Raw genomic sequence first — 62,096 nt, 5'->3', positions numbered from 1 at the left:
TAGATCTGGCAAAAACCTGTTGTAGACAGAACTGTTAAATCAAGAATATTTACAGTAATTAGGCATCACTTTGATACAGAATACTTAAAAATGCTAATTATTACACCTGTACTTCTTTTTCTACTCCTCATATTCAAGTATGTTAAAAAAGCAGGAACTATAAAATCAGACAAATACCTATGCTACATGTTAAAAAATGTTTAATGTAAAAATACACCAAGATTTTAAAACTTCTTATTTTAATCAGTGAAATTATATGGATTTTTGTAATGTGTCTAGTAGAGAATTACAAATTCTGAATTCGGAAACATTCTAGTCCACCATAAAATCCAAGAATCCAGGCCAGGCTTGTTGCAATTTAAAAAAAAAACAATACAGAATACAACAGGAGGGTACTCTGAGGTAATGATACCACATGTCAAAAACCCAGCAAGAAAGCATTTCATGCTAAAATGAACAACAGCATAACAGAAATGAAAAGACACTCTCTTTCAGCAGCATGGAGAACTAGTGTGATGAACAAAGCAGGCTGCTGATGAGAGGAATAACCTGGTGTCAGTTAAAGCAGGACCCAGAGTCTTTGTAAATGCTGAACGCAAAATTGATTATGATCAACCAACTGAACATACACCCGACATGTTATTCTTATCACAAAGCAGAAAGGGTTCAGTTCCAAGAGGAAATTCAACCCCCTTTGTAGCTAGAACATTTGAAGGCATATCCAGAATAATGTGCAGTCTGTGCACCATAAACCATGGAGCAGAGCAGCTTTACGGTCAGCGGGGTTGTCTGATCTCAGTCACCTTAAATTTGTCCGGGTAGCTCTTGGATAATTGTTTTAAGATATGTACATAAAAAATCACAGTTGGTAAGATATCCAATAGAAGACTGGGGAAGAACCCTGTAAGACTATTTTAATTCCTAAACATAGAGCATGCCTCAGTATTTTAAGGGTGGTGAAAATTGTATTGATACTAATGATATTGATACCTTACATTTAATTGAATTAAGTAGTGTGTTATTATCTGTAGTAAGTGGTGCATTGGAGGGGCAGAGGTCACGTTCGTTTAGCTTTTTTGTGTTAACCTTTGGAATGAGGTGTCCTTCTATCCCAAAAAAGTCTGCTTTGTTGGCACTCTGGCATTGGATTTCTGCCATGTCCAAATTAAAATATTTGAAAAGGGTTTACTTCACTTTCTTTACTTTACTTTTTACCCCTTAATTTTTAAAGTGAACAGTTTATAAAAACTACACCAAAGACCTTTACACAATCACATTTTTCTAGACAGTTTTAACTGGGCAAAAATCTACTTCTGTCTTGCAGACCAGTTTGCAATGCCTTTTAAAAAGGCATCAGTAAGTTGCCAGTTGTAATACACAGAAATCATAAGACTCTGTAATGGATACTGAGATGTGCAACAGAAGACTTTCCAATCACATGTTTTATCCAATTCAAAATTAGTACACAGACTCTCCTTTCCCCACTGTGGCCTTACCGCCATGTAAGGTCTACACCCTGCATCTCTAGTTTTGGCAATGGAGTCCACAAGCTGGCCGCTAATGCCAAAATCACAGAGCTTAATGTTGCCATTTCTGTCCAGGAGAATATTGGAAGGCTTAATGTCTGAAACAGAGCAACAAAACATAAAATGGTTTAATTAAAATTATTGACTGAACCACATAAATGTTTATGCTCGTAACAAAACTGAGCCTTAGTGTAAGTGCAGACAAATTTGAACTTCCGTTTCAACCCATACATTTCTTCAATTTTTAACACATTTTTCAATAAAGGTTTAAATAATTTTAAAGAATCCATACCTTAGGGTGCAAAACAATTCATAGCGTGGATTAGAAATAAGAACATATTTACTGAGGCTATAGTATAAAAACATTTTCATAATACATTCTAGATTTCTAGTAATAGCTTTCTTCAAAGTACTGAAAGACTTTCATTATTTACATACCTTTATGAAAGAAACTTACCTCTGTGAATTATTTTCAAGTTTTCCTTTAAGTGGTTAAGTGCTTTCACAGTCTAAAAAAATAATATACATTGGTCAAGAGCATGTAAGATCTCTCGTTTTCTAAATAGGTCTAAAACTGGCAAGTTATCAAGAAATTAGATTTAGTGGATCTGTATTTTACAGGAAATGACCCACAAGAACTGAGAGTACAGAGGGATAGTATTTATCAACTTACAGCTAATGTTATTTTGCCTAAAATTTCCTCTGGAATCACATCATCTAAAACAGAATACACATATTTGTAGAATTTGTCAAACGAGGTAGACATGAGTTCCATGCAGATCCAACAGTCACCCTAAAAGAAAAAATGCAGAACATAGTACGTTATCACCCTAGTAAACTATTTTAATAATCATGCAGAAATAAGACAAGCTACAAAAAAAATGACTACACAGCTTATGCCCACCGTACGAAAACGACCACACAATCCAGAATTTTACTACCAAGGGATTTTTAAGTGACTTAACTTATTGTGTGTTCTGTTTATCTCATCAAGTAACCTCAAGGCATTTTTTGTTATTAATACTTTCCAACAATCAAGTTTTCAGAAATTTCTCCATTCCGTTTACCATATGTTAAACACATATGGTTTAACAGTCACAGTTAAACTAAAAACCAGTGGAATAGAGGGTCAAGTGCAATATTCTATGCTTTTACCTCAATAAAATAGACAAAAGGTTCTATGGTAAACAATATTATAGAGCTAAATCTAAAATAAACTTTTCATAATTGTCAGTTTATTATACAAGTAAATTTTAAATTACCTCTTTAATCATTTCATACACAAGACAGGAGCCTCACCTCTCTGAAAAGAGCTCCATAAAACTGAACAATATATGGACAATCACTACTCCTCATTACTACATCCAAGTCCATTAGCAGCTGCTTCTGTTCCTTTTCGTCTACAGTCGATCGAATCCTCTGTAACAGCAACAAAAAATGAACTGTAAATCCCTGTGGAATACCATGTAAACAAAAAGCATTTTATCAGCATCATCTTCATTTTCATTGAGGCAAAGAGCAGATATGGATTGCATCGTGTTGTGGCTTTTTTTTCCCCCTTACAAACAGGGAAATTTAAACAGCTTTTAAACAGAATATATACACATTTTAGTTTTCTCAACATTTTCAAGGACTTGTGACACATAATTATACTTTCTTCAAAGATGTGTTACGGACATCAATTTTCCCATTAGTTTCAAATTCTTAACTGTTATGCTGTGTGCACATTATCCAAGTATTAAAATAGCATTTAACAATCTAAAACAAAACATACATGACAGTAAAATGTGCATTTATGTGAAAGCAAACATGGTGTAGCATGACATTCGAAACTCTGTAGCACTGACATGAAAAAGGTTAGAATTTTTCAAACGCATTTTAAAAGCCTGTTTCGACCAATTCAAAATGTAAAATAATCACATTTAAGGAGGTATTCTTTATATTGTCACATTTATAGGTGACTATAGCAACAGTGACTCCATTTCCAACATTTCCAACTTCAAAGCTAGAAGGAGAATCTAATGGTGAGATGTAGGGGGTCCGGATTCAGTGATCAAAGCAATCAAAGTTTTCCTTTGTTTACCTTAATTCAGTTCTGGGTAAATGATTAAGTATAAGAAGATAAAGGACAAGGTAGGGGGGAAGGACAGGGGATACAAGAGAGATGAAAGTTCCCTATTCCAGATTACCCAGGATGATCTGATTGAAGCTAAGTATTTTAACCTTGTTATTATAGTGCTTGCTACTCTGTGTTTTAGGGAACTCTGATTTCCTTTTTGAAAAATCTCAGTTAAAAACAGACTCTCCTGGTTAGTGAGTGCATTTTAGAAAAGAGAGGTTCCCATTCACTTGGTGGCATTCGGGGAGATGGATTTAACCACAGGTTGTATTCTACTTAGTTTAGAAGTCAGCTTTATCTTATTTTGGACAAGCATTATTTAGGAGCTGAATACTTGGTAATGTTCTGGGGTTTTCAGGCTGGTTAGGATGTCAGGCCTCTAGGATACCTTACTGTAAATTTGAACATAACATGTATAAGTTCACGTCGTGTGTAGTTTAGTGCGTGTCACTGACATTTTTATTAAATACTTGCTTAACCAAGTGTTAATAAATTACTTTTTTTCACCAAAACTGTGCTCCAGAACAAAGAATGCACGTGCCTCTGTACCAACCATGCGGATATAATCTTGGCAAACACTTCACAAGTTAGGGGTTACAATCATTTATATTACTTACTGATTTATCTGCTCGGTCAGTTCCCAATTTTCTCCTTTTTCATAACACCACATTTCTAATACTATTTTATGTATAAAATAAATCATTGAAATTTTGCAAATAAAGTTAATAGAGAGGTAAATATTAGTGAGTGTTGAAGGATGTTATGAATGGGGGTTAACTTTTTGCTGTATTAATTTAAGTAGTATAATCAATGAAGATAATTTCTACTGCTTTAGTAGCTTGTTAGATCTTTCTTTTAAGCTCCAGTAAAATAAATGTGCATTTTCATTCTGGGAAGTTATGTAATTGTCGCAAAAGCAATTGCACCAAAGTGTCAAAACTCCTAACTTTGGCAACTCTTTAGTGTCTATCCTTTTTATCAACAATACACAAACTCCAGTCTCCTTCTAACTGTGTATGTATACTGAGAGTCATTAAAAATACAAGAAATGCTACTTGTTCCATTTTTAATGTCTTTCGCCAGAGAACAAGACATATTATATAAATATATAAAGAGAGAGATGCTCTGAAATGGACTTTTCATCAGCCGTAATCATTGGCATGTGTTTTTTAAACTGCTTACCAATAAGTTTATTTTAACAACCAGCAAAAGCAACCAACCAAAATAAAAGTTCTAATGATTACATTTTCTTAAAACATGTTCTAAACTACATCATGTTAAACACAGCACTCCTTAGAAACAATTGAAATCCAAAAATTTGCATTGAATATCCTGTTTTAATCAGTGGGGAAAAAAGGTTGAGTCTGAGATAATAAGATGGAATGATTACTTTAACTGCCATTATCTGTCCACTTGGTTTGTGCACCATTTTGTTGACAGACCCATAGGCTCCCCGTCCGATTTCTCCCAGGTCCTTCAGGTCTTCTGCGGTGAAATCCCAGTGCTGCTCAGGAGAGATCTTCAGTTTTCCTGAAGATTCAATACTGTGTGTTCGCAGCCTCTCTCTGGATAAAAAAAGAGATATGAAAACAATTCTTCAAAAGACAATGTAAATATCTGTTTGGTATCTGCAAGGTCTTTTTAGACCTTAGGTCTTTAATAAAAAGACCTAGTTATTATGTCTTTTTATTAAAGCCTAATAACCACACAATTGGACAAAGCCAAAATGAACCCTGACATTATACACATTAAATGGAAGCATTTGTGATAGTGCCGATTCTCTCTTGCACTGGCAGAAACCAACATCCTTTTTCTCAAGCAGCACACTTTTGGTCGTAAGAAAAAAGTGGCATTTATAATGGAGTTCAATTATTGCTTAGACGTCATCAGCTTATTTATTCACATAAAACCCTCTTTGTCATTGAAATTTCTCAAGTGTGTCCCGCTTTCTTTTTGAAATCTTTCATCATCAAAGAAAATGAGAAGTACTGCAACAGAATGGCTCACTTTCCACAAAGGAAACACTCAGAAGCTAAACTGCGTATAATTCTATATAATTCTTTGTTTTTGTGCCAACATGAGGCAATGCCACTGTATTAAAATATGTAGTTATTCTGTTTTTGATGCCACAGGTTAGTTGGCAGTAGTTTGTTTTTGTAGAATTCAGTAAGTTGTCGCTAATTGCTTTGCCTAAGGGCTAATGCATTAACAGCAGAATAACAAAACCACTCATTCACACAAAGCACTATATTAACATGTACAGTACAGCGCAATTCCACATCATGGTAGTTTTAACTTATGTGCATTTAAAAAAAGAAAGGAGCTATACAGCAAATTCCATTACAACAGAAGATACAAGTGCATGCACAGTACTTGAATTGTGGGCTCCTGAATAAATAATGGTAAATACTTATATGTGTGTTCTAGCAGTATGTACACTTTTGGAACAGTTTATAAACAGCAGGGCTCTATAATACTACACATTGAAAGCAGTATCCATACAGTATTCTATCCACTCCATTTAGAAGAACTGCCTTTTTCAAAACATGCCATCTCTCTCATAATGGACTTTATGCTCTTTATTCTATGCTCTTATTGTATACTTTAATCTGTCAGGTAATGAAAAAGAAGGGGTCTGAAACTAGTCCTGAAGTTAGCCCAGCAGGTTTTATAAGTAGTCTTTGGTCAAATGGTCAGGAATAAGAAATCTGGAAAGCGGATTAAGTCATTCTAATTAAGCAACTGATTGATCCAATTAAGTCACTTATATCTCCGTTTCAGCTGGTTCACATAAAAACCAGAGTACACCATGGATCGCTAGGACCATGGTTGCGGACTCCTGGATTCAATGAATTGTTAGTTAACACTAAGTGTTTTCTTATAACTAAACTGAACTGTGTAGTTTAATTATATAAAGATATGAAGGCTAATACATTTTGATGGCCTATTCAAGCAATGGTACTTTGTCAACTGCACCTCAGGATGTGATTGGGTACAAAAGAGCCACAGAAAATTGTTCCATGGACAATGACAGCACACACCAGAGGGCGCTATATGAGCTCAAAATGACCAGTTTGTGTGGCTGGTGATGTTATGTCAAGTTGTATTGCCCCAGAGTGCTTAGATTTCTCAATACAGTGATTTGTATCGGTCCACTAATTCCAAGTGCCTGTTTGAAAAGGGGTTTATTCTGGGGTTTTAATAAATATTGTAAGTGGGTCACACTTTGGGGGAAAAAAGCACAATAACAGATGTTTAATTTGCAAATAAAATGTACACATAGTTGGAAATAAAATGCTTCATGTCCCATTATGTGTTAAATACTCTTAAAAACCATCTGATAAACCTCTACCCAAAAGACTTATTTAAGATAATTTTACCTTTAGAACGAAAATACATGTAATGTCCCTTTATGGTTTCAGTAAGAAACAGCATCAGCCCATGGGAATTGTTTGTACAGTAGGAAAAAAACAGTACTGGTAGAAACTCTTTTTTAAAATGAAAAGTTCTTTGTAACTTGCAAAAATCAAAATGGCACTGCCTGCCAATGGACTGGCACCATAAACGTTTGAAGTGGTATTGAAGCACAGATGATTTTCAACCTCCCAGAAATAATATACCTCACCGCTATAGTAAGTTCCCCTACTGTGAATGTTCTAGAGTAGCTATACCTTTAAAACCTTAAAGAGTAATTCAAGCTTCAGTGACAGAAACGTGTGCATGTTCTAGGGTGACTGACAGTTTATAGAATTCAAAGTTACATTGCCAAAAAGATCATATAATTTCCCATAAACATAGTCTCCTTTAAAAATCAGCAGCTTTATGTAACAAACACCTTTTGATACCACTTTATGGTAGGCTCCCATGTGAAAGATTTCTAGTACTATAAAGTCCTATGACTCACAGTAGTCATCATTTTGCAAGTTTCCTTTGATATTTAAATTAATGTACACCAAATAAAATCGCTTCTGGTTTACTGAATTAGACTAACGAAGATTATTCAATTGATCCTTTTGTGCTGCTGCACATTGAATTAAATGATTAAGGAGAAAATTTTAGGAATTAGATAAATTAATGGATCTCCTCCTTAAACATTTAACATGGTGGCAGGAGTATTTATGAGCCATGAAATTGTTTGATTCAATTCTAGAACAAATTAACAAAGCACTCATTAGGGTGCCTTAAAATATACTGTAGGTTAAGTCTTAAGCTTAAAACAGAACTCTAAAGCCAAAATACACTGATATAGATTTTGGGAAACAACTGATCTAAAATAAATACAACTTACACATATAAAGGAATGTGTTCTGTACTGCTTCAGAAAGGGAAAGGAACACTTGAAATTCTGTTGGCATCAAAAGTTTGACAACAAAGGTAAGGTCGTTTTGTTTTTTTTCCCCAAAAGCAGTATGTTCAGATTATGAAAGTCATGTCAAATATACCTTTTTTTGTTCCACAACTAAATTTTAGTTTTCTAAAACATCCAACATTGCATTTTTTTCTGTTCTTATACTACTTCTGCTTTCCTTACAGAGTATGTGAACTGGCCCAGAAGAATGTGTCATTTTGACTGCTAACTTAATTGATGGTTCAACTTGTTTTGCCGCATCAGTCAGTTTGCAACACACAAGGGAATTTATGCACAATATTATGCATAATCAATGTATAATATAAAAGGCAGCAGAGGCAAAAGGTTAAAATGTGTTCTTAATGAATTTTCTCAAATGCTTAAGATAACTATGAACTACACTCAAATATGACCATTTTACACAAGAAAGTATCTAATGACTCTTCAAAAATAGCATGAAATTATCAGATTAATGTCTTTATTTTACAGAGTAATTATGTACAACAAAAAAAGGTGGACTTGGCTTTACGTCTCTGCATATCTCTTTAAAAATTCACTACCACCATTTTAGGCATTAAAAAAATCTGTATTATAATTCTATCCTCAATCCGATTCTTAAATATAGTGGCTGCAAGGCAATGGCCATTTTTCTCTAAGATCAACAGTAAGTTATCTGATTGATTTATGTTTTCTCTAGGAATGACTTCTTACCCACTACAATAAATCTGATGGTAGGCTGACTGGGAAGGGGATGTACTAACATAACAGCTGTTAAAATAAATACAGCACCCTTCTCATGTCTTAGAGGCTCATTTATATTGCAGCTACAATTACAAAATTCATGGAGGACCCTGCACTAAATCATAAACAGAGGTGACATATTAGACTAGTTTCAAAGCAGGCGATTCACTTGATACCTGTTTTTTTAAATCCATGTGTAGGACGCTGATTAAAGCAAACCTTCAGAAAAATTTAAAAATCTGCATTTGCCATTATAACAATATACGAACATTCATTCAAAAAACTTACAAAAAAATGCTAGGGCATTTTAGCAAAGTACTGACCTACCATAAATGGCATGCATCTTTGGTAGATTAGAACTTTCCTCATATAAAAAGATAGTTATGCTTTTAAATTATTCATTCCAACCTTACGTATTAAGTATTCCAACCTAAAAAGGACAATAAACAGTTTCTTCTTTTGAGTAGCACCAGTATCACTGGAGAGGCCTGACTAAGTTGCTCTACTTACATATGTGGATTCTGAAAAGGGGCTCCTGCAGTGTTGAGAGTAAATCTTGCAGTTGATTTAATTGGTGGATTGGCAAAATTTAACTTCAGTGCTTTGCGTTTGCCTGAGAAGAGAAACAAATACAAGTTCACAGGGCACATCATGCTTCATTATGAATCTGCCCTTAGCAGACAGGTTTCAACACAAGCAAAAGCACAGTGTCAACAGCAGTTAAGGTAGTATACAAATCTAATAGGTGAATAACAAAGAACTTAACATAGCTGATAAGCCTTAAACATTTTGTAACTACTGATAACATAAAATGAAATGGCTATCACCCCTGACTAACAAAAACTTAGGTTATGTAAAATATGCTTATTTATCCTTCCAAAAGGAAATTAAACAGTTAAAGTGACACCTTGTTTAAATTGCTGATCAGTTTCTTTTTCATCAATTCCATGCAACCTCCAAATCGTGAAATAAAACCTAGCTGTGAAATATTCTATGCATGTTTGAAATTATTGAAGTGAAATTGACCATTCACCAAATAGGAAATGGCTTCTTAACAAAACAAAGCTTTCATTTTAGTCTGATGGGGAACTGCAGGCATAATGAAAACTAAATTAGAAACAAAACAACTACAATAGGATGTACACGGTACATAGGCTTTGATGAAGTAGCACTATTGTCATCGAAATTCAATGCATAACAAATATATTACAAAATGTTCTTTAAAACAGATGATAATCATCAACCATTCATAATACACATCAGTGCTGCTTTCTATCTAATACAGAATAATTAGACTAAGCGCACTTCTAGCTAGTCAAAAATCTAAAGAGATGAATATATACCCTGTACATTTCCCCTGAACAAGGAAAACTGAGATGCAGTGCCAACACCAAATGACATCCCTGCATTCTTGACCCTATATTACTTCCTACATTTGCAGCCTACCACAAGTATAATCTTAGATGCCAGGCAAGTAATACATCGAGGAATTAAGTCAGTTCTATGTATTTTTTTATAGAAAGGATCACACGGCTATAGTAAGGTTTATTTTTTATTCATCAACATAAATTATTACTCCGGGTAGGATTTGATTCAATTACCAGCTAATAAAAGAAAGGAAAGTAGTATTTACACACATTGCACACAATAAAATGAAACAAAGTCAAAAAAGTGGTCAGGGATGGAAATTTGACTCTTGTATCAGTGGTCTGAGCCATTTCAGATCTAACAAGTAACTGGATCATGCATGTAAGCAAACACTGGGTGCTGGATACTTTATATGTATCTTATTCTGGTCATTTCTGAACAAAGTTATTTCAATATTGTCTGTCAGGGCTACAGGACCATGCAGTTTTCATTCCATCTCTTAATTTGTAATTAGTAAAATATAATTAGTTAATGGAATAATTAATTAATCTAATCTCCCAGGCTTAAAGCAGGTAGCAATTATGAAACCTTCTGAGCTATGATCTTTGAGGGCCCAGATACAAAAGCTTTATGAAAACTGTGTACCACGAAGCACTGAAACCTGGTACATATACAAACGGGGTTGCTGAAAGCCTGGCGACGAGTGCAGTAGATTCCTAGGGTATTAAAAATCTGGTGGAGACTAGTTACGTGAGAGCCATCTGCTATGTACTGTCACTGTATTTGGGAACACAGATCCCTTGGTCTCATTTGTATGTGTACCAAATTTCATTTCTCTATGGCATCAGTTTTCCTGACAGTTGTTAGAGCCCAGCAAACTCCATCACCATCATATACAGTTTGTATCATTCTGTCATAAAGCACGAACCCCAGGTTCTTTGGCAAATAATAAAGGTAGGAGGAAATGTAAAACTGATAGAGGGGTTCATGGGGAAAAATGGGACTCTCTTAATTGTAAGACTAATTTTTTATAGTGTCAACATAGTTGCGGTGAGAAGGATTATAAAAAATGCAATTCAAAAAGAATAAACTGTTGAATTACTAGCTGGTAGTTTTCTCCTAATTCGCTTTTAATCCTTACAATTCAATGAAAATGAAACAAATACTGTATTATCATTCTTTTAACTCTAAATGTGAGCACTGGTGAAAATCCATCTTTGAAAATGGCCCGTAGTTCCTTATTATTTAAAACATCCGAATTATTCGAAAAGTGTTGAACTTATGAAATAGTACAGTCTCCATCGGAGCTCAAAACATGTGAAAATACACTTAGGAATTCAGTTCTCTTCACTGTACGACAACTTAAGACAATAAGAAACAAACAGCATCTGTGCCAATGATTTGTGCCAAGGCATTTCAGGAATGTGAAAAAAAATGATAGTTAAGCTGAGTACTGCATTTTCGTTAAAGAACAACAGAATGCTCTGTACTATTTTGGTACGTTCTGCTAATCTTAGTCAACTGTATTCCTCACAACAGCAGTTTTTAACCACAATTTATCTTTCCAGTCTGAATACTGATAACATCCTAACTTTATTCCCCATAAACAGGCTTACCTACAGTATGTTACAGAAAGGTAGTCCTGTCAGTTCACAGACTTCAGACTGTTGGGTATTAACTCATTTTGGCAAAAACTGAAAATGTTTAATGAGAAAATTAAAGAGAAAAAAAAATCAAGGTCCTACAAGATTACCATTTGTATTTAAAACATTCAGTGCTTTATGAAAATCCCTTCACCTATAAAGATAATTTGAGTCATAATGCATCAAACAGAATGCATAGAAAATAATTAGCTTTAATTAGTTCTACCACTAGGAGGTCACCATATCTACCTTCAGCTAAACATTCATGGACTTTGCAGAAGGCATTTAAAGCTTTTTAGGTTAGGGCCATTTGCTCACTAGCAGAGGGCTAGTTTCCATTTAACATTTTCAACCCTCTCTACACAACACCTATGCTATTACCAGAAGAGGATTAACACACAGGGAAATCACGTGCCTCTTTAAATTCCGGAAACAACAACAAAATTAAATTTTACAAATATTGCCTAAACAAAACTAGCATTAAGCCAATAAGGCACAATTACAGTCGTTTTTATTCCTTTTTAGCTCAACATGTTTTCAGGAAAAGTTGCCACTAAATGTGTCTCTAACTCTCACTGGTTTTATTTGGATCTGAAAAAACATTACTATGCATACTCAATCGACACTGAGTGATTTTTTTTTTTTAAATCCTACCATCATATTGATACATGTTTTCCATGTAATAATACTTTAGATTTAAAATAAAAAAAATACTGACCACATAATACCTGAATTTTTTATTTACTTCCTAATGGAACTATAAAAAAGGTAATGGTAATAAGTTATGTGAGGTGATTATTTTAAACATTTAAAATACATGGTTCATTAGACTTTAATCTAAATCTGATGCTATTAAGGCACATTGCTCAGAATACACTTTTTTGCAATTTGTTAAAACCCAACAGGAACCAGGAAAAACTAAATTGAATATGCTCAATGATACCCCAATCTTAGCATCATTGTGATCTATGTGAAATACAGCTGAATGAATTGTCACAAACCTCATCTTTCTGCAGAAACAAAAAATGTGCAACAACTGGAGGACGACAAGCAATTAACAATGGCAGGCCTGTAGATGACATCTCCAAAAAATAAGCCCTATTGAAAATAGTGCACTCCCCATTTAGAAGTTACAAGAGAACATCCAGATTCCAAAAGATCCCAAAGGAGAAAACTGTGACTCTTATTTGAAGAATGCATTTTGTTGTTCTTCCTCCATCAGCTACACTATAAATAGACTTCATACAGTACTGTAATTTCTAACTGAAAATCTTACATTAAAGACTTGAGTGCAAATTCTCTTTGTGCAAAAAAATGAAGAAAAACAAATACATTCTTTAAGACACGAACCAAACATGAGCAGTTTTATTGGTTAGTAAAGTGCAAAAAAATAATTCAGGTAGAGCTTCCATTACAGTATTTTAAATGTTCATTTGGGATCTTGCATCTACAGGAGACAAAACTTTCATCATTAAAATTAAACTTTTTGTTATCGGTATCGGTTAAAAACATACAAGTATCTTTTGATAATCTCTATAAAATACCTTTCAAAGGAAATGGAAGCTCTGAACCCCACCACTCTGCCTTGGGTTAGTTAGGAACAACAGTGGACAGATTCCCCATACCAGACTGTCAGACGGAAACACAGAAGGGTTGGTACAGTAACATAAAATGCTTTGCTTACTTTGGGGAACTCCAGAGAGGTTTATCTGAAACCCTATGGTGAAAAGAAAACATTTTTTTATTTAATTTTGCTTTTCTTTTCTTGTTTCCCTATTGTCTTAGAAGGTAGAAGGGTTGTTACTGAAAAGGACATAATAAAATGCCAAGAATCCCTGCAGTATTTATGTCATTTTTATTTTACTGCAGACATTTGCTGTAACATGCTTGCACACAATTTGTGAAATCAGAAATCTTAAACATTTAATGTAGTTCTCCAGAACCAATTATATATGAACACTACAATACTACTTTTCTACATATTTAATCAGTTCATAGGCATTTCCAAGACTAAAAGGGTCCATTTTCTGTTGTGGTAGAAAAGCCCTTAAAACATAAGCAGTAGGAACTGACAGCTGAATGATAAAAAAAATTTATGAAAAAAGAGCATATTGGAAAAAGAGGGGAGTTAAACAAATGTGCAACAAAGACATAAAAAATAAGTTCTACTTATTTTTCAGTTTCAATTATTCACATTGAAGGCTATAAATGGAGTTTTAAAGGTTTCTCTTGTTATTAATGCATATACTGTTTTTATAAGACCATTTTCACCAAAAATAAACCTTACAAGAAAGAAACCTGAAGCATCACCATTGCAAAACATTTAAAGGGTAACTTTGTGAAGGACTTATCAGCACAGTACTGTGTCTATGTATTCCTCCGCTTAACATCCTAACTAGTAGATGAGACCAGAAAATTCAGTAAGAGTGGAAAAATAAAATGTAAACAGAAACAAAGAAGAATGCGGAACACTACTTTAAAAAATTAAGAAAAAATACTAGAGATTAAAAATGTCAAGTCACCTTCAACAAAAGTATTCTGAAATAATCTAACACAGAGACATACGTAGTGAAAAATCAGTGAGTGCCCTACAATTATAATTTTTTAGGGAATAAACGGTACAATATCTCAAATTCCATTTCACTTCAGTCAACATGATGCACTACAAGTTCCAATATCGGTAAAATAATTTAGGAAACATTTTATTCCATGAGGGAAAAAAGGATCTACAGACTTTTCCTACTGAATTAGTTTCACCTGAATCCAATACACATCACACTAAACATTTTAATAGAATGCTAAAAATTGACAGACTGGAAGAAAATAAAAACATTTGTAGACAAAGTTTTACAAAATGGGCATACAGTAAATCATGGATTAATAAGTTTACTGTACTTTCCCCACTTTGAATAAAAACACTGTGCTCCTATATCATAAGTATACTATGACTTCAAAAGGGTATATGAACACTGTAGGAAACTGGAACATGTGACGTTTAGAAGCCACAAACATCTAAAGGCATTCAAATTCTATGCATGCTTGCACATTTTAAGACATTTAATCACAGATTTACAAAATGCAAACAATTTTAAAACCCTGAAGCATCTAAAATAATGCAGCACTTTACTCATTTTATTGAACTGAATTAACTCAGAAGCTTTCATTTTGATTTAGTATGCCTAAAATATCTGTGGCATTTTCAAAAACAGCACTTATTTAAGTGCAATGTTGGCCATTACCCGCGGTCTTTCCATTTTTCCAGAGAGCAATCTTGTTAAGGCCACACTGCAACCATATCCCCAGCATATTAATGCAATGTGCTTTTTTCAACCTTTGTTATTTTAATAGTTCAAAAGCTTGTAATTGTGTGTGTTGCTTCCATGACGAGAAGCATTTACCACAAAGACAAAGGTAACTTTCTCTGCAAACAGAACTACCTGCCGCTACCTCATTAGTTTTTATTTCAAAATCTTGTTTAGGTTTAAAATCTAAAAAATGCATTGTGTTAGCAGTAAAACCTGTTAAGACAACAGTGATTTTTCAAGGATTCAATCAAAGAAAAGAAACAATTGGTTACTAATTTCAAAGTAAACCAGTAAGCTGTTTTTAACCACATGATCGTCTATGAGAAAATAGACAACCTCTAAAGTACACCTCTAAAGTCACATCAAGTGGATGTTCTAAGGATGTGCTGAGTCTAGTAACCACAGTACAATTCACCCTTCAACAATGGTTACTTGTAATTCACATCTTAAATCAAACAATGACATTGTTATTAAATCAACACAGCCTGTGTTTGTGCATGTATTTCTATATAGCAGGAAGCAATATTATATTATCAAGAAACATATGATTGCTTTTTAAATAACTATGTGTCCAATATGATATTGATGTAAAATGTTGCCTCTTTTTTTGCTATGTTAAATACATAAGTTTATAACAGATGTCAAAAAAAGGTTAATACATTGACTTGGTTATAAACACCAGTTATATTCCATTCCGCTGGGTTAAAATCATTAAGAGAACAAAACACTCACATTGGATATGGGGGAAAAAAACCTGTATACCTGTGGTATGGGTCTTATTTCACACATGCTCTGTGCTTTATTCTGAATGTAATTTTCCACAGAATTAAAATGTCAGCACGTTTAAAAAATCCAGGTCTTAAAAAGCCACAGCACATTTTTTTTATAAAAATCAGAGAAAAGTACTAGAACAGACATTTTCAGTTAATCTTGGGGAAAAAAGGGAGTTAACATTACCATTAGAGAGTTGTATAAAATTCATATACAGTAACAAGCTTCATAGACAAATTTTGCTACTAGAAATGAATAGCTGAAAACAAGCAAGCAGTATTAATTTAAATATATTAAAAGTATAAAAATGTACCTTTCCACTTCAGAAATCTTGGCTTAACCTGTCTTTGTTCAACAAACTAAGACATTAATATTCAAGAAAAAGGCCCAGTTAAATGCAGTAGCCTGGAATTTGAATCTGTTGAGTGTCACAGACACCCAAGGCTAGCATAAGGAAAGGGACCTCTGACCCTTTCACAGAACTGTACACATACCAGTACAGTACAAGATTCACAAAAGTACATATGGCATGTATGGGTTCACAGGGTAAAAGCCTTACACTTCCAAAGACATCCAACAACATGACAGACACACTCTGTAGCCTTTTTAAAATGTCTCAGGGCATGATACCATTATACAGGCTACAAAATTACCAAACATCAAAACTCTTCATAGAAAAAGTAATAGAATGTGACAAATCACACTGACAGCTGTAAACGAGGAATGTGTAATGTCCATTTCAGGAACTTAGCAGAAATATTTTGCAATACATTTGTGTAAATTTATTCTTAATTAAGCATTAGATGTTTTATGAAGCACATTTTAACAAAGATCATGCAATATGTAAAACTGCACAGCTATGTGCTTTTCACAAACTTAAACATATAAATGTGATGAACCATGCAGACTAGAAAACAAGACAGCACTGTATGTACAAATATTAAAATACTGCATTTACAATGAAAACGTGATCAAGAATACAATGAGATACAGTATCTGAACTGTGATCCTTCAATAACTCAATACAAAATGTATATGCTTGTATATGTAAATAACCTAAATGCAAAATACACTACCTTTGTGCAAAAAAACTTACATTCAATTTCATAACTTAAATTTCACAATCCTTCTAAATATCCAGCACAACATCAATCATAAACATGGAATGTTTCAAGGCTATTTGAGTTTGCTTGGTCTTCCCATAACATTTAATAATTTTTTGCACGTATCTTTATATTTATAAGAAAAGACCCATTTATTTACTTTTTGGATCATATGTGGCAGTCTTTATTCACCAGTAATCCCACTACACAGCAGATCAAGTAGAGAAATAAGCTGATGCACCAGCAGAATGAAGATGGAACTTTAAGCAGAGCAAATTGTTTAAAATCTACTCCAGATTTACACAGGATACCAAGTTAACATTGAAAAAATGGATCTTTAATGACCAAGTAGTAAGGGCCTCAGCTTTGCTTAGTATACAGTATGTGAGAATTCAAATATCCACGTGGGCTAACTTCTTTAATACTTCTTTTACTTCTGTATATAATTGTCTCACTGGGTATCCCTGGGATGATGGAAAAAACAAGATTATTGAATTAGCCAGTCACTGCAATCAGTTGGATTAATTGGTATTTGTTCAACCAAATCACTTCTCTGAACCTCACAACAGCCATTGGGCAGCTGAAAATGTGCACAACTTTCTCTGAAACGAGGTACAGTAGAGACTATTCCTCCCACTGTGAACCCCAAAAGATGTGCAAGAGCTTCACTGACAAAACAGAAGCTCACAGAAGTTTGGAATGCCACTGGGGTTGGTGTTGCACTGGACAATGTGGATATGTTACACACAACTGTTTAGGAAATTCCAGTCACAGTTGGCTAAAGACAAACTACACAACCAGCACTGTCCGGAGTCTGGACTACAGGACTCAACCAGCACGGAAACAAGGAGCTTGACTACGAGCACAATTTGTTTTTTCCTGGTGTGAACAAGAGTTTGCAGGATTTTCAAAATAGTCTTTGCATGTTTTAATACCACACTAAATAATTACCAATACCAATTACTAAATAATGACATTGTCTACATAACAAAAGCATGGGAGCAGGTTAAGCAGTGTTACAGAGATTTTTAATGGCTTTCCATACAGGGAAACACTGTACCCAAAGCATGGACCAGAGGAAACTCTGGGAGCAGAAAATCTTAAAGGAACTGAAAGTTCTTCACAGTGTGCAATGCACTCAAACAGCACGAATACAATGTAGGGAAATGTAAGGACAATATAATTATGAAAAAGAAAGGTGCAGAATTATTTGATAAGATTAAAAAAGAAAATTATTAACTGAGCATGAAAACAAGCTAATGGAAGCAAGGACATGATTAATAAGAAAAGTTGCTAGCAAGGGCTCACCATTGTTCAGCATCAAGGTGGGTAGGTTAGGGATGGTGGGAGCAGCAGAAAAGGGGAGAAAGAAAGAAAGTTTTCATCAAAATAATTGTCTTCACAGTTTCTTTTTGATTCATCCATGGTAAGAAAAAAAACACAGGAACTCAATTTAGATTAACCCGGTGGAAACTGTGTATCATTACTTTGTCTGATCCATATTCTTGAGATAACACATACTCAAAATTGAATTCTCTTAAGGATTACCAAAACTATCTTTCTGATCCCCACCTTAGCAGAAACATCGCCAGTTTTCCAAGATGGAATGGATAAGGATAACCATGGTGCAGCAAAGATATAATAACAGACAATAAGGCAATAATAATAGTGTTATGGTTAATTCGTTCAGTCTTTTTAGATTTTTAGTTTCAACTTCTTCAAGCCGCTTACCAATACATTAAAGCAAACTCTGACTTAAAATGAAAACATTTAACTTATACTTTACTATTAAGGTCAAAATCTAACTCCAGTGGTATCTCGTATCCTGTTAATGCATAAGACTTACAGGATAGGGCTTCTGATACTTGGTTGATTTTCAAAATACTTATGAAACAAAGGGGGTGAGACTGGACAAAGGTTTCAAATGACAACTAAAAAACAATGAACATTGCAATAGCAGCTTGTTTAATCATGCAAAATATAATGCAAAACAAAATAAAAAGAAAAAAACAGAGGCAATTCCCCTTTCCAATTGACTTATTTTTGTAATTGGGTTTTAGGTATTAACTTCATATGCCACTTTATTCTCTGAAAGCAGCACAGATCAACTGTTAACTCTAAATCCTTCTGGCATAAACACAAAGGTATAACACAGACAAGTAGAAAGAAGCCAAACCTTTAAAGTTACATTGCTCTAATACTGAATAATCAAAGTAGAAGAAGAATAATAAACATTCTTATGAAATAAAATACAGTGGTTAATTCCAGTCAGCACACAAAGCACGTGAAAAGATATCAAAACTCCATTAATGGGAAGTACAACTAGATACATTTGTTTGAGTTTGAGCAACAAATAATTTTTAAAATGTTCCTCAATCACTGGATAGACATTTCTCAGAGCACTACATTCCAGCCAGAGAATTGTGCTAATGTCTCTTTTAAGACATTTTAAGCAGTCTTTCTTTTCTGGTGTTTTTGGGGTTAATGTACAGTTAAGCACTTTTTTTTCTGGGAGGAGAAATCAGGTTAACTTGGATTATACTTAGGTAAACAAAAAAAAACTTACAACAAGTTGCCATATTTATTAAGGATGGGAAATAACAGTGATGGCTTTGTAAACCTAAAGTAAAATTATGTAAATTAAAACAGTTAATTATTTTTTTATTTTACATCACCATTTTGGAGCAACTTAACACAAAATTATAAATGTATGTGCATATATCTTGTCTTCCTTAAAAATACATATACAGTGGGTATAGAAAGTCACCACCCCCTTTCAAAATATTCACCTTTTGTTGCCCTCAAGCCCAAAAAGAAGACAAATAAAATCAGACTTTTTCCAGTTTTATTTAAAAATTGTACCTTGCGACATCCAAGTGAAAAAAGAAAGCAAAATTTCTGAAAAAAAAATCTAAGTAAAAAAGTAGCATAACTGGATTGGATAACACCATTCTGACTTAATACTTGATGGAAGCACCTTTTGCTTGAATTACAAGTCTGTTTGGATACATCTCTACCAACTTCGCATACCTAGAGGGAGGAATATGTGCCCATTCCTCCTTACAGAATTGTTCAAGCTCAGTCAAACTGCGTGGTGACCATTGACGGACTGCCCTCTTCAAGTCATTCCAAAGATTTTCGATGGGATTTAGGTCAGGGCTATGGCTAGGCCACTCAAGGACATCACCTTCTTGTCCTTCAGCCACTGTACGGTTGTTTTAGTGGTGTGCTTTGGGTCCTTGCCATGTTGAAAGGTGAACCATCTTCCCATTTTCAACTTCCTGGCTGAGAGCTGCAGGTTTTCTTCAAGCATTTGCCTGTATTTTGCACCATCCATCTTCCCTTCTATCCTGACAAGTGCCCCAGTCCAGGCTGAAGAGAAACACCCCCATAAGAGGATGCTGTCACCACCTTGCTTTACTGTAGGAATGGTGTTCTTTGGATGGTAAGATGTATTGAGTTTTTGACAGATGTACCATTTTGGTCTCATCTGACCACAGCACCTTTTCCCACTTGGCCACAGAATCTTTAAGGTGCTCTGATGTGGCTTTTTTTTTGCCACCCTTCCATTGAGGCCATATTTGTGGAGCTCTTTTGATATCGTTGTCACATGCACACACTGACCAGTCTTTGCCATAAAGGCCTGTAGCTCGTTCAAACTTGCCACTGGCCTCTTGGTTAGTCATCTTGCTCGGTCATCCAGTTTGGAGGGAGAGCCTGATCTAGGCAAGGTCTGGGTGGTGCCATAAGCCTTCCACTTCTTAATGATGGTCTTTACTGTGCTTCATGGGATACTTAAAGCCTTTGAAATCTTTTTATACCCATTCTCCTGACTTGTGCCTTTCCACAACTTTATCTAGAAGATCTTTTGAGAGCACCTTTCCACCCAGAGTGGTTTATTTGCATTAAAATGCACTTCCAAGCTGCTTTTATTCTGAACTAGTGAAAATCGCCACAATGGATCATAGGTGGGAGCCAATTAGTTTGTTGTGTGATCTGTAAGGTGATTGGTTATACCTGAGCAAGTTTACAAATGCAACTGTAAGGGGGGTGTTCACTTATCCAAAGAAGGTATTTTACTGTTGTAATATTAATTAATTTTCTACTTTTTTTTTACTACAATCTTTTTACATGGTACAACCATGCAAATCCAAGTATCATAGCAAGTATCATACTGCACTGCATGTCAGGCCTGTGCCCTAACTTGCCAAAATAACAGTTCAGTGGAAATATATCACATCTTTCACAAAGGATGATGCTGATAATAATAAACTTTTTGATTTTATAAAGTACTTTTCATTCCAAAGAAAGCTAATGTGTATTACATATAGATAGTAACCAAGTGAAGTGCAACACCGCTTGTGACAGGCAGCAGTCATTCTGTGCAACAAGCCCCACATCACAGCGGATCAGAAGAAAAGGGACAAACTGTTTCAACAACTGAAATGAGAGGGAAACAGATTGTGTAATTTCTAAAGTGGAATTTAGGCAGGGCACTCAGGTTAACACCTCTACACTTTCACAAAATGCCATGGAATTTGTAATTACCAAGTAATTGAGTTGACATCTCATCCAAAGGATAGCACAACCTACAGCACTGGCTCCTCTGTTAATTTAATGGAGATTTGGTTGGAAAATTCAGATTCAGAGGTAAGAGAGCTACCTACTAGTCCACAAACACCACTTAGTACAGCAATACATTTTTTCTTTGAAGTTTTACTATTCCAGAATTGACCAGATTGGATTGTAGAATAACGGTAATAGCAATTTAAGGAAATTAAGGTTAGGAGTAATAATGTGTGCACATAAAAAACAAATATGCCATACAATTAAATATGTTAAAATTGTCATAACAGCGAATATAACTCCCCAGACTCAAAACACACTGTCCTAGCTTTAAATGCTAACATACATGTATTGTAGATAACAAATACTGGTTAAAGGGACTTTCGGTGTAACTGGTAGAAATCTACAATACAGAAACCCAGAAATGTTTTATGATTTAATATGTACAGTACTCCCAATACTTTCTTATTACAGGATATTTGCTTATCAGCAGTGTTTTTACAGAGCAAGTTATCATTATTTCAACATGTAGGTAATGGGATACTGAATATATTTTTTATATAAAGCTCTTAAGAAACACACCTGTCTGACTCCCTACAGAACTTAATGGTAGTTATCATGGCAAGTGATGTAAAACTGTAGAGCACACTAATCCAGTTTTCCCTCCCCTCTCGATTGGGAAGCGTTCCTTGCCTGCATCCAGACAAGTCAGACAACTAAGAATGAACAGGATGGAAAGCCATTGGCCTACTGATAACATGACTCATTTTCCCCAACACTCAAGAGTTCAGCTTTAGACAGGTGAGTCACATACAGTATGACCCCAATTTGTGCATAATATTCAATATTATTTTTGTATGATAAAAAATGTTACCCATTAGGGCCCTACTTCTAACCATGTGTTGCAGAAAAATGCTATTCAGCTGAGAATTATGAAGAAAAAAGCTATGTGGAATGCATAAGGCTGAAAAAAAATAATTCAAGCTTAGGTAATTCCCCAGATGTTCACAAAAGCTATTTCTTCAATATCTAACTTTATATTGCAAACGTACAATAGGAATTGATTTCATTGATGAAGTCAGAGAAATTCCTCAATTATGCAAAAGCTCCTCAGTGTCCTGTCACTTCATCACAGTTACTAATAAGGACATCAATAGGATAACCCAGTTGGATAACAACCTCAGATATCACATGTGAGCAGAAATAGCATTCCTTTAAGGTTAAAAATAATTTATTAAAACTCCATTAATAATCATCAGCTATGAATTGTAAAATGGCCAAACATATTCAGTACAGTTAGGAAGGACTATGACTATCTTTATATCATGTGTTCTAAACATTCTTCATGTAATCAAAGTATTATTCTTCCATTCAAAATACCGATCAATTAAAAGAAAAGAGCTTTGTCTAATTGGACAAACAAGATTGGGCATGTTCACCACAGGCTTTATCAAGGCGGAAAAGGCTAACGCTGCTATATGTCAGCTTATTATCAGCACTTTTGTGAGAAGAAAATTCAGAGGGCCAAATCGGCTCAATAGGCACGCAGAATTATGCACAAAGAAATTTTAAGGCTACCAAGATTGACAACTTAAGTGGATTAAAAGCAAGAACTTTGTGAAAAAAGACTACAGTCTGTCATACTTGAATGTATATGTCTAGTTTCACATCTAGTGACAAAAGATAATTAGCATTGTCAAAATTATTTCCACTTCAGTAATTATGCATTTTCTAACATTTTAGATGGAACTGGAGATAAAAAATTATAGTCACCAATTTCAGCACTACATGAATGCAGCAACAGACTGTGATGTTAAATCAGTGAAATATTATTTCCTGTCTTTAAACTCTGGCTCTTAACTACCACCACACATTGATTAATCATTGAGCAAATTAATATTTAAAGCCCATAAAAATGTTTAATCTCCCTTGTATGTCTATAAGTAGGTTTTAAATATTCAAGCATTCTAAAATATGCACTTATTTCACTTACAGTATGTGTGGTATTTTCATAGCTAGTTTTCAATGGTAGTTGAAGATTTTTAAATCACAATACAATAAAGGTTAAGGATTACAATCTATATCCTGTGTTCTAACCTCTATGATTACAATGTTTCTTGAAAATCAAATATGTAAAACACAGCTTACACATGATTAAGCTGTAAAAAAACAATTTTCTTTGTCCAATCAATTATTATACATGGTCATTTTTTTAGCCTTTACATTTTCAACCAGCTATCACTATGGATTTGCATTATGAGTACGATTTACACTGTAAACTACAGAAGTAATTATTCTTTTATTTCAAATGTATTTGATACTATGAAGAACATTAGATCAACATCGAACATAAATCTTAAGGCCAATTTTAAATGAAAAAAACAATTCTGTAATTTTCCTTTTTGTTTCTATATAAGGACTGTATCCCTAATGAAGGATTTTAAATATTACTCACAACCTCTGCTCAGAATTTCATCTTAAAGAGAATTAGTCATCACGGCTTTCAGGAAAATCATGAAGCAAGTATGTTGCAAGAGAAACACACTTACAGTAAATTACTCAGAAAAACAATTTGAAAACAAGGAAGATTGTGAGATAAATATACAAATCTTCCCCAGTAACTATACTTAAGAACATAAACAATGTATCTCAAAAAATTGATAAATTGTAAAAAAATAACATTATTCATTTTCTCTGAACAAACGATGAGGAACAGAACAGTATGGAGCACATTAAAATCATAAAACAAGGCACTGGAAAGATGTCTGGCAGCTTCAATTTTTTATATAATTCACCACATGGGGGAACAGTAGGGGCAAAAAATAAAACCATGCCAGGCAGAGGCCTATTATAAGGCATGATGGGAATTTAAATCCTGGATAATTTTCCACCATGACATTATACCAAAGGAGGCAGGAAAGTATCAGAATTCAGATGCATGCAGCTTACCTTGTGCACTCATTTATTAAGTGAACAGAGCAAATCTGCTTCTGTAAAAATGGCAAGGTACACCTATACTGGCAGATGACTATGCTAATGGCAACAATGACTGTCAGGATCTGATTTAATTATTTTGTTTTTCCCTACGATCAATTGTGTGTGTAGGTGATGTCATATAAAAGCAGTTCAGCTGGCAATACTATAAAGTTATGGAAATAAGGACCAAAGTCAGAACTTAGAAGTAGTTTGTATCTACTGTTCCTTTAAATAACACCCTCTATACAGTCAGGAGTGCTCTAGTAGCACACAACACTGTTATTTTCTGTCTACATTAATGTTTTATAAAGAAATTTCATTGTGTTACTCAATAGAAAAATATACATTTTATTACATTTTGTTCTATTTTTGTTGTCTGTTCCCATTATATCAAACAAAACCCCCCTTTCAACGCATCAGCATACATCAATGATCATGTAATTACTGTACGTTACTGGAATATGGCAAAGAAACAAATCTGAATTAAAGAAACAGGTATTGTTACAAAAAACAGGTATTGTTACAAAAACACTTCTAACTACAACAAATGCACAAAATTCTTAATAAAAATTACTTCATTGCAGCACAGCTTTTTTTTTTACTGTTATGAAGTTAATTAAATCCAAGACGAGTTTATGCTGCAATGAGAAATTCATGATGCTTTTTAACATTTGTCATTAACAGATTCAATCAAAAGAGGCTATCTACTATCAAATCTCAAGCTAGTAGCATTAACAAGGCCATCGATAGAATGAAAGCTAGCTAAATATGTGCAACACAATCTTTGCAGTAGATTGCTGATGTTATTATGTGGGAATTCTCTCCCACTCCTATCATACAACTTGCACAAATCATGCAATAAAGCCACACTTATACAAGGAGTGCAAGAATATATTTTTCCCTGCTAGAACATTGTCACACCAGGACTGCTGGGAGGGCGGCAAGTGAGATTCCAGGAATTGATCAATGTAGCGCCATGCGATCAGGTTGCCATTAATCACAAGTGGAGTTTTCTAGTGACTAGACACTCCTGGCCAGGCTATCACACTTGGAACTCCCCATCGATCTTGGCAAGGTGTCATGACTCATAGTCTTTAATGGACAGACTGAACTTGTCTATAATGCCTTGCCAGGTTAGAAACTGAACACCCCCAGTTGATGAGTGACAGTGAGCTGACTTAGTCCAGCTTCCAACACACGGACAGAACAAAGGAATTGTTCTCTAGATAGGAAGGGTATACTGATTTCTTTCTACGTTTGAACATGAAAAGAACGGTTAGAGGCTAGCTTTTTTTCCAGGGCTAATGAATCTATTGATCTCATTTTTTAATATATTTAATTGATTTGCCCAGCTGAGCTTTCACACTATTACAAAACGAGGCCTTCATTGTGTTAATAACAAGAAATAAAGTAGCTTACACAAAGCAACTGCAGAAATAACTAAGAAACAAATAAAGGTATAAAATAAGTATATAAGAAAGATTACAAATGAGAGGAGACTATTTGGCCCTCTTAGTACAGCTAATACTTAACTATCTGTAGATAGCAGTAGCTAGTAGCTAATTGATCCAAATGTCCTCCTTCTTTTAAAGGAAGCCAGGTTTATCAGCATCAAAAACATGGCTGCACAGCTCTAGTTCTAGACGTTATGTAAATAGGTCCCTCCTATTCTTAGTTTTAAATGTACTTCCCTGCTTGTTTTCTTACAAGATTTTAACAAGACATTCAACAGGTCAAATGGTCATATGACCTGATCCCAATAAACTCTCTGCCAAATAAGGTGATTAAGCAATTATTCAATAGTCAAAGTAAGGTATGTGCATCATGGTCAGTCATGACTATCAATTAATCAAACATGGTGAAAACAGATTTAATATTCAAATCTATATTGTGTTGGAAAAGAAAAAAAAATAAGAGTGACAAGTAAGAGCTTTTTTTCTGATGCCACTATATGGACTGTCACTTCAAAGTCAGATGTGTATACAGTATGCCTTATGATATGACGAGACTGAAGAAAATATACCGTATTTATGTACATGTGAAAGCTTAATCTAGTTTAATAGCACTGTCAATACTAATACAAGCTATTAATTAAAGCTGAGTAATAATAAAAACTTTAAAGCTTCATTCTACAGCTTTGCAGAAACTGTAGAATTTGTGTTTTGAACTATTGTGAAGTTAATTAAATCCAATATGGTTTTATTAAAATTCCCCATGAAAAGTACCTTAGCTAAAAGATCAAGCTGTTCCTTTCTTCACAATGTTCAAAAAGCCAACTTATAATGATAACATGTTAGCTACCACTTTGTGAGATATTTAAAAGAAAACATCAGAAAAAATGAAAAACAGATGAAGAAATCAGTATTTCAGGCCTGTCAGCTCGTCATGTAACAACATTACAAATAAGAGGATGTCATTCAGTAGTTTCCACCTGCTGTGTAGCTAGTAACTAATTGATACAAGGGCCGCACCATGGTGTATTTTGAAGAATAACACAGAATCAGCTTTGCTAATATGATGGGATAGCTTGTTACTAACACCTACAACTTCCAAAAACTCATTTTATTTAACTTAACTCCTTTAAGCCTAGTTATTTTTTTCAATGTATGTCCTCTACACCTGGACTGTATTTCCATCTGTGTTATCTGCAGTTCATCTACAGTAGGCTATCTTCCATGTGCTTGGACACCTAACCCATTCATGTGACTTTTAGCAGGATACAATTATGTAACTATGCCACACAGCTGCACAGCAATAATAAGGAACTGCTGCACTTTTAACAAGGCTTGTAATTCAGCAAACGCATGGCAATTGCAGGACTATGCTCAAACACAGAACAAGCTCAAACTGCATTCTTCAATTTGACTTCTTGCAGCTCGGCAAGCTTTGGCAATACTCCTAAGGGATTCCAATCAATTCAAACTTAGTAAATAGCCAAAATATCAAGCTATGAAACAACAACTTTTGCCAGCACCTTTTCCTTCAGTGCCATAAACTAAAAGTGAAAAACATCCTGCCAACCCCTGACCTAATGGACACACAAAATGGGAGTAATATATTAATGCTGCATGCGTTGCACAGAAATTTCTTTCACATAACAATATGGAAATTCAAGGTAAAAAGCATTCCAATGGACATAAATACTTTTTCAGCAACTACTCTTACTTGTATAGGAATTTCCTGCATATTTTACCCATGTGCTGACTGTGCAAATATTGGCATTTCAATCACATATAAGTCCTGCAGAATTTAATACTACACAATAAAAGTAGTTAATATTTACAGCACGAACTAACAAAGAATAGACTACTATTTCACTGGTATAAACAGATAAAAACAGTGGATACAGTACGTGTTCTTTTAAAAGCTTCAACATAAAATGCATTATTTCCTTAGTATTTAATACAAAAGGGCTTTTATCACAACAGAGATGCATTAGTAACATCCCCAAGCACTGCAGCCACATTGAGATATGTTGATTTTGTGTCTGACAGCACTGCACTTAAAAACACATTTTACTTCTGACTTCATAAAACGTTACTACAGTACATTCCTATAAAATAGATAATAGAGTACCTGTTTCATTCTGACATCTCCAGCACGTGTTGGTCTCTGCAAGGTTTAAATGAAACATTTTATTCTTGTATAATGCAACAATGTGTTATTAATCATGACTGTATTCATCTCGCCTACATGATTATCATGGCGCATTAGTTCATAAAATCTTCTGGCCATCGAATGTACACAAATGAAGGAAAATCTGCAACATTTTTTTCTACAGTGCCCATTTTTGTTAAATATTTTATTGTTGGAGATTTAAAGAAATTGCTACAGTAATCCACACAACGTTTGTACAGCTTCAGGGCTCGATTTTTTATATCATTTGCGGCGTAACATTAGTACTAAAACCATTATTAAACAACCTGTAGCAAGAATAAGCACTGCATAGTAGTCTTCAATAGCATAGGTATATGTGAACCAGGCTACTTACTGCACGTGAGGCCTTGAAATATCAAAAATAACACAACACAAGAAATGACAAAGCTCATTTAATTGAGCAGGTCACTGCAGCTTTCTAACGGTATCCCTGAATGTAACCTTTCACATTTGCAATGTAAAAAAATGGAACTGAATTTTAAAAGAAATGAAAAATATAATTTAAAAATCCGTATAAAACTAGACTATTTAGGCCTTTGGCCATAAAAATCATTCAGTGAAAACCGCCCCATAGAAATCCAGATCTGTAAAGTGATTTAACACGATGTCTAACACGTCTCGCTCTCGCAATCTTCTGGATTTTAGAAATGCCACGGAGAGGTAAATTAAAAGCTTCCTAAACATAGAGGCCTACAGACAGTGGCGATAAGGAAATGCAAACTGCATCGCTACGGTGCAGCAGTACTAGAGTACACAGTGAGACTTTCACCAATCATGTTCTCCAATTATTCTGATAAAATAAAAACGTTTACGGACTTTTTGTTTTCTGGCGCTTACCCTGCATGCTGCTCACTGTTGTTATGTGTTGAGACTGGGACTGGTGCTGATGTGATGTAGATGTAGATCCTGCGTTATTGCTGTTGTTGCTGGAAGAGGTTGTTGAGTTGGTGCTGGGGCTGGGAGTCGCCATTGTTGTGTTTGATTCCAGCAGCAGCACTGAGGCTGCAATGCAGTGAGTGGCTTCACCCTTCACAGGCAGGGACACCTAGCTACAGAACTCAATATAGCACTACACCGCTTCAGTCTAAAACCATTCAAAGTCTCGCAGGACACCTAGCTACGAAACTCAACATAGCAGAATACAATTTATATAATAAACTACTATTCAGTTTTGAACCATTGAGCAATCACGAGACAACTAGCTTGAGAAACCAGCACTACACAATTCAGTACTCAGTTGGTTGAAGTACTGTATGTGACCAGCCCGTCAATTTCCGCCCACGTAGTCTGACAGCGCCTCAAAATCCACAATAAAGCAATAAAGTCTGATAAAGTCAGAGTATTTCCCATTCCACAGTAATCGCCAGACCACTGCTAGTGCTATAAATGAAAGCCCTGAATTAAAAGGAGCCAAGACACACTAGGCATAAAATTTGCGGTGCGAGTTGTAGTTAGTCCCACTTTATAAATAGTAAAGCTGTTGTTCAATCTAAGTTACATATTTTCAAATTATGCAAGGATTTGGCTATACTCTCCTCCCCCACCCAAAAATGTCAGTACTGCAACCTAATATGATTTTAGTGCTGAATGTAGAATAATTACTTGGAGATTTTCGTATACAACAAAAAATGACATACTACCTTTATGCCCTTACGTTTAACATACATCAAAGCAGCTACAGTATAATAGCTGCAATATAAGACAAAAGAACTGGGCTATAAATAGTAGGAGTGTGTATGGAGGGGGTTCCCTGTAGTTGTTTATTCCTTTTGGGGATTTGGGGATTTTAGGTTGTGTCAGAGTGGGATTACAGGATGACAATTCAGACTGAACAGGCAAGTGTGTGAATGTGGAGTGTGACTTACAGTAGGACCTGCAGTGCTAAGTAGTGGTTAGTATCTGTGAGTTACAGCAGCTGTAAGAACTTCATTTATTTTCAACATGTCCACATTATCATTATTGAACTGTAGTTTGACCTTCTGTCTCGGGAGGTCCTGAAGCAGAAGGGAATTGGAGACTAGGAGACAGGAGAGATAGGAACACAAATGCCATGTTGTAAAAAGGAGTACTCTCCAGGTCATTGTAAATACAAATTTGTTCTCTAAATACTATGAAGTATTGATGAGCAGTGGAGTAGTGTGTGTAGTGGAGAATATGTGTACCTTTCTTAGGGCGGTGCAGTGGCTCTGTGGTTAAGGATCTGCGCCTGTGGCTAGAAGGTTGCTGGTTTGTATCCTTCAGCCTGCAGAAGAATCCTACCCCATTGGGCCTCTAAGCAAGGCCCTTAACCGCAACTGCTCCAGGGTCACCATATAAATGGCTGACCCTGCACTCTGACCCCAAGCTTCTTTCCCTGTCTGTGTGTCTCATGGAGAGCAAGTTGGGGTATGTGAAAAGACAAATTCCTAATACAAGAAATTGTATATGGCCAATATATGATCTTATATTTCTAACTGCGGCATTATTGGCTAGAAAAGCCTTTATAGAAGTGTACTGTAGTATGTCTACATATCCATAAATAGCGTACCAAGAGGCCATATTGCCTAGGTAAAGATGTGTATATGTAAATATATATTAATAATGCCTCTATCCCTATATGTCTATGGCGTGATGTTTTGACTCTTATATGCCTCTTCTGAATGCCCATGACTGTGTTCAGTAGGTGTGGTTGCTTTCAACCGTCAGTGTGAGATTCCCCACACTGTCACATCACCACAGTCCTTGGGGGTATAATAAGGGCCCCTTTTAGAGAGAGAGAGAGAGTCAATGCAGTTAGTGGCAGTCTGTGGGGCGTGTGTTGGTGCAGTCAATTGCCTGAGCTGCCTCTTTCAGAGAAATAAAAAGCACACCACCCTTTTGGAGCTGCAGTCTGGGTCAGAAGATATCCTTTATCTTCAGGGCTTGCATAGATGCTGAGCAGTGTTACAATAATGTTAGTGGTGTCAGAGTGGGATTACAGGATGGCAATTCAGACTGAACAGGCAAGTCAGTAGAAGGGCAATAAAAGCGAAGCACAGGACCACTAGAGTCTTCCAGGAGCCAGCTGACAGTAAACAGACTCCCAATACAGCAGGAAGATCTAACTGGGGAGCAAAGAAAGACTCCAGGCAGCAGAAAATTCATACAGAGATGAAAGGCACTGGACAGGCCCCTCGACCCTGCTGGAGTGGAGGAGAGGTAGAGGAAGAACTCCTGCATCACCTCCAGACCTCCTTGCGGCATGGGAATAGATCAGGAAGGTGGAAGACTGGTTGCAACAGTCAGCTTTGTGAATGGCTGAGTGGACCTGTGGAGGCACAGTTCACTTTTATGATGGCAGTGAGCAAGACCAGGCTCATTGTCTAGATCACTGAGGCTTTATGCCTTGCAGGGTAACATGGTAGTATGGCAGGTGCATGACCAACTAGTTAACCGGAGAACAGTTACAATAACAGCAATACAACAGCATTTTAATATACTTTATTTATTGTTCCTCTAAAGACATATGTTCAGATCTTTTCTTCTTTACCTCGATAAATACGCATTTATTTAAATGTTTGTTAACAGTGGATAACAACAGTTTACTACAGTATTCTTACAAGATCTACCACAATTTTAAACCTTGTGCTTTCGCTTAATGCACAATGCACAATGTACAATACTATTAATTTGTGCTCTGTAGCTACGCTAATGGAACTATAATTCCCAAACTGCATTGCAAATGTCCATGTGATCTGACTCAAACTCAATAATGGCAGTTTCTTTCATCTGGGCAAAGTACTGACAAAAAAATAAAATGAGCAAGAAACACGAATTAACAAAAAACGGAAAAACAAAATGCGGGTCTTCGGAGTGTTTTCAAGTATTATGGAGAAGCTGCAATTTGTGTATGTTTTTTTTCTTTGCTTTAGCGGCATATGTGCAGGCAAGTACCGTACTAAAGACAAATTTGACTTGTTTTGGAAATTGAAGTGCAGTTGTTTTTATATATTTGTTTAAACTCTTTAATATCTTTATAGGTGTGTGTATGCTGTTTATATTAATAAATAGTACTGAGGCTGGTTACGTTTTGGTGACAAAAACTGTGATAGTTTATAAAATTGTTGTATAATTTAGAAGTCATAAGCACATATATTTCAACACTGTCATACTTAAGTAATTCGATGTAATCGTTCTCAAACACTGAATGCATTTTATGTATTTTGAGTTTTATGCGGTATGGATAACTCAACATCCACAAATGTATTGTTTCTCTGATGACATAAACGTTTTTTTGTTTTAAAAAACACCTTTAAAACTATTTTTTATCATTGTTGCTCTTTCAAACTAGACAGAAAAAAATCAATTTAATTATTTTTGATTATTCTAGATCAATGACCCCGATGCTGGCATATGGATGGTGAGTCCTAAACAGTACACCGTAGTACGAAGTATAAAACTGAATTCTTCACTTCAGAGAAAGCATACGAACTCTACCAGTGCGTATCTTCAAATGCATCTTAAAGGGCCTCTAAAGAACATCGAGCGACACCTGCTGGCTGTATTTGGAAAATCTTACTGTTTTTATTTCCTGACTTCCAAGATTATAAATGCGTTTGTATTTACAGGTTGCATATTCAATCCCAGCTTCTTTGTGTTTTCTGATAAGCCTTAAGCCTCCAATTACAGGTATGACTCTGTCCTGATATCTGTTTTTATGTCATGAAAGCTGATCCAGTCCCTCCTATGCTATGTAGCTCAGTAACTGCAAAATCAAGATGAATGTGTTGTTTTTCAGAGGTATTAATCTGGAGGAGACTATCTGATCTTCATATGCTTATTTGTGCTGCTGTAGCTGCCATGTTGGGATGGTCCTTGTATAAAAGTAAAGCTGAAAATATCTTCCAGAAAGAAGAAGGAAGGTAATTGTCACTTTTCTATCCAAAGGTAAACTCTGGCATAGGTTTGAACAATTAATATTAAAGACTGATTTTATAATTGATTCCTTATATTGATTATATATTATATTGATTCCAGTATAGTTATATTGATGTAATCACCCTTTACTTTTATTTTTGGAAGTATTGTTACACTTCACTTGGTTTTAATCTCTCTCACCTTAATTGATCACTCTATTATTTTTTTGCTGTTCTCTTAGAGAGTTCTCTGGATTAGTATTAATCGTGGTGTGGCTGATCCTGTGTCGTCATTCAGGAAGGTGAGGTGTTCCTCTTGTTTTATCCATTGGTGAGAAATGTGATTAAAATATACAATGTTTACACTCTAATAGATATTCTAATGCGGTTTCTTCATTTTACAGTTCATTTTATCTAAAGGCACTGTAATGCATCTAAATCTATTTCTTTAACCGAAGGTTAAAAACTTTTTTACTTTACTATCCTATATTAAAATAGCTATTAAAAGGAATTCAAAACAATCAAAAGTTGTTTCTTTATCCATATTTTCTTTATAAAAACAGAGGCAAGAATCATAGAAAAAGTAGATTTTTACTTATATTGTATACTTTTATATTTAAGTAGGTAGCTGTGTCAGCATGTGTAGGCTAAAGGTTTATTCCATGCAGAAAAGAGAAGAAACCCAAGGCTATACAGCCGAAACATTATGTTTCTTTTCTTCTCTTTTCAGCAACGAAAATGGGAGATATCGTACATATCGTACTTCCTTTCTACAATGTCAAATTATAGTTTAGTGATGAGATGCGTAATGATTTGGGCTTCCTTCTAATGACACTGAAGTCAAAATGAAATTGCAGAAGTTTTAGATTGACTTTTTCGATTGACTGTTTTTACAATGTACAACATTGGGTAATGTTTTCATCCAGCCCAATATAAGTCATTTTAAAATAGGTTCAGCATATCCAGTTATTTGTTTTCTATTTCAGGAATTCAGTTGGAGCCTTAAGAGTTTCCACTGCTGTGGGAATCACAGCTTTCCCTTTGGTGACATGGCTGTACTACTACATCAACAAGGAGCTGAGGTCCTCCTGGCCCTCACATTGTAAAACCGCACTGTAAATTACAAGAAAGAATATTAAGATAAACCTGTGTTTATAATACCACAATGTTCCAATGTTTACAATTACTGAATATGTTTGTAAATAACCTGACATATACACAGTAAGTCCAATGTGCATTTTTGCATCAAAAGTTAAAAAGAGAATACAAACGTGATACCTGTTTGATTGTAGAATACATACATGAAGTATATTTTGTGTCACTGCATTACACAGTTAGGTTTATCCTTAACGTATTTAGAATTTTTCTCTACAAAAAGCTTTTGGACTTTGTGAAGTCAAGAAATTTGAACTGAAGAAATCTTTGGGGATTCCTTATATGATGAACTAAAAGAACAGCACTAATTCAGTATCAAAGTTGCCAACAGCATCTTTGTAGAAATACTTTTGACCTAAAATATAGCATTTAATAAAATCTCAATTTTACCAGACCTTTTAGACCTTAATTGTATTTCTTGAATAGTAATTTATTTTAAAACCATATTGCTCAAAACATGGCTAATGTTGGACATATACTGGCAACTAACACCTAAAATAGCTGGAAGACCTTCTGGAACTTAACCACATAGTATATATAACACTGTTGGGGTATTTTGGTTATCTGAAGTTATAGCAAATGACACATTTTCCAAGGGTGACTTGAGACAAATAACATGCCTTAAGTATGCATGCACTATCATTTAATAACACAAGCTACAGAAGAAAAACAAACATGACATGAATTTTGTTTTCCCAAGTTACTTGTCTTGATTTGCTAAACTGCTGGGAATCATCTTATCAAAATTAACAAGAACTTATTTTTCAGACAAAGACATATTAAAAATAATGAAAATATGACTATATGCTTATTCTTACATTTAAAAGTGACTGCATTTAGAAATTTACTATTTACAGGCTATGTATAATTCCCACTCAGCTGGGTTTCTTAAGGATCAGAGTTTCAGACCCCTGATCTAGGCCTACCAGTTTAAAATCAGAAATAAGTAAATGCCAAGACCAGAAAGGTGGCATTACATAAGTTTAGGTTAACCATGAACAGACACTTATTTTTTTTAATCAAGCAAACATTAAAAGTGTTTCTGAAAGAGATTAAAGTGATTATACAAATTTGAACAACAACAATAATAGCAGTTTTGTTTTGTGAAGTTAAAAGCTTTTTATGACTTCTTCAGGTTCCAAAAAAACATGTAAACCAACATCGTGGATTTAGCAGTATTCATAAAATACTGCATTATTTCATAAATAAATCATTAATTCATAAAAAGCACACTGATAGCCAAACCAACCATGTAGTTTCCAGCCTAGCAATCAGCCCCATAGAATTGTCCCTTTTTCTGTAAGACATTCTGATCTATTGTCAGTAACAATCATTTGCTAAAATCTGTTTTGTCTGTAATAAAATAGATAAGGAAATAGATTATATGTTCTCATATTATTCACTTTAAACCTTTATTTTCCACTTAACCACTTTACAGGAACATGAACACAATTCCACAGTATTTAGAGGAAAATTAAAGTATAATAAATTAAATAAAATACTCTTTTTCTATCTCCACTATAAATAGAAAATATAAAACATCTGCATCCTAATGAAATAATAATGTAAACTCTGTGATAGTCTGCAGGGCATTAGCAATTGTGTTTATTTTCGATTCGATAGAAACCTTTATTCACCACAAGAGGCCACTAAGAAGCACGGTAGAGGCTTTCCTAAACTACACTAAAAAATTTGGTTGACAGATTGTAGTTGATAACCTTCCCATAATAAAAACGATGAAAGAGGACTAGATTTCATTATTCCCATGTAGGAATATGTATAACTAGTTGACAACATAGCAGTTTAATCTATTCTTTTTGTATACAGCATTTTTCATTTTCCTGAAACTTAATCAATTCATTCACAAAGTGATTTGTACCCTGCAGGCAAAGACAATGAGTTGCTTGAGATCATGTTGTACTGTACTGCAGATCAAGGAGTCCTTGTTTCAATCCTACATTGTCTTTCCTCTTCATTATGCTCATTAGTCAGCTGTTCCCTTTTTCATTGCAAATGAATCTTCTTTTTCAGAATAGCAGCATCTGAATTATGACTTAACAGCAGAAGATAGAAAACATGATGCTTTATGAGTGAACTGCAGTCATGGGTACATAAGAACTCTGTTTAAAACCCTCCCATTCCCCTTTAAAATCATTCTGTCTTCATATACGTACACTGTGCCAAACGCATCACTGTCTGGTGGTGTTTCAATCACCCCTTCAAAAGTAAGATGGTGCACTCCAGATTCATCTAGGAAGTAGCCACCATCATGGTCATGCCCAGCCATGAAGCACACGACACTTTTGTGAGAATGCAAGATGGAAAGAACTTCCTCATAGTTCCATGCCAGACAGATGGGGTCGGTAGCCCCTGGATGTATCGGTAGATGACCTGTATGTAAAAACAAAAGTGTAATTGAATTTTGGATTGCAAGAAACATTTCTGAACATTAGAAACCTCAGTCCAGAAGACAAAATTATCCAGCAGAGACAGCATCTGACTGTGCACCACTTTAATTTGCTTCACACTAAAGCATGCAGGTTGATAGTTAAACTTACTAATGACTGTAACTTTTTCCATGTTGTTGTCTGAGAAGGCGAGAACTTTATCAAGCCATTCAAGCTGGGCTTTACTAAATCCTCCATTGAACTGAACAAACCGTGCTTCCATTCCTGCATACCCTACGGCAAGAGAAAATAACAATATGAGGACAAATACATACTGTACTTCAGTAAAAACAAACATGTATTACTTATTTTACTGTTTCTAACAATTCATTGGCCTACCTTGAAACTACAATACTTATGCAGGACGATAAAATAATATGTATGGAACCATTCCTTTTCTCATCTTGTGGCATATTGATATTTTTTTCTTTACTCAACACCTGACCTACTGTAAGTGAAAGTCAATTCAACCTTTTCTCCTTTATATAAAAAGTTCTTCAGATATCCTTTATTTTGCTCCGTACTGTTCTTTTGCTCCTACAATCCTGTCATTTACCCTTTTTATTTATTTTAGCTTCCGTGGCAATATTCTTCACCTCCAGCTTTACCATCTTTTCCATCTCTCCTGATAGCCTCATATCCACTAATATTCTAATCATCAACTCCTCTGCGAGGTATGTTTCAGTGCTTCCAATTACATTCTAATTAATGCAATAGGTTCTATTTGTTGCATTTTCAATGTAAAACTCCTCACATTTAAGTATACATCCAAAAACACTGACTTAAAACAGTAATGTAAGGGAAGTGAACTCGATTACCTGGTGGATGGTTGAGATTTTCATTTTTGTTGTGTTCTTGTATTATCTGAAGTGACTGGCAATACTTTTGACTTGGTTCTTTTCTTCCCAGAAGACTTAGATCATAGGCATCAAGCAGCACAAATCGGAAATTCGGAGCAGGGCTGAAGTGGTACGAATAACTTAGCTCCGTACTGTTTTCCACAATTTGTTTATTCGATGCATCTTCCAAGGTTTTGCTGTTCAACACAGAGTTCATTAGATCATCTCTGCTGAAGTTATAAAACTCATGGTTGCCCCATATGTGATGAATTTCAATATTGCATTGCTGAAGCTCATTTATGACCGTCTGAAGAGCCTTTTCTGATGCATCATGCTGTTTGTTGAACCCATCAATGATGTCCCCAAGCTGGAGAATAAAGCTAGGCTGGACAGCTTCTGACTTCCACTTTTGATTGGCTCTACGCAGTAAGGTGAGGCTGTTCCTGTAATACCGTTTCCTAGTGTGAAGAAAGTTGAAGCCATCTCCAATATCAGCATATTGGATATCTGCAATCACTCCAAAAGTAAACAAGGGTTGTTTGCCGTCATCCATTTTTGTGCTTATGTTGTTTGGTAATCTACCACTTGTTGTCCACAGTCTATAAAAATAAAAGAAATCCCCATGTTTGGTGCCTTTAGAGAGCATATAATTGGTACATCATACATTACTCAGATATAATATGCAATATTATAAAATTATTGATATATTATTTATATAACATTATTTTTATATATTATTATATATTATAAAAAGTATCTCCTGATAAATAAGGCATTAGTCATGAAATGCCTACCTGAATAGTGTGACCCTAATCACCATAGGGTAGATACAAAACAATGAATCATGCAAATCAAAGAATAACATTTTTCGTCGTTAAAATGTCTTTTGTACGAGCTAGTCGTCCCTCGCCCGTTTAAAATACTGTACAGTATATTGCGTTGACGTAACAATACCTAGTTTATAAATTTGTCCCTGTGCATGGCCAAATCTTTGTTCTCTTTGTAGCAAAGCATGGGCCTCTCCTTAATTCATTTCACTATGCGTATATAAAATGTTTAATTTCTATCACAAGTATTATTCACTCGAATTGAAATGTGCTGCAGAACAGATTTTTAAATGAGAGAATATACAGGAAATATTATCCGATTAAGAACAGGGTCTTACTTTGAAGCTTAGAGTTTTAATTTCCTGCTTGTTAAAATGGAAAAGTTTGACAGAAGATCGTCGAACATCACAGCAGCATTTAAGGTGGAACGAAAAACGCGAATAAGAAGCCAACTTTAGCCTCGTAAATTCCACTTCCCTACTTCTATTATTATTTCACAGCTATGATCGCTTAAAGCGTTCAGTATGTTTGAAGGCAGCTGTGAGGTTGGAAAATAAACACCTAAACAGGAGAAAACTTGGTTATGTATACTATATTTTGTTACCACTAGGAAATTTTGGTATCAAACCTATATCTAATTTACATTGCTGACGCATTTCTTTTAAAATACTGTATTTCCTAATACTGGCGAGTATGATCTTTATAAACTAGCTAAAAGGCCACTTAAAAAACAGGTCCATGGCACAACCCTTGTTACTAACATTGTTAGTTAGCCTGTATATTTTTAACTGCACAGGTATTTTCACCCTGTCAGATCACATACAATACGATCATGATTCAGCTTATATTTTATAACTTTTCTAGACTTACCTGAAAAATCGGCCTTCGTTTACGGATCTATTACGAAATTGCCATTTAAATTTAAACATTAATTTACAGTGAATTTATTGTTTTGTTTTCCCCCTAAACAGCATTTAAATTACAACATCACATTCAGGATGACGCGACTTCCTTTAAGAGAGCTTATCTCTAAGGTTTCTTTTCTTTTTAGGTACACTATACATTTTCATGTTCTCCTCTAATCTACCTCTATTGATGCTTCCGAAAATTACACAATAATAATTACAATATTTTAATTTGTGTAATAAAAAAAAGACACCGTGAAGAAACGGGGCGGAACGATTTATTAAGTAGTTTGTTTTTTACTACTGTCACTACTGACTGACGGTAGTATTTCCGTCCTACACAGGAAAAGTACAGGAAGGTCAGAACAGTATCATGGCGTTACTTGTGTCAGGTAGCACTCACCTGTCTTCACAGTTGCGATGGTTAAATAAGTGTGTTTTACAGACGGGTTTCCACACTCATATTCTTTACACGTTTCAGTGTGCAACACGGAGGAACGTCTTGCCTGCCTTTTCGTTACAGGGATTCCATAAATCGGTATGTCAGGTTTTGGGGCTATAACAAAATAATGATCTATAAGCAATGCAAACAATTTAACAGTGTCTCTTAGTTAACTTAGATAAGTTTCAGTTTCTGACTAACGAGACATTTTCAAGTCCCCGAAGTACATTATGTACAGTTGTCGTGTTTCATTTCATGATACGTGCCTTGGTTACCGCTGCATAATCTGGTAAGATTCATGTTTGAGAATATATGCAGTGTAATTTTCTTCTAAAAATAAATTGTTCCTTTTGGTGTAGGTAACATTTATCCGCACTCCCGCGCGCAAGACAAAACTTAAATCCCTACAGTGTTCGCGTACATTCACGTCTATGCCTCCACCTCCCCAATCAGGAGATAAATCAAACAAAAAGTCTGGGGTAAGAGCTTATTATATACTTATTTATGTTATGTTCAGGTCTGATTAATTGACCTTTTTTCAGGGTGTTTTCAAGTCTTTAATACGTCTTGCTTTGAAGTCTTGTAGCTTCATCAGGGACAGATAATACAAAATCATGCTGTTACATATTTGAAATGAACTATTCGGTATCAACTGAAAGGGTGGCACAGTGGCGCAGTAGTATATTGCTATAGTATATTGAGCATTGCTGACTTGCAGTGCTGGGGCCCTGGGTTCGATTCCTAGGGTTCTATCTGCATGTTCTCCCCTTGTTTATGGGGGTTTGCTCCCACAGTCCAAAGGCCTACTGGTAGGTTAAATGGCTTCTGTGAAAATTGGCTGTGGTGTGAGTGTGTCTTTCATGCCATCCCGTGCACTGGAGTTCCTTGTACTCATTGCTTGCCGGGATAGGCTCCAGCTGTCCCATGACCTATAAAGCAGGAATGGATGGAAGGATGGAATCAACAGATCAACGTATTTGATTTTAGATCAAATTGATCTAAAATCAAATACGTTTTAGACAATTGGGCTTTTTAATGATGCAGTGTGATATTCTGTTGATGGGTATTCACTTTTGCTAACAAATTCATTAGCATATTGCAACTTAAGTGACCTTAGCTCATATGAAAACATGTGAAGTGGGCTTTTAAATAGGATACATATTGTGGCTCCTGTTACATCTTTTCCTGATGAAACTTTAAGAAAATTAAATTGGATGGGTCATCCATGCAGTGTTCTTGATGTCAAAAAATAAACTTGTTTCTTTCCAGTAGCCTGTTACATGGAAATCTTTAGCAGTAACATTTGCATCTGGTGGAGTGCTTCTGGCAGGAATGAAATACTTCAAAAAAGAAAAAGAGGAAAGTAAGTCAAAATTAGAATATCATTTTTTTTACTGCACAAACATGACAAGCCACACAAAAGTAGGGCGTAGTGCAATATATGTAAATGAAATTCTGTATATTTGACTTAATTTTAATGAGATTCTGAGCATTCTAACCTTTCATATTCAGGGTTGGAGAGGTGCTTTGTCCTTTCAGAACAAGATTACCAGCACATCCTTGGACTCAATAACATGTCTAACAGAGTGACATATTATTAATCTTGCATCTAAAATCATAGATGACCCCTCTCGTCCACTCTTTTTAGAATATACTCTCCTACCCTCTGGGAGAGTAAGCATTTACTTCATTCATACCAAAAAGCATTCAATTGTTGAACAATGAAAAGATTGTTTGCAGGTAGGGATCTTATTGTTGTTGTTTTAGACACTTTACCAGCAAATTGTCTGTTTTTATTGTTATGGTATTAGATTGATTTGTGATTGAACGATGTGGTTAAATGTTGTTTTGGTATTGGACAGTTGTTGTAATGTATTATTGTTATATTTGTTTTATGTTTTATGTTTTAATCTCTTGATGTGAAAGACAAATTTGCTTTGGGGGCAGTAAAGTTTAATTCAGTCCAATTCATTTAAATTCAGTTCATGACATGCTTTTCTCTCATTTCCAGTGATGAGTGATAATATGAGGGTTCTACAAGTGGCGTTTAATATATTACCCACAAATTGTTTTCTTAAATTTTAAGTAAATCTTTAAATTCATATTTTATCATGAAAACCAAAACAATGAGATTATTTCTCCCTTTGATGAACAAGGATACATTTTTAGTATTATGTGGGAATTAAGCTAAAATTTTATTTGAAAGTCATTTTATGCAAAATGGCTGGTGGAGAACACTATAATTTATATTGTTGTTATTATATATAATAATAATAATAATAATAATTTATATTACTATCTCCTTTAATGACAATGAAGCCTAGGAGGCTTTCACGTGATGCACCATTGATCAAGTATCGAATCAGAGAATGACCAATAATAGACATGTATCATGTTGTAAAATTGGTGTTTACTGATTTACTTAGGTTTAGTTGAGAAAATGTCAGCACAGTGCCACAGTGGTTAGCATTACTGTCTCGTAGTGCTGGGCTCAATTCTGGACCTGGGGTCCATATGTGTGGAGTTTGTGTGTTCTCCCCTTATTCACGTGGGTTTTCTTCTTTGTGCTCTGGTTTCCTCCTACAGTCTAAAGACATACAGGTTAATTGGCTTCTGGGAAAATTGGCCTTAGGTGTGAGTGTGTGTGCCTGTATCTGTATGTGCCCTTCAAAGCACTGATGTTCTGTCCAGGGTGTATCCTACCTTACTCCAACTGCTTGCCAGGATAGGCTTCGGCTCTTGCATGACCATGAATTGGATAAATCAGTCCGAAAATGGTTGGGTGGATAGTCTGAGAAATTAACTGGTGATTGTTGTTGTTTTCTACAGTGATTGAACGGGAAAGGACAAAATCTTTGGGAAAACCAGCTCTTGGAGGTCCCTTCTCCCTCATTGACCACAACCAGAAGCCAAAGAATAGTGAAGATTTCTTTGGCCAGTGGATTCTCATTTACTTTGGCTTCACCCACTGCCCAGACATCTGCCCTGATGAGCTAGAGAAGATGATTGAAGTGGTTGATGAAATAGGTAAAACAGTGCAAGGAAGCTTTAAAGATTCCAAGACTTTGTGAGCTTTTTTCTAGTTTGGTCTACATGAAGGAGGGACGTTGGCATATGTTCCTTAAGTTTCAAAGGCTTATAGAGGTTTTCTCGATTTAGGCCTCATTACAAAGAAAATGACCCAAATTCAAATAAAAATTCCAGATCTAATATGTGTTAGCGAATTTCCATTGCTTAAAATCAAGATATCTCTATATAACCAAAGGTTTCCACCAGGCAATTCTGCAATTTACAACTGGAGAGGTGGATAAATATTTTTGGTTTTGATTCAGGCCAAGTAGTTTCATTAGTCTGATTGGTGGTTTAGCTCAGGTTGTTTTTCTGGGAGAATTAAAGATTATAAGAAGACTTTAGAGCACTGTAAAGTAATGTATGCTTTAGCTTTGGTAGACATCATTGATCATTGATAAAAATGTTTGCTTTTTAAGAATGTTCAGAATTTTATGTAAATCTATTATTATATTTGTAAAAGTTGTTTTGTACACAATATACTGGAAACAATATATTCAGTGATGAAAGAAAGTATATTGAGATCTATGCAATTAAAGCTGGCTTAGTTATTTAATTGTGCTGTTTGATATTGTTACTCATAAAATTAATAAATAGTCATAACTTTTAGAAGATGAAAAAAGGCTATACAGTACAAGCAAATTAACAGTGTAGCTGAAAGTTTAAGTGAGTGCTTTGATGAAACTCAACCTAGAAAAAAAAATCATTGCTGTGTCATTAGATGGCACTAGACATCCATTCTTCAGTTGCTTCCTGTACTTTTAAAGGGGCAGACCTGTGTTTCCATTTAAGTTGAGAGAATTGATTAATTCTTGTCTTTTTCCAGATAGAATACCCACACTTCCAAATTTAACTCCCCTCTTCATCACGATTGATCCAGAAAGGGATACACCCGAAGCAATATCAAGATATGTAAAGGGCAAGTGTTTCTGTTTATTCAATTTGATTCTGGATTACAAGTCATCATGCGGGATGGTCCATTGTCATTGTGTTTGCACAGCTTTGCTTTCTGTAAAGCTGTAATAATTTGGTAGATCTGGGAGAAGATGGTTCACTGGCAGTTCAATATCAAACTGTTTTAGAGAAGAGCTGAGTTGGAAAGCAAAATTGAAGACAACCCAGCTTCCTACGATGTGAATTGGATGACCCTGTTGTAGGTCATACCCTTTTTATTTTTAAATTTTAAGACGGTTGAAAAACAAATTGAGAAAACATAAGACAGTCAAGAGACTCAAGACAGCAGGTGCAATGCAGTTTTACCCCTTTTGGGATTCATCAGTGTGACACACATATGTCTGCACTGTTGCTTCAGTTTTGTTTTACCTCTTATTTTATCTCCTTTTACATTTTTACATTTATAATAATATATATAATACTGTATAATTTATAGATACTTGTTTTTCTATACTTGTGAAGTCTCTCTAGTTACTCTCATTCTATTTTTACTGTTCCTTCTCAGGATGTGCTATCTTTGAGAGTACATGTTCTTAAATTTAGTCCTTAGACACACTCTGGTTTTACCCATAGTTAACAGCAGACGTAATTCATTGGTGGGCCATCATGTTAATATGCATTTTTTAATCAATTGATCAATATCACTTCTAAATATTTTTTAATATACAGTTCCATGTCTTGCATCACATAGCGTTATTTCTGTAAAACAGGAACATTGCAAGATTAATTGTTCACAGTCCTTTGTTTTATATATTTACTTTACTTTCAGAATTTTCTCCAAAGCTGATTGGACTGACTGGGACAAATGAACAGGTGGAGAAAGTGTCCAGGGCCTATAGAGTTTATTACAGTCAAGGACCAAAAGATGAAGACAATGATTACATTGTAAGTTCTCTTCAGATGTAAAGCTGGTTCATTTATACAAACATTCTCAACTCAGCCACAGAGCTGAAGCAAAAGTGCCATATTATGAAGGTTCTGGGTATTGAAAGGCTTATGGACATTAAACATTCACAGAATGTCATACGGTTTTACAGTTCATTGTCAATAAAAATGTATTTCAGATTATTGCCTTCTAACAGTACTTCTGATAACTCACAAACCAATATAAAAGGCAAAAAAATATCTAGGTTAATTAATCATTAAGATATACTATATTGCAATGGCTGGACAGATTTCAGTATAGTATGAATACTAAAATGAAACAGGGAATTCACAGACTAATAACTTTGTAATATTTGTTTCATTGTTAACACAATTCACTTTTTTTATTTTTAGGTGGACCATACCATTATCATGTACCTTGTTGGCCCTAATGGTGACTTCATTGACTATTTTGGCCAGAACAAGAAGAACACAGAGATTGCGGCTACAATAGCATCACACATGAGAAAGTACAAACACAAAAAATAGGATCTGTATCTCCAATTAGATACACCCAGGTCTTACTATAGGAATCTTCTACCTAAGAACTACTGACACATGCAACATGATGGTTTAACTGACTGCTGGGTTGGGACAGATATACAGTTTGTGATAGGTGCATATAGTATACTATATATTAAATATACTATATATTTCATTTCATAGAGGATTTGGATGCTTACAGTGCTTATCAAATGAAAGTTCATCTTGGTTTAACACTCCTTTACCTAAATTAGGGAAATTAATTTCATATTGCTTCACTGAAAAGATTTAGAAAAAAACAATCTTGTTGTCATTATAAAAAACATGCTCTGTGTCAATATATGATTTTTTTTAAATGTGTCCTCTGTCTCTTTGTACTCTGTAAAGCATAAAATATAAATCATCCATCTCTAAAGTCAACATAAAGAAAAAATGTTCTTTTGGTATGATTTTTAATGTAATAATGGCCTAAACACTAGCAATAATAGAAAAGGGATAGGAGGGGTTGATCCAATTATTCGAGTATCCTTGTAGTCATCAGAATATAATAGAATTCAAAAATCAATTCAGCACTTTGTAAAACTGCTGATTTGTTGTTATCCTAGTGCATGTATACTGAACAAGGAGCAAAGCAAACGGTTATAATTATTACCAGCAATCCTGATTCAATTGAGCTTTATTTAGAACGTTAATAATTTGAAACGAGTGACATTTACACATAAGCCTCAATAAGTCTACATCTGTTACTAAACAGATTAGGGATATAATGTCAATCACATGTTAAGTGTTCTGTAGCATCTTTTCAAAACTAAATAGGCCTTTATGGCCTTTTAGAGGTGTGTATGCAAAAATACACATGAAAGAAAGCGTAATAGTCCTGTATGGTGGGTGGATAGTAATAAACATTTAAATCACTTAGGGGATCCTCTTATCAATGCAATGTGACAAAAATAAGTTAAAATGTTAGGCATCTTTTAATTATGTGGTATCCCCCTTGGCCAAGTTTGAGTTTCATTTGGCTTTTAATTTTAAATAACGGTTTCCTTATATAAACCCATATTTTAATATTTTCCTTTACTATACAGTTACAAAGACAATGTCTGGGATGAGTAAAGAAAATATTAAAATCTGTTCTTAAGTAACACAGGTGAGCTGCTAGGAAATAAAAGCATGATACAAGAGTATCTTAAAAACATTGGCAAAAAGTACCAAATTGTATCACAAATGTTTTAAAAGCCATTGCCTAGTGACTTATGTATGAATGTTCAGATTCCAGTTTTCACTGGAGACTGTTCTTACCAACTGTCAAAATCTTATAAGCACTGTAATGCAAACTATTGCAATTTAATTGAATGCATCTTTTCATTAGAAAAAATGAAAAAAAACATTGCATCACTTCTTTTGTGATGTTTTTCACAGGGTATTTTCACATGACTTTTTCCATTTCTATCCCATGATACATTTGTATCAAAATGAATGAAATATACTGACTAGTTACAGTACATTATTCACAGAATAATAGCTACAATTCCAAGATTAGTAATAGTCACAGTGTCCAGTGTCCTTAATATAAAGTCAGGCCAAAATTAAAATCAACTACTTCCCATATGGGCATGAAGTGCTTCTAAATAACAGTGATGCATTCATGAAACATAAGTAGAGTGATGCTTGAATAACAGGTGTTGGGTGGTTTTCCCCAGCATTCCAAGGCACCCACATGGTCATCAGCTGCTCTTTCTCACAGTGTTCTGTGGCTGTAGGAGGGAGGGTCTGTCTCTTAACACTTCTTGTGAAGTAAAACATGTGTCTTAGGATTTCCAGGTTCTGTATCAGTCCTGCATATTCTGCTTCTTATGTATTATAGATATGACAAAGGGCCAATATATGTTTTGTTCTGTAAAAGTAATGACACCCAGTGTTAACGGATACCCAAAGTACATCCATACAAAACAAGTATAAATAAATTAATAGCAAGGAGAAGGTGTTTCTGCGTTTACGTGTCTGTTTTAAGTCTAAATAGCAACATTCTGCAAATACGGGCTTGCATGTTTTCACACTATTTTCCAATGCTGTCACTCCTTTTTTCATCGTAAGCTTATAGTTCTTTCCATATGCTCCCTGAGGTACTCAATAATATATGTGAATGTATGATTGTTTGTAATAAAGTAGTTTTCATGTCAATCCAATATGTTTTGGGAAAGCCACAGATATTTGTAAAACTCCCATTATAGCACATCACAGATATGGATAGTCAGTTAGATTGAACTAACCATTCTTCAAAATAACATCAGGCTGAAGTAATTCACAAGGACAAAATGAGACCCTTTACTAAGCTGTATCTCCTAAATACATTCTCGAACAGTTTTAAATATACAGATAAAGTCATGCACTGTTCATTTTCTTAGTGCATTGCTACCAATTTAATATATTTTATAATGCGAGATAACATTTTTATGCGAGATAACAATACAAAAATATGTTTTGTTCCCAATGCTCGCAATAACATATGGTGTTGTATTGGATGGAACAGAGGTAATATTTGTACCTGCTTCCAGAATGTAAAGAAACAGTTGCTGAGCTGCTATTGGATATTATAGAAGAAGCGCTTCACCTTGACCAATGACCTTATCTTGGACTAGACATGGTTTAGACAGCAGTCTCCCAGACTGAAGATCCACTTACACTGGTGACACCTGCTACATTCTCCAGAGGAAAGACGACCTCCTGGGAATGTGGATAGCCTCCACAAGATATCTTTGAAAAGCATCTGTCTCATTTCTGAGACATTTTCCATGCTTCGTAGGAAGAGTGATACCCAGACTAGTCAGAAGAGATGAGTGAAAGCCATGAAGAGGTCTCTTGGCTGAAGTTCTTCAGTGGTCTTATTTAAGATCTATTCCTGTTTATATCAGGCCAACAGCTGGGAAATGCATTTTAAAAAGAAAAAATACATAATGATTTCTTCCCAGTAAACAGAGTTTTTAAACAGAATTTATCCCAAGAAAATTTGTGTTTAGGTAATCTGCTGGTTCTAGAAGAACCCATAAGAAAAAAGTATTGTGTTGCAGCAGAAAATGTACATTTTAAATAATCTTTGGTTTTAGGGAATTGTGTTGAGAAAAACATGGAATGTTCTTGTCTATCAATGGTAGTGTTTTTAAGTGGTTCTGCTCTCATCTGACCAGCAGGCAAAATTTTGTTTCCCTTGGTAAAAAAATAAATATTTTATTAAAATAAATCCCTCATAACCTCAGTCAATCACAGTGTGTAAACAGGGTTCAGTCTTGTGCCCATTGCTTTTTATTATTTATATGCTTTCTCTCGGTCAGATTCTACGCAAACATGGTCTTTAGTTTCACTGTTATGTAGATGACTCTCAGATTTATTTCCTCCATCACTTAACTTTTTTTCTACATGACATCAAGTTCTGGTTGACATCAAATTCCTTGAAGCTTAACAGTGACAAAATTGAAATATTACTGGTGGGCAGCAAATATCAGCTGTTAAAGCTGGAGAACCTCACAGAAATGGTGGATGGTTTCCCCATTCACACGTCAGCCTTAGCCAAGAACCTGTCTTTTGACCACATGTGAAAAAAAAATAGTTATTTTTTTATTCCCCTTATAAATGTTGCCCACATTAGGCAATTTCTGTGAATGTCCGATGCCAAGTGCTTGATTCATACATAATATCAAGGCTTTCTGCTTCTTTGTCCCCCTTACTATTTCCTCAGTAAGCTGCACTGTCCAATATCCTGCAGCTGGACTACTAACTCACATCAGACCCTGTCAGCATATCACTCCTACACTTAAATTTCTATTTTGGTTGCCTGTAAAGTCTTAATATAATCGTATTTCATATAAGATCTTGTTACTGACTTATAAGGCTTTAAATAAATAATCTCCATCATACATCTCTGAACTTCTTCATGTTTACACTCCTTTCCGTAGGCTCCATTCAGATGAAGCTAGTAACTTGGACTAAATTGTGGACTTCTTTTGCTACGCCTTTGTTATGGAATGTCCTTCCTCTTACTCTACGAGAGACAAATTATTAGATTATTTTCAAATCTAAACCTTAAACTCACCCTTTTATTAGGGCCAGTGTCTGATTGCTTTATAGTTTATCCTGCATGTGTTATAATTTTCTTTTAATTTTCATTGTATTTTCTCTTTCTTTTTTCACTAAATACATCGTGCCTTGGTTTGGAAAGGCACTGTATAAATAAAAGTTAATATCTCATGGTTATGTTAGAAACAACATCAAATATAAACGCTGATTTCAGATTTCATTACACTTTAAATGATGATTTGTGAATAAAATGGATTTCCAAGTGGTATGCTGCAGCACAGTGGTGGAATCTGCACTAGAAGAAATCATACTAGAACAAAATGGTTAATTGAAACAATAGTTTTTCACAGCAGAAGGAACTGATATCACTGAATTGGCCAAGCGGGTCATAAAAAGGATTTGAAGTAACCAGCCTTAAAACCTGTCCAACCATTTAACATTTGTAAACATTTAGTGGCAGTGGTAGACCTACTGTAGGAAACAGAAGAAACAGGTATTAAACCTTATACATAGAGTGCCTGGTGGCCTCTGTGTTTTGTTCCACAAGAGCTGTTGGTTGCATAGTGAAATCTAATTATGTAATTGACCACATAGTTTTAATATTTCCATCCTGACTTCAAACTGTTTTATAGGTAACTGAACTTTTAACAAAGTGTTTAGTTATCCAGCATAAAAGACCTTAAAAAACATCCTAAATCTGTCTCCGTAAGAAAACTTTAATTCTGGGATCTGGGATCTGCTCCAACAAGACAATAGGCACCCCAGTAATTTGACAACCTGCTGCATGAGTTCCAGAGACAATTCACTAAAAAAATACATGGTGGCCTGGTCAAAGTTTACTTTTGATGCAGACTTTAAATAAAATATAATTTTGTTTAAAGCCTGCATTATCCCAACAATTTTATGCTGGGTAATAAAAATCATCCTCAACAAACACCACTGTGCTGTTTTCCAAAATGAACATTTGGAGAAAAACAAAATGCCAGGTTAAACAATTTATAGCTTTCATTAATTGACTTAACTAAGCAATACTTGTGTTCTACATGTCTAAAGTTATACCGAGACTATCTTCTGCTAGCAAGGATCAAACTGTGGTTTGTGTAAGATGATAAAAATAATAGTTGCTTTTATTATCTTCCACATCTGAAGCTTTTTGTTTGCCTTTTATTGCTAAGTAGGGCTTAATTAGGCTTGTATTATCTGGGGTTTATTTTCTTGTTTTGATTTACCCACTCATTTGTCAGCACTGCTTATTTAGCTTTCTAAAAATGAAACACATAATGTTTCAGCAGAAACACCCTCGCAGATGTATACAGTATACAAGTCTTAGGCTGAAAAATGTTGGGATACACTGCTGTATGCTAGCTTCAAAAGTCCTCACCTTTTCTTAAACTTCTAAAGGTCAAAAGTTAGCTTCAATCAACACGTGTTCTGGAGCACAGATCTGATTTCGCTAGGGAAACATGCAGCTTTCTACATGGGAAAGCTGACCCAGAGGGAATGTGTGAAGCCTCTTCAAAGGCAGAAGGAAGCCTACTTAAGAACCAAAGTTATACCATAACTTGTCAGCAGGGGCCAGTATAAGCCCTTCATACAATTTCAACATATTCTAGATTCATTTAATCAAGTCCCTGTCACCTCCTTGGCCACCTGCTACTGCTGCAGATGATGCTTTGATTTGTTGACCTCTAAATGAAAAACAAATTGATTAATTACAATGTGTTTTGCAAGGCAAAACTTTCATTTTGTGAAAGAAATGAGACTAGGGAGTTTTTGTATGTACTAATCTTACTTTTCTATAGTGATATATAGATCTTTATCTTTTGTTGCTGACAAAGTGTAATCACTTTAGGACAGCTACAAAATATAGGGATTAAATACAGATCGTTACCTCAACTACCCATCAACTGAATTTACTTTATCTCAAATTTATTCTTTTGCCTCATAATCAGGCAAGCATGTTCTGTTCTTCGCAATTATAGAACAAAGTTAATTTAAAGTCCATTAAGAAGTACAATGCTAGCTTTATAAGAACTCACTTTTTCCATTTGATTAAATTAATCAGATCATAAATATGCCTATATCACTTTCACTATTCTTAGGTAATGGCCCATAATTTAAACATTCCAGCCCCCGAGTCTCTTTGAAAATAGAGCAAAATTCCTGTAAAATTATAAAGCAGTTGCCTTTTCCATGCAGTGAGGTGACATTTCAGGGTTTTGTATCTTATGAGATGCATGAAAAGTATTTTGCAAATAATGCACCAATACTTATCACCTCTGTGGGTTTTTAAAAGATATGTAATCAGCTGTATTATTTTACTACTGTCTCCACAATGCAGTCTCTTAATACTGAACTACAAACATTATTATATAATTATTATATAGTATTATATAATTTTAAAATAATTATTTAAAAAAATAACCATAGAAACTTCTCTTGATTAATTTTATAGTTATTATTAAAATGGTTGTTACATCATGATTTCATGTATGAACAGTAGAGTAGGTTTTACATTATATTAAATGCATTGCTGAAGATTAAATGTATTAGTTATGAAACATACCTGTAAGTGTTTGAATCAATTGTATTTGTAATACACTCACGTTGTCTTTTCAAGGTCCGATAGGACATCCTTTCAAGTCAAGCATTTCCCATTTAATCTGATCATTCCAAAAGTTCATACATCCTTCTCTGCAAAAAACAACATCTGAGTTCTGGAAAAGCTTTACACCAACACTAAAAGGCAGCTAAAAAATCAGTTTTGACGTTGTGTTGTGTTACTGTGCTATTGAGGTGCAGTATCTGTCCATCAATGTTGTGAGAACATCTGGTTAGCACAAGTGGAAGGATGCCCTTACGATGTGACACTTTGGATAAGGAAATGGAAAGAATGAATTGTCTCATCCCAAAGGTTCTTGTGCCACTCTAAATCAAACTATTAATGGCAATATCATCTGTTACAGTACATGGCACTTTCTATACTAATGCCAACACATGGCCACAAATGGACGTAGGCCATATTCTGTTGCTGTTTTTAAACATTTGAAGAAAATGCAGGACATGAAACAGCTCTTCACAGCAAGAGTGTGACCTCTGGATGAAACTTTTACTTTATTATCTCCAATTATCTTACACTAGATCTGTAAAGGGAATACATTTAAGTTATAGATAATCCAAGGACAAAGACCTTTTGCTTTATTACTTGCCCATTTTGCAAGCTGACAAAGAAATTCTGATCAATGACAAACAAGTATAAAAAATATTTAACATATATTTGTAATTGCAATATACTCATCAGAAAAAAAGATCACTATGCAGATATTTTAGATACAGTATATGGATTTAAGGTATTGATTAGATTTGTCTTAATTTTGATTCAATGATTTTTTTATGACTGATCTTGACACACTCAAGTGACTTTGCTGTATAAGCACCAAATCATGTCATTAGTGAAAGGGCAGATTGGGCACTGTGGCTATTTAAGCAGTTGAATGTCAAGCCTGTTGAAAAACAGACAGGAATCAATGTTTATCAAGCAAACAATTCCTTTGTACCATTGGTACAGTACATCATGGTTTTGTGTAGACCACCCCAAGTCAATTTGTGTGGCAGAGATGTGATGAATGATATGCTAATTTTTATGTACAGCAGATCTCAACAGAAGTCAAAATATGATGTACAATGATCTAGTTACTACATGCATCCAGTAACACTGACTAAGTCTTGATTTCTTACTTTCTGTCCTTCCCTCAGGCCAATCCTGATGTGATTTCAGCGATACAATTCACATCATTATACATGAGATTCATACAACAACTTCTTGCTTTTTTAATTAGACTAACCAATTATTTTGTTATATCCGCTTAATTTTGAATCTCTCCTTGTGTGTTCATTTAAGGAATACCATCAGGTTGGCTAGTGACATGATACAGGACAACATGTGGTCCTAAACAGGCACATGCTTGTCCATGCTCTACAACATGAGCAGACACCCACAAGACAGCAGCATGTTGCACATGCTAAACACTTGTATACTAACTGTGTGTATGTCTACCCATGCTTCTAAACCTTAACTTTCAGAGTAGACCCCCTGCTTATCAACACTGAAAATGTAAAGTCTTAATCAGTATAATTAATTTACAACCATGTCTGTTCAATAAAATATCAGTAAGTCAATGCACCCACTACTAAATGAATGTGATTTTCTTTAGTTTTGTGAATGTTATGAGTTTCTTCTGATGCTCGGTACAGTACATTAAAAACACTTCCCTCCTGAAGTAGGCTGAAGTTGGTACTTCTCCAACAAATACAGGGGAAACTTGAATGGCAACTGATATTAATTTATTCTTTGGAATGGCAGCATCTCTGCTTTGGCACCAAGGAGACATTGACATGTAATATCGGGTTTGCCTATGTGTTACTTCAATATCTTTTGCCAGTGAAGGTGTAATGCTGAAGAAAATAGTGATGACAGATGTCATGCATTTGGCATCATAAATTACTTGTTTCGCATTTTAGGTGAAGAAAAGAAATATCAAAAGTCAATCTGTGATACAGAGGGTTCAGGTTGGTCTCACTGAACATCAGTGGCGTTAAAACTAGAACTTTATTTGCTGGGACAAAAAACATTGCTTGTCCTTCCACATATCTTTTGGGTAAAGACATCTTTCCATTTTATAAATGCTTCAACCAGTTTAGGGTCATGGGGAAGATGGAGCTTATCCCAACAAGCAACGGGTGCAAGGATACACCCTGGATGGGATGCCTTTCCACAGCAAGGCACATACAGACATGCATTCACTCACACTAGGGCCAATTTTGCCTGAAGCCAATTAATCTACCAGTATGTCTTTTGACTGAGGAAAGAGATAGGAGCACCTTGAGGAAACCCATGAAAACACTGGGAGAACATACCAGCTGCATGCAGACAGCACCCCAGGTCCAGAATTTACCCAGGGACCCAGTGCCATGAAGCAGCAATGTGAACCACTGCACCACTGTGCTGCTATACAGTGGCAATTTAAACCAATTTAAACAATCTGGACAGGGGTTCAGAAACAGGACAACAATATGATTTCTATAAATATGCCACTGTAGTATCGAGGTAATGATACAAACTCCAATAAAAATAATGTACACTATTAATTTAATTTTCCCCCCTATGTCATTAATATTCTACCGATGAAAACATTTTGCTGACATAAGAGTTAGTGATTAGGTTTACAATTATATTTAGAGTTGAGTTGTTACATTTTCAGCTGGGGTTTATTAAATTTTCACATAATCAGATCACTCAAAACCTACTTACAACTCTACAGCCTCCTTCTGACTCTATTAACAAGTGTGTATTTTAAAATGAATACCAATAATAATGATTTTGTAGATGTTTATAATTGAAAGGTTGAAAAGAATGGAAAATGAGACAAGTTTTACAAAAATTATTTGAGAAAAAGGTGTAGGAGGGAAATAGAACTAAATGCTCTTTCAAAAGAGGTCTGAATTTCAATGTACCATGGTAGCATTCAGTTATAAAAATACACAATAACTGGCAATGTGCTCTGAAAGGAATAATGTGTTCTGGAAAATTATCATTTTTATCCAATATCCAATATTTGTTCACTGCACAGTAATAAGAACCATATAGCACAGGCACATTCTGTATAATAAGACTGTAAAGCAAATCTCACCTCTTAACAACCTAATTAAATGAGCTATATGTATTTGAAAAAAGTTATGATTTTCTAAACATTCCCAGCCAAGAATAATCTCTTAGAGTACAGCTTTCAGTATTAAGCAAATACACTTTAACAATACTGGATGATCACAGTCTTATGAATTTCGTTTCAACTGACCTAATTAAACTAATTGATCTCTCTAATTGAACTACATTTAATTTAACCCTTTTAGCATGTTTTTGACATGTTTCTGTACAAAGCCTTAAAATTACCCTGCTGTGAATATATTGTTGCCAACAAACATAGATAACAAAGCTCTCTTCACTCTCCTCAATTGATTAAATGTTCCTTATTTCCAAAACAATTAATGATGTCCAAACTCAGGTGCAACGGTTCTTTGTCCAACAAAGGTCCAATAGGTTAATTCCCCAAACACAAGTATGGCATAATTAACCTCATCAACTAAGCTGGTTCTAAAGTGGTCTAGGGTTAAGGGTCTAGGGTTAAAAAACACTGAATCTTCTATTCAGATAATCTAAATGGATTAGCAATGGAAAGCCAGAATGCCTTAACTAAGGAAGAGTGATTTAAAGCATGGTTCACATTTCATAATTACATAAAGTGGTTATCCATTAATTAGTTTTTATATCCGTTTCACAGCTCAATGAGACTTAAGCTGAAAATAACGATTATAAACAAACCCTCTAAAAAATATGATTGCTTAGTAATGCAATATTATTGGCAATCCTACTGTGTTATTGCTATTTTACTGTTAAAATGTGAAATTAAGAGTAATTTAGCTTTGGAAAAATCAGTATTACAGTTAAAATATTTAATTGTACAAGCTGTAAACTGTACCTACAGTATAGTCAGCATTTATTTCTATTTCTCCCTATCCCCAGCATCACAGCTATCTTGCTAAAATTGTTCTTTCAAGGAAATGCATTTATGTTTGAATATTTGTTCCTTGTCAAACCACAAACATCTCTAAAAGAGGTCAAAACATTCTCAAATAGAAATAGTCCTTCATTTTTTTCCAAGTTACTGTAATTGATATTAACTGCTCTGGACTCTAAAGCATTTGTATCTATGTTAATGGTATGAGAAAGAGCCCCTTGTGTATTGTTCAATGTTGTTAAGTAAGGTGCAGTTGGGATTTGAAGCCACTGTACTATTAAAACTGCCAGTTAAGCTGTTGAAATATTTCCATCTGTCTCTGCTGCTTACTGTATGTCACACTAACACTCTCTGGCAGATCAGTGTCTCTTGGGGGTTCATAAAGAGTCTAGGAATTTAAAGAGCAGGAATGGCAGAGTATTGCTTGTACAGTATTTCAAAAGTCAACAACCTTTATCTCTTAGTTTGCCATTTTGTTTTGCTTTGCTGTTTTCTCATTGGACATTTTTAAATAAAATCACTTCATTAATCGGACACTGAAACATTCACAACATCTAAATGAATTATTAATACAAATAGAGCCTCACATTTATGCAATTCATTTTGCCACAATATCAGCCAAAAGTACCTTCTTAGAAAAAGTGGCCTGTGTATTCCACTTCACAACTTAATCTTTTAAAATTTCCTTTTTGAAGGAAATGATATACATGCCTTAAATAGCACTTTTCTCAATTCTTGTTAACTTAATACATTACCCACTGTGTCTTCCTTCTGCTGTTCAAGGTTTGCCCTTGTTCCCACTCTTAGTTGTTTCTCCACTAAAAGAAATCCCCACAAGCATCCTCGGATTTTGACTTAAATCAAAATCCTAAAAAATATTGAGTTTCTCAAGAAGTTTAAATGAACATATTTTGGTTCACCTTAAAAAGTCAAAGTGTGTGAACCTGTGAAAATCTCTTTAGTGCAACACATGGTCAAATTTCTGATTGTCAGTCACTTGGCCATCTGGGTAATTAATTTCACCATTGATGAAAAGAGGATAAGATTGTTTGCAACTTTGTTTATTATTGTTGAATATTCTATTTATCATTTGGCACAGTGCTTTATTTATTTTATGTTTATTAAAATAAAAAATACATACCCCAATTATCTATGACACTGCCTTTTTCTAATATGTCTGTCATGTCTTGAAATGCTTTTGTCTGCAGTGTAAACAATGGAAAGAATAAAAATGTTCCAGAGCTCTTTTGTCACAATGGTCACAGAGAATGAGGGTGAATAATTCAAAAGAAAAAATATTCCATAGTAACACACATGTTTGTTTCAGCTTATCACAGTCCAAACATTTTCTTATAGGCATAATATGTTATGCGAAATACGCTTACCTGATCCAAATGATATTAGCAAAATAAAGTTCAAATTTTACTTTCATAAAACACTGGGAACTCCCATTAAATAATAAAATTAATGGAACAGGATTATTAGGAACAGCCAGAGCAACTTGAAATGAATGTGGAATATTTTTCGAATTTTTTTTTAAGTATTTGTAGTTGTGAGGTAGTAAGAGGTCACTTTGAGAGAAAACAACCTATGAATTGAAAAACAAAATGTAAATCTGAGGCACATCTGGGCTGATCGGATAACTAGCACTCAGAGGGAGTGGAATTTCACATGTGGGAAAGGGGAGGAGGCATGGTAACACAGTGGTTACCTTTGCTGCCTTGCAGTATAGAGGTGAATGGAGTTTTTATGCTCCTCTGGGTGCTCCAGCTTTCTTCCTCAGTCTAAACACTTACAGTACTTGTAAGTTAATTGGCTTCTGGGGAAATTGGCCCTTGTGGGAGCATGTTTGTGTGTGCTCCGCAATACACTGGTGTCCCTTCCAGGGTGTATCCCGCCTTGTGCTCTTTGCTTGTCAGGATATGCTCTGGCTCCTCCATGACCCTGTATTGGACTGTAAATGAATGGATGGATGGAAAGTAGCTGCCTGATTAGGCATTCTAGATGCCCCTACCATGCAAGCTCACATTGCAGTAGTCCAATACTAATCCTGAACTTCCAGTAAGATCACCTCACTGGAGATTGCAGCCTTGATGAGGGTGATGTTATGTGGAACTGAATTCTAGGTTTCACCACTTCCAGACACATTCAGCAGGGTTGAGGCCTGTGGTCTGCTGTGGCCAGAGAAAGTAATAGAAGTCTAAGTTCTCCACTCAGTCCTGACTATGCATTGCCTGCATTGAGAGTCCATGCATGTGCCTTAAGGAGAATGTCTTATGAGTGATGTACTACTGTCCCCATATGAATGGTCTATGAAGAGATTAATCATATACAGCTACAAATACAAGTAGCTTCAAATTTCTTTGTTACCAATTCCACAGCAAAACTAAAATGAAATATATAAAAAAAGAGGTCTAGGTGAGCATTTCCAAACAGCTACAGTAAATGCAATATATACTTACTGGAGCCATATCAAGGTGATCATTAAAATAAAATGAAGGCTTGAATAACAAAATATAATGGGATACAGCACTGATGTGTAGCAATAAATATTTGGACACCTGTTCCAAAACATTTAACAAAAATAAAGAAAAGAATTAGATGCAATCTCTTTATATTGAAAGCAATTAGAACATAACAGAGTCTTCCTGTTATAACATACCTAACCTCCTTATGCTTTGTCCTTTGGATTAGATGTAAACCTTCTATTGCATTTGACGCTGTGGAAGTAGTTGCTTATTCTCACTTTCTTTGTTTCTATAAGCTCAATTGGATATACAGTATCTGTCTGCAGAATGCTTCACTCTAATATAACTGCATACATAAAAAAATCTCTTTTTGGTTCAAAAGAAACATTTAAACTACTGTACATCTAGAGAACTTGGTGTCCTGCATAATTTGTTTATAGATTATTTATGGGGTTTATTACAATGAAAAAAGCATATACTGTACCTCGGTCATAAATGTTTTCAGAATACAGAATTAGACCTTTTCAAGCAACTGGCTGAAAGAAAGGACATTAAATCATTTACAAATGAGTGTGATCCAAATATTTATGGTAACTCTTGTGAATGCTGAACTTGACTTAGTTTTGTTTCATATTCTTTGAGGAGTTGTATTGACAATGATCCATGCCAGTATAAAGAAACATGTTAGCAGAAGTTTAGGCCATGAGGATGGGATAGTCTGATTTTTTTCAAAATTTCCCCTGTTATTTCAGTAATGATTACACAGGGAAAGTGCATTTCCCTTTCTCAAATGCAAATATTATATTACAGCCAGAACACTTCAAAGTAATGGGTCTATAATAAGTTCACATACAGTACGTTTTATGGCACTGGAACACAAGGCAGTCTTCAAACAGTGCAACAGGCAGCTGACAAGGGATGATGCCAAATGAGTAACAGGGCAGAGGTGTCATCCAATTCATGCCATACATTTTCTCTGGAACAGAACTCAACAATTTGAGGACTGAAGGATACAGGGTCATATGTCACACTTATCCTTCTTGAAGATAATCCATGTTTATGAGCTACTTGATTTATGCATCAGTTTATTTTTGATATATTGTATGTCTTTTGGCACTGATCATCTCTATTCCAAAACAGAAATGGGTGAAGAAATGCTGATGGGGATTATGGTTGATACCTATCAGATAATTAGATATTAATATTAGCAGCACATATGTCTGCAATCATGTGTTTGATTTATCAAAACTTGTCTGTCATGGAAAAAACAGTTAAAGTATCCACAGACCATTGCTGCCAATCATACTGTATATATAACAATCCATGGCAGATACAGTATAACTTTTATAAAAAATACAGAATTTAAATTAAATTAATATAACCTCTATAAATATGTATCTAAACAGATATGTACATTGAATTACATTGTACAAATTACTTGCTTAAATGTAATTTTACATGCTTAAACACATAATGTAAAAGTACATTTTCTCTCTTCAGTGAGAGAACAAAAAGCAAATCACTCAGGACAGAATACATAAATGTTTTTTCTAATGCATAAACTGCTAAAATGTCAGCGTTTCGATGCCCTCAGTAATCGGTGAACTGTTAGTGTAACATTTATCTGAGATACAGTGTTTTTACTGCTGGTACTGTACATGCAGGAGGAAACAAGCGCGCCAAACAGAACATCAAACTGCGCGCTTAAACTACAGTAGGTGGAAGTGCAACCGTCACGTCTAAGAGGGAGGGCGTTCTATTCCTAACAGTATAGAGACATTAGAATGACATGTACATTTGCCATCTATACTGGATTTATGACAAAACTTCAGAAACATTTTAATGAGCGTACACACATTTCTGCCCATCTATAAAGTGGAAAAGTATCATTGGTACACGTGTTATGCCTCCCTTAAAATGTTTAATACCAAATATAGAGGTCAACAGTGATGCTGGCCAAATAATCCTTTATAAAAGCCATTTCATTCTTCCAGGCCCATGCTTTATGAACTGATCCTCTGTGGGTAAGAAAATCGAAACAAATATACTCTAATGTAGCAGATAATAAAGCATTAAAATATCGTAAATATTAAACTTTCTACAAGTCATACGGTGTGCAATACCCCTCCACTAATTTAGTTTGGTCGAATTTGTTGCAGGATTAATATTTAATTAACAGATGTATATGAATTTAATAGACATGCCGATAAAATTCTCTTGTTAATAGCAGGGTAAATAATAGATGCGATTTTACAGCACATTTGTAGAATAATGTGTCCTTTTCTAAAATTACAGAATTGAGGAATCCCGTATTTCTTGCCTGGGATCAGGGAGGGTAAGCATTTATCTATGTATCTTTTCTTTCTCAAGGTAATAGCAATCTACCTATATTTATAATACAAAATCTAACAGTATAAATAGTTAATAACCTACTTGAAATTCCAGTAGAAAACTTTTCAGTCGGTGTTTACTGTAGACCAGAGCGGTACATTCTACAGGTAATCATTAGATTAGAAATATAAATGAACTGACTAAAAGTGTCAAACCAGGTCAAACCAATAAATAGCAATTCGGGCCATTGGAAACCAGTTGCTAATTTCTACTGGGAACGACTGGAATTTCTAGTGTGGTTAAAAAAAAACACAATTTGGAAACAGAGTTCCCTAAGGGGGAACAAAGATTTCAGTATTAGACGCAGACCAATTCTGTTCCTTTGATAAGTAGGCAGTATTGAATTGTACTCAGTAATTCCATTTGGTTCCTACAACATAATTGAATACACTGTAACGTCTAGGTAGTTACAGATTTGTCAATAAATGTATTTCCTTTTAGTGACTTGCAGCAATGAGTTCTGATGCTGAGATGGCCGTTTTTGGGGCGGCTGCCCCGTTTTTACGCAAACCGGAAAGGGAAAGAATAGAGGCGCAGAACAAACCATTTGACGCCAAAACAGCTGTGTTCGTAGTGGAGCCCAAGGAGGTTTACGTCAAAGGCGTTCTCCAGAGTAAAGAAGGGGGCAAAGCCACCGTCAAAACTGAGGCTGGGAAAGTAAGTGTCATGCTGAAATCTAGGTGGTTACTGTAAATCTGCCTTTCACTAGCACTACTAAAACCAATGCTATGTGCATCACTGTCACGGCCTGTATTAACTATGAATTCTATTGCTACCATTTATCTTTTTCTTTTCTGAATTTTTAGACTCTAACGGTGAAGGAAGACCAAGTCTTCCAAATGAATCCCCCCAAGTTCGATAAAATTGAGGACATGGCAATGTTGACTCATCTCAATGAAGCTTCTGTGCTGTATAACCTCAAAGAGCGTTATGCAGCATGGATGATCTATGTAAGTACTGTTACAGCACTGTTATACTACAATTAATTCTTACTGCTACTATTTCTGATCTTATTGCTTTACCTTTCAGACCTACTCTGGGCTGTTCTGCGTTACTGTGAACCCCTACAAGTGGCTCCCAGTGTACAATCAGGAAGTTGTAGCAGCCTATAGAGGCAAGAAACGCCAAGAGGCTCCACCACACATCTTCTCCATCTCTGATAACGCCTATCAATTTATGCTCACAGGTACTTAACTCTTCTAAATAAGCATTTATATAGTTAGAACAATATGTTTTTTCAGAAGTATGTTTTTCAAGATATATAAATTTACAAATAAATATTAATGCAAATAATTATAGAAAGTATAATAATACAAAATATTGTAAAAGTACCTTTTTATGAAAAATGAATAATTAAGACTTTGATATGTTGAGCTTTAATATACAGTATAACATCAAAAGTTATATGCACTAATAAACCTTTTCTTTTACAGATCGAGAAAACCAGTCAATCCTGATCACGTAAGTACCTGATACATCTTAGTATTGATTCAGAATCAGACTCATATGATTAGTGTAGACTGCTAAAAAAAACATGATTTTATTTTCA

The 62,096-nt window shown here is 34.9% G+C and overlaps 5 protein-coding genes across 6 annotated transcripts in view; 3 read left to right on the top strand and 2 right to left on the bottom strand.

Annotated features, from left to right (window-relative positions):
* Window positions 1-1,471: 1,471 nt before the first annotated feature.
* On the bottom strand, window positions 1,472-29,319 carry LOC148808882 (dual specificity mitogen-activated protein kinase kinase 4-like; the record flags this gene model as incomplete). The annotated part of the gene is made up of 9 exons (XM_088909355.1): window positions 28,961-29,319; window positions 28,043-28,078; window positions 13,430-13,462; window positions 9,245-9,347; window positions 5,036-5,210; window positions 2,826-2,945; window positions 2,200-2,319; window positions 1,984-2,035; window positions 1,472-1,624 (listed from the first exon to the last, which is right to left on the bottom strand). Coding segments are annotated over exons 1-9 (925 nt in total), but the record flags the coding sequence as incomplete, so codon positions are not given.
* A 2,500-nt stretch (window positions 29,320-31,819) lies between these two features.
* LOC148808881 (transmembrane protein 220-like) lies at window positions 31,820-34,541 on the top strand. Its single transcript, XM_088909353.1, has 6 exons — window positions 31,820-32,027; window positions 32,472-32,501; window positions 32,710-32,770; window positions 32,880-33,003; window positions 33,240-33,299; window positions 33,984-34,541. Exons 1-6 carry the CDS (start codon window positions 31,899-31,901, stop codon window positions 34,114-34,116), a joined length of 537 nt encoding a protein of 178 aa, XP_088765479.1. The 5' UTR covers window positions 31,820-31,898; the 3' UTR covers window positions 34,117-34,541.
* A 1,012-nt stretch (window positions 34,542-35,553) lies between these two features.
* LOC148808880 (manganese-dependent ADP-ribose/CDP-alcohol diphosphatase-like) lies at window positions 35,554-39,450 on the bottom strand. The gene is made up of 4 exons (XM_088909350.1): window positions 39,136-39,450; window positions 37,418-38,037; window positions 36,711-36,833; window positions 35,554-36,543 (listed from the first exon to the last, which is right to left on the bottom strand). The coding sequence occupies exons 1-4, from the start codon at window positions 39,192-39,194 to the stop codon at window positions 36,254-36,256; spliced, it is 1,092 nt and encodes a 363-aa protein (XP_088765476.1). The 5' UTR covers window positions 39,195-39,450; the 3' UTR covers window positions 35,554-36,253.
* A 35-nt stretch (window positions 39,451-39,485) lies between these two features.
* On the top strand, window positions 39,486-47,026 carry LOC148808879 (cytochrome c oxidase assembly factor SCO1-like). Of its 2 annotated transcripts, XM_088909351.1 has the most exons (7): window positions 39,486-39,708; window positions 39,972-40,091; window positions 40,885-40,975; window positions 42,442-42,639; window positions 43,508-43,600; window positions 44,405-44,520; window positions 44,914-47,026. In XM_088909351.1, the coding sequence occupies exons 1-7, from the start codon at window positions 39,544-39,546 to the stop codon at window positions 45,046-45,048; spliced, it is 918 nt and encodes a 305-aa protein (XP_088765477.1). In that variant the 5' UTR covers window positions 39,486-39,543; the 3' UTR covers window positions 45,049-47,026. The 2 variants fall into 2 exon arrangements, with proteins under 2 accessions (XP_088765477.1, XP_088765478.1); XM_088909352.1 differs by lacking the exon at window positions 39,972-40,091 and having other exon boundaries at window positions 39,501-39,708.
* Window positions 47,027-60,429: 13,403 nt separating this feature from the next.
* Window positions 60,430-62,096, top strand: part of LOC148808878 (myosin-2-like) — a gene marked incomplete at its 3' end in the record, with an annotated part of 3,371 nt that continues 1,704 nt past the window's right edge. Inside the window, exons 1-5 of the mRNA XM_088909349.1 lie at window positions 60,430-60,491; window positions 60,989-61,204; window positions 61,354-61,497; window positions 61,577-61,733; window positions 61,981-62,008. Of these exons, the coding sequence (XP_088765475.1) occupies window positions 61,001-61,204; window positions 61,354-61,497; window positions 61,577-61,733; window positions 61,981-62,008 (533 nt within the window). The remainder of the gene's footprint in view (window positions 60,492-60,988; window positions 61,205-61,353; window positions 61,498-61,576; window positions 61,734-61,980; window positions 62,009-62,096) is intronic.

The sequence above is a fragment of the Atractosteus spatula genome, unplaced genomic scaffold (assembly GCF_055471065.1).
Source record: "Atractosteus spatula isolate fAtrSpa1 unplaced genomic scaffold, fAtrSpa1.hap1 Scaffold_187, whole genome shotgun sequence".
Classification (NCBI taxonomy): Eukaryota; Metazoa; Chordata; class Actinopteri; order Semionotiformes; family Lepisosteidae; genus Atractosteus; species Atractosteus spatula.
Note: the sequence above shows the minus strand (reverse complement) of the source record. Positions and strands in the feature narration are given on the sequence as shown.

Excerpts from the sequence above, each read along its gene's own strand:
- LOC148808881 (XM_088909353.1), top strand. The coding sequence starts at position 31,899 with ATGAGCAAGAAACACGAATTAACAAAAAACGGAAAAACAAAATGCGGG. Across the intron at positions 32,028-32,471 it reads CTTTAGCGGCATATGTGCAG|ATCAATGACCCCGATGCTGG; the intron begins GCAAGTACCGTA and ends TGATTATTCTAG. Across the intron at positions 32,502-32,709 it reads CCGATGCTGGCATATGGATG|GTTGCATATTCAATCCCAGC; the intron begins GTGAGTCCTAAA and ends TTGTATTTACAG.
- LOC148808880 (XM_088909350.1), bottom strand. The coding sequence starts at position 39,194 with ATGTTTAAATTTAAATGGCAATTTCGTAATAGATCCGTAAACGAAGGC. Across the intron at positions 38,038-39,135 it reads AACGAAGGCCGATTTTTCAG|ACTGTGGACAACAAGTGGTA; the intron begins GTAAGTCTAGAA and ends TTATTTTTATAG. Across the intron at positions 36,834-37,417 it reads AAATCTCAACCATCCACCAG|GGTATGCAGGAATGGAAGCA; the intron begins GTAATCGAGTTC and ends CTCTTGCCGTAG.
- LOC148808879 (XM_088909351.1), top strand. The coding sequence starts at position 39,544 with ATGGCGTTACTTGTGTCAGGTAGCACTCACCTGTCTTCACAGTTGCGA. Across the intron at positions 40,092-40,884 it reads AATCAAACAAAAAGTCTGGG|CCTGTTACATGGAAATCTTT; the intron begins GTAAGAGCTTAT and ends TCTTTCCAGTAG. Across the intron at positions 44,521-44,913 it reads ATGAAGACAATGATTACATT|GTGGACCATACCATTATCAT; the intron begins GTAAGTTCTCTT and ends TTTTATTTTTAG.